The sequence below is a fragment of the Gopherus flavomarginatus genome, chromosome 5, assembly GCF_025201925.1.
Source record: "Gopherus flavomarginatus isolate rGopFla2 chromosome 5, rGopFla2.mat.asm, whole genome shotgun sequence".
NCBI lineage: Eukaryota > Metazoa > Chordata > Testudines > Testudinidae > Gopherus > Gopherus flavomarginatus.
The window spans coordinates 22,194,044-22,255,364 of NC_066621.1; the positions used below are offsets into that span (position 1 = coordinate 22,194,044).

At 50.1% G+C, this 61,321-nt stretch overlaps 2 protein-coding genes across 4 annotated transcripts; one reads left to right on the top strand and one right to left on the bottom strand.

The window, feature by feature from the left end:
• Positions 1-4,386: 4,386 nt before the first annotated feature.
• Positions 4,387-29,727, bottom strand: TMEM9 (transmembrane protein 9). Of its 3 annotated transcripts, none has more exons than XM_050956448.1 (6): positions 29,644-29,699; positions 25,388-25,489; positions 24,756-24,847; positions 15,782-15,890; positions 14,776-14,907; positions 4,387-7,017 (listed from the first exon to the last, which is right to left on the bottom strand). In XM_050956448.1, exons 2-6 carry the CDS (start codon positions 25,478-25,480, stop codon positions 6,868-6,870), a joined length of 576 nt encoding a protein of 191 aa, XP_050812405.1. In that variant the 5' UTR covers positions 25,481-25,489; positions 29,644-29,699; the 3' UTR covers positions 4,387-6,867. The 3 variants fall into 3 exon arrangements, with proteins under 3 accessions (XP_050812405.1, XP_050812406.1, XP_050812407.1); XM_050956449.1 differs by lacking the exon at positions 29,644-29,699 and adding an exon at positions 27,229-27,245; XM_050956450.1 differs by having other exon boundaries at positions 4,388-7,017; positions 29,621-29,727.
• Positions 29,728-32,816: 3,089 nt separating this feature from the next.
• On the top strand, positions 32,817-60,617 carry LOC127052578 (uncharacterized). Its single transcript, XM_050956402.1, has 6 exons — positions 32,817-32,983; positions 51,201-51,318; positions 54,179-54,238; positions 54,767-54,928; positions 55,621-55,705; positions 58,312-60,617. Exons 1-6 carry the CDS (start codon positions 32,823-32,825, stop codon positions 58,566-58,568), a joined length of 843 nt encoding a protein of 280 aa, XP_050812359.1. The 5' UTR covers positions 32,817-32,822; the 3' UTR covers positions 58,569-60,617.
• The last annotated feature ends 704 nt before the right edge of the window (positions 60,618-61,321 follow it).

The window sequence follows — 61,321 nt, forward strand, 5'->3', positions numbered from 1 at the left end:
TGCTGCTCTGAACACTCCCACCTGCGCTGCAGAAACATCAAGAGCTGGCAGGGAGTTTCTATTGCCAGTTCCTAGCATCTGTTTACCCTTGGCCAGGTGCTAAAGTAACTTAATCACAGCCAGCCCTGTGCAGCCGTTTATTTATTTTCAAGCCCAAACATCCCCGTGAAGGACACTGCAGGGGAGGAATAGGGCAAGGGTCTTTTGACTCCCAGCTAGTGCACTTTGGCAGAAACTGGGGTTGCCCAGAAATCCTAGGACCATTTAACACTCAGGTTCACAAGTTCTTATCTTAGGGCTTGTCTACATCACAAAGTTGCAGCGCTGGTGAGGGGGTTACAGCGCTGCAACTTAGGAGGTGTACACATCTGCAGGGCATCACCAGCGCTGCAACTCCCTGTTTGCAGCGCTGGCCGTACTCCCGTTTTGTCTCGGGTGTAGAGGATCCAGCGCTGGTGATCCAGCGCTGGTAATCAAGTGTAGACACTTACCAGCGCTTTTCTTGACCTCCGTGGAATAAGCAGGTATCCCAGCATACCTGAGGAAGCCTCCGGTAATCAAGCTGGTCTCCTTCCCCGGTTTGCTCTCGCGTTCCCCGAACCCCGAGCAAGCAGGTCTCCTTCCCTGCGGTTTGCAGGGTTGTTCGCGGAACGCGAGAGCAAACCGCGGCGAAGCTGGTCTCCTTCCCCGGTTTGCTCTCGCGTTCCCCGAACCCCCGTGGAAGCAGGTCTCCTTCCCTGCGGTTTGCAGGGTGGTTCGGGGAACGCGAGAGGAAACCGCGGCGAAGCTGGTCTCCTTCCCCGGTTTGCTCTCGCGTTCCCCGAACCCCCGAGCAAGCAGGTCTCCTTCCCTGCGGTTTGCAGGGGGGTTCGGGGAACGCGAGAGCAAACCGCGGTGAAGCTGGTCTCCTTCCCCGGTTTGCTCTCGCGTTCCCCAAACCCCCTTGAAGCCGCCCAACAGCGCTGCAGTGTGGCCACATCTAACACCACTTGCAGCGCTGGTTGCTGTAAGTGTGGCCACTCTGCAGCGCTGGCCCTATACAGCTGTACTAATACAGCTGTAACAACCAGCGCTGCAAAATTGTAGATGTAGACATACCCTCAGGAAACACTGTGGATAATCCATGCTTCTGCAAGGGAGCACCACCAGAGTGTAGCAACACAGTCCTTCTGGCTAGATCCTTTAGGCTCGCAGCACAGGGGTGATGAAGAGGAGACTGCAGGTACTAAGTACGAAGAAGAGGTCACCTTGGATTCCCCATTGCTGCTGCAGTCTGGTGGGGAGTTGCATGGCCTGCGAGGCTGCTGTTAGCTTTGGGAGCTGCTCTCTCAGAGGTTCTGCGGAGAAGGTCCTGGTGGTATTTGATGTACCTGATGGCAGCTCATAAGGTTTTGACTTTGCTGAGGTGTTTCTCTGCTACGGGAGGTGGCCTTGGAGCCAGGCATAGCTTTCATTAATGCACTTCTCCCTCTGCCTCTCCCTCTCATTCCTCTTCTGCCTGATGGCCGGTTCAAAGGGGGTAGTTGCAGACCCCAAAATGCCTGTGGAAATGGACCCAAGAGAACCTACCGCCATAAGTGTCATAATAGGCTGGGTCAGTATTGATGGGGTGGAACCAGACAGGATGTTGGCCAAAGTGTCTGCAGGAGGAATGGCCATGAGAAGGGGAAATTGCTAGTTGAAGGCAGCTGTGCTTAGCCATTGTCCTCCTGTTGACTAGTGCTCTGCAGTAGCTACTATTCATGGTTGGCTAAACAAATCTCACTTCTCAACTTGTCTGAGTGATCCTGAGCAGTAACGGTGCTCCAGCAGCAATCCCAGCTCCCTGAGGTGTGGACAGCTAGAGCAGGGGTGGGCAAACTATGGCCCGAGGGCCGCATCTGGCCCTCCAGACTTTTTAATCCGGCCCTCAAGCTCTCACTGGGGAGCAGAGTCCGGGGCTTTCTCCGCTCTGAATGGCTCCCAGAAGCATCGGCATGTCCCTTCTCTGGCTCCTATGCGTAGGGGCAGCCAGGGTGCTCCTTACGCTGCCCCCACAGCTCCCATTGGCCAGGAACCATGGCCAATAGGAGATGCAGGGGCGACGCCTGCAGACAGGGCAGCGCACAGAGCTGCCTGGCTATGCCTCCGCTGCTTGAGGTAAGTGCCACCCAGAGCCTGCACCCCTGACCCCCTTCCCGTGCCCTAACCTACTGCCCCAGCCATGCTCCCCCTCTGAACCATTCGGTCCCAGCCCGGAGCACTTAACTCCTCATTTCTGGCTCCACCCCAGAGCCTGCATCCCCAACGGGAGCCCTCAATCCCTCCCGCACCCCAGCTCCCAATTTTGTGAGCATTCATGGCCCCCCAATAGAATTTCCATACCCAGATGTGGCCCTCGGGCCGAAAAGTTTGCCCACCCCTGAGCTAGATGGAATTCCCGTCGATTGCTTCCAAGCCTCTTGTATTGTCCTGAAGTTAAAGAGGACAAGAAACAGAACCCAGCTTTCCAGCCTCTGCCCTCCCCACTGGCCTGCATGGCCTCTTGTTATCCTGAGCTACTTAGTCATTATAGCCACAGCAAAAGGTGCTGCTGGCTGGCAAGTGTTTGGCAGCCATAAGATGCTGAGCTCAACATTTTCCTTATCATGGGGTCAAGTCCTCACCATCTCTGTCCAGCAACAGCCGCTCCAAGGAACTCTTCCTTGTACCGTTGGCAGAGCCATGTACCAATGTGCAGAGCTTAACCCCCAAGAGGGGGACAGCCTCAGTCATCTGCAGGCATCCCAGCCTTGTGGGAATCTAGTTGGCATCTTATCCCACCCTCATCTTGGCGGTGTCAGAGCACTGTGCAGCCATGTGTTAAGCAACGTGACTCACATGTGTTTTGTTCTCTCAGTGTCTCCCCGGGGAAGGATTGGGTGTGCAGTGTAGTGGTTTGTTTTGGTAGGGTTGATTGGTGGTTGGAGTTCTTGAATAACTACACTGCTCTGTGCTGATGTTTGAGGTGGCCAGTTGGAGATGTGTGCCTGGCACTGGGAGTGGGAGCTGGGGAGGCCTGTGATGGACCTTACTCGTGGACAAGGGGGTTCCACAGTCTCTGAGGAGCCCTAAGGAAGCTCTGTCTCCTCCACAGATGAGTTTGTGGTGGTCCCTTGTGGTGGACGGTTGGAGAAGAGCTGTCAACCTTTGTGCTCATCCTGGAGCTTTAGTCTCTTTTAGGGAGCTTGGACCCAGGCTATTGAGCACCTTGAAGGGAAGAACTGAGCCCTTGACATTGACTTGTTCTATGGGAAGCCAGGGTAGAGTGCGCTGGCCAGGTGAGGGGTGTGATGGTCCAGTGACTAGACCCCTGGAGTGGGAATTGGGAGACCCTGGCTGTGCCACTGACCTAGTGCATGACCTGGGGTTAACTCACCCATTATACCCCTGCGGGACAGTTAACACAGGGTTCTACTTAGCTGGAGCGTATACGGTTACAGTGTTCTCCTGAGTATTTGCTTGCAGAGCATCTCTCCCCTGGTTAAATCAAGTCCTTATCCTCCCTGCTGATCTGCCCTATGTTCCAAGCCCAACCCATCTCCCATGCTGCTTTTTATCCACACAGCTGCTGAGGCTGCCTGAAGCCGGGGGGGGAACCTTCTGAACGTTCAGATTTGCAAGGCCTCCACGAGACTGGGTTCTTCTGGCCAAAAGCAGGTTTTTCCTGAGACTAGAACTGAAGTGTGAGTACAGCTGTGATTACAGGTAAAGCCAAGAAGCACAATTACTACAGGCCAGTTTATTTTCACAGCGGCACCTGCCTCATTGTAACCTTTGGGCTATCCAGCTCCTTGTCTCTAGGCTCTGGATCCTGCTGCACCCCAGGGCTGAGCCAGGACATGCCACTGTTTAAAGCCTTAATTTCAGAGGCACCATTCACCTTGGATTGTCCCCTGCATTGCGGCCATATGTGGTGAGGGCAGGAAGTGTCCAGCTGTTGGGATGCTCCCAAAGCACGTTAGGGGAGTGGGGGTGTTCACTGAAAGCATTGCTCCCCATCCATAAGAGATGCCAGGAGATTTTAGGGCCTCCTGCATGGCTACATGTTTTGCCACCCATCAGTCTGCAGTGAAATAAACACTTAGCCTGGATGGGCAGTGGACTGTGAACCCTGGAGCTTCAGCACTAGAGCACGTTTCTACATGTGAGCCATAGGGGTAACTCCTCTAGCTGAGAGCAGCAGAAGGCTCTAGGCCACTAAGTGGATCCACAACATTAGCTGGAACCATGCCACTAAACCCGGGGGAGTTCTGATCCAGGATATTTGTTCACGACTATCCATACATTTTAAATAGATTTATTTTGCTGCAGCGACAGATTAGCCTCAGGGAGCAGGCACTGGGCATTGGTGGTGAATTTCACGCTGAGGAGGCAGATGCAAATACAGGAAAGAAATTTACCTTGTAAAAGACAGGTGCACCTGAGCCTTAGAGTAGGATGATATGAAAGCCTGTTGAATGTATGGGGCCATATTTATCCCTGGTGTAACCCCAAGCCATGGCTGCCCGTCGCCCCTGGTCCCCAGAAAAGCACTGATGAGACCTTTGCTGTGTTTTTTTTTGGGATATCCAGGAATGCAGGCCCAAAATAAACCAGGAGGGCTCTTTATATTTTGGCTGACAGCGTACATTTCGTTAGCCCTCTGCAGGATCCAGTCCTAAGTACCCCTGTGAAGTATTCTCCCACTCTCTGATACCACTGAAGTCAAAGCAGTTTCTCAGCATCTTTTGGGATTAGGTCCTTAGCCAACAGCCTAAATGCTGAGGTCAGAAGGTGCTATTCTGATTACTGAGTCTGACCTCCTGCATAGCACAGGTCAGAGAATCCCCTTGTCTGAGTGGGTAAGCCCTGCACATCAGCTGAGCCTGGGCAGAGGTTTAACATAAGGCTAGGAGAGCACAGGGAAATTTGGGTTATATTTATATTCTCTTCCCCCAGCCTCCAACAGCACCCATTGCCCCCCTTTCTCCTCTCCCCCGTCCGCAATTAATTTTGCTCTGAAAACCAGGTATCTGCAGCCTAGCATAGAATATTTTAATTCTTACACAGCAAAAGTATCCAGTTAAAAAAGCCACTCAAGTGACACACTCCCTTGTTTCTGTTTAAAGAAGCGATGCTACATGATAACAAAACTCAAGCACTTAGCAAACTTTTTTGATGGGAAAACAAATTGGAGTAACAGATGAATAAATACACCAATTAATTACTCTGCTTTCTCACACACCGCAGGAATACCTACCATAGTCAAAGATCTCAGCCAGTTTCTTCTATGCATTACAGAAACTAAAGTGCATCTTTAGTAACTGTTCAGGGCTCTGTGATCCAGAGAGGCTTAGCTTCCAGACCTGCTAAACATAGTGAAACCTTTGTTCTAAAGTCTCATTGACACTAATGGTCCTGTGCCTCACTCTGCCAGTGTAAACAGGCCTGAAAGTGGAGTGAAGTGTTATCCCACTGTGCAGGGCTAAAGTGGAGTAAAATGGCCTCAGTGTAAATGATAATCAGGCCTTCCCCCCTTCCCCACTCCTTGGGTTGTTAGTACCCAACACTCTTTCACAATGCTCAGTTAGATAGAAGGCTCAGGTGCCAGAATCTGGTTGGTGTAGATCTGGAGAGACCCAACTGACATCAGTGGAGTTACTGTGGATTTACACCAGAGTAAATCAGAGCAGCAGCTGAATGCAAAGGCCTGGATTCTCCTCTCATTCACACCAGTGCAAATCCTGACACTGGTGCCCATGAGACGAGAACCAGGCCTCTTGTGTCCAGAGCGGCGTCCTTACAGAAAAGGCTCTGGGACCAGATCTTCCGCTGCTGTCAGCGAAGGTAGCTGTGCTGACCTTAGTGGAACTATGCCCGTTTACCCCAGGGGAGAGTCTGGCTCCCTGTGGTACTTGGTAGAACGTTTGGTGCCCTGCCATGGAGTAGAACTGTGAGGCAGTGTAAATAATAGCCATGAATAATAATCCCGCCTCCGACTGAACATGAGCTCTACGGGAGGACAAGCTGCAGCCAAGCACCCATATGTACAGAACTGGCTTACTTCATCCAGCACAAACACAAACTTTCCTCCCTTGTTGGTTTCTCTGGGTTCACAGACCCTCAGCTAAGGCCAGTGGGCTCTGTGTCTTGACAGCACAGGGGCCGAACAGGTTTGGCAGAAGCCATGTGCTGAGGTATCTGTCTCCCTGTGTAAGCCAGGAATGGGCTGAAACCAGCTTTGTTTCATTAAATAGCTTTCTCTGAATTCTCCAGGCTGCAGATTGTTACACAACAGCTAAAAGGAAGAGGCGAGGGACAGGGATTCCCCAGTGATTACCATGCCCTCGCTCAAGGCCATTTCATGCCATGTAACATGCTTCCGGGGAGCGACACACACCAAGTGCCAAATGCAGGCACGGGAGTTCTAAAACTGGGTCCCACCTTTGCCACAACTTTTAACATCGAGGTACAGCCGACGGGTCCCAGCATGCAGCACTCTGTGTCATGACCGCTGGGGAATCAAGCTGGAGCAGTACATGCTGGGAGCTGTAGTCTCTGCCAGTCTCCTTATTAAGGATGACAGTGGCTGCACCGGGATTCCTTTAGGGCCATTTGAGGGCAGTTGCCAATGGGGCCCTCAGCTGGGCAAAGCTCAGGGTGCCTCTGGCTTAGGCTGTAATGGGGGCAGAGGGCACAGTCATGGGCAGGCACTTTGGCCTTGTTTGCTCTATCGAACACATGGGAGAATGGGTTGGAGGGCTCAAAACAAACATCGTGGGGGGTCCTATTGAGTGAGATAGACACGGCCTATCTCCACTATGCTGCAGCTGCCTGTCTCCAGCGGGCCGTCATGCCCGGCTTGCTCTAGCTCAGCATCTTGTGTCGGTCAAAAACCGTCTTCCTCTGCTCCTGCACTTGGCGCTTCCATCGCTGCTGGGCTCCTTCCACCCTCTCCAGCACTGTGTTGGCTCTGGCACCAGTGGGAGCGGGAGCTGCTGCCAATGAGCGGGCCTCCTGCAATGCAAAGAGAAGGAACCAGGAGGTCAAAAGGGTGAGTGGAGTGGAGAAGTGATATCTCTAATACAGAAAAAAGCTGCTCAGCATTGGGAGACACTTTTACATGAAGAGCTATTTCGGGACTGAGATTTCCTTGCAGAGAGAGGGCCTGATTTTCAGAGGTGCCCAGCTCCCACTGACTCATACTGGAGGGGTGGGGGTCCTCAGTGTAACTGGGCTTGAAGCTGGGACTATCCGTGCTAAAAGCACAGGCCTCCAGCACTGGAGCTAAAGGAGCAGCTTCCCTAGGAGGTACCGGTAGTAGGCTCTTATCCCCTTCTTTAGGCCAGCAATTAGAAGGCCAGTGCTCCACACTGCTAATGTGGATTGCATCAGCACCGCTGAACATTTGGCCCATGCTTACCACTTGTGCGTGGGGGGACCCACTCATACATCTGCAGGGTGAAATTTCAAACCAAAGGCAATCATTCATTACTGGGTTTGGGTCCCACTCAGAGAGCGTGAATGTCAGGGTTCCCCCCCACCACTCCGAACTCTGGGGTACAGATGTGGGGACCCTCACAAAAGACCCCCTAAGCTCATATTCTACCAACTTCACTTAAAACTTCTCTAAGGCACTAATTCCTTAGACTGATATTGTTGCCACCACCAAGTGATTTACACTAAATATTCAGGGAAGGGTCACTTGGAATCCCTATCCCCTCAAACCCCTTCATCCTCCTTTCCTGGGGAGGCTTGAGAATAAAATACCAACCAGTGGCCTACGCAATGTGAGCACAGACCAGACTTTTTGTCTTCAGGACACTGAAATCAATCGGGTTCTTAAAAAAAGAACTTTATTTATTAAGGAAAAAATAAAATCAGGATGGAAGGTAACTGTTATGGGTAATAAAAAGATTTAAAACACAGAGGATTCCCCTCTGGGCTCAGCTTCACAACTACAAGACAGGAATGAAACTACCTCATAGGGAAATGTAGAAGCCAAAACAAAAGAGAACCTAACACATTTCCTTACCCTACTTACAGTTTCTGTGGTTTTAGTTGGATTATTCCAGGTATGGTTTTTGGGAGATTGTGTACCTGCTGGTTTTTCCCTCCTCCCGGAGAGAAAACAACAACAGACCAACAAAACAAATCCTTCCCCCCGCCCCCATTTGAAAGTATCTTCTTTCCTCATTGGTCCTTCTGGTCAGGTGCCAACTAGGTTATTTGAGCTGCTTAACCCTTTTCAGGTAAAGCAATCCAGTACAGCTGCCAAGCACACAGAAAGGTTGCTACCCTTCCCCCTATTTTCATGACACTGAGAAAGGGCTAGAGCTAGAGCTCCTCATCCCAAAGCACAGGGTTAGATCTTCAGCTGGTGTAAACTGGTGTAGCCCAGAGGTTATGGCTCTCGGTGTTTATCCTGCATTGATACCCAGCTGAGCTATTGGGCCTGTTCTAACCATGCGCTCTTGTCATTTAGTATTTATGCTGCAGCAGTGCCCAAAGGCCCTATTACGCTAGGTGCTGTACGAATGTGGGGGAAGACAAAGAACTTAAATCTAATGGTATTTATATCATGCTCGTCACTGGGTTATCAAAGTGCCTTAAAGAATTATGCAAATCTATATTAGTGGAATAAATGCAGATCCTGATCCTCTCTCATTCACCCTGGTGTAAATCAGGAGTAACTCCTCTAGGCCTGATCCCCCCCCACTCACCCAGGAGTAACTCCAGTATAATCAATGAAGCTCCCTGATGGGGTTTTTCAAACACCAAACCAAACAGCCCCCTCAGCCCGTTTCTGATCCTGAATCTGCCCAGAAACGGACTGGTCGGGAGAGTGAGAGAGCAGTACTGTTACTGAGCTACCTTCCACCTGAGCCCCTCCCGTCTCCCCCAGCAAGGGCTCTGCATGCTGGACATAAGAGGGAGCAGAGTCAGGAAAAACCCCAATAAAAATACTCACGGGGAACAGCTGTCCCTCTAACCAGGCACTAGGAGAAAGAATAGCCTGAGGATTAGCTGGGAGAGCTGTAGAGGGAGATGGAACTGATTTCCTTCCCCTCAGACCCCTTGCTTTCCACTCCCTTGCACCCCTTCTCCTTCTCTTCCCCTCCCCGGAATCTCCCCCTGCCCACTGTGTCTCGGAGCTGCTGCATTTCAGTCCTTCCCAGCCACATGAACTTGCACAAAAACTCTCCACCAAAAGGAAGCGTTACTTCCTGTAACCGCAGCTGGAGATGCTGGGGCTAGCTCTGTGCTGAAGCTCCCCAGTTCCTGGAGGGATTTCCTGAAGGGCTTCTGGCCCCTCTCCTCTGCTGCCACATACCTCATAAGGGATTAACATGCCTTATTCGCTTCACTGAGAGCTGCCTGCTAACTGCACCTTCCTTTGCAGCGGCCTGAGCTGGCACGGCTTCTAAGGCCGCAGAGCTGCCAGGCTCAGCAGGGAGCAGAGCAGCGGTGTGGAAGAAAGGTGTGTGTGTGTGTGGGGGGAATCGGTCAGTGATTAACTCCTTGGCTTCAGACCACTGTGTCAGATCCATCTGATGGTCCACTGCTCTCATGGCAGCGCAGGAACTGCAGGACCAGCACTGAAGGGGTTGAAGTCCGTGGCTGTTCATCCCACCTTTGGTCCCACTGAAGCCAGTGATCCAAATCTCATTTGCTCTAATGGGACCAAAAGTTGATCCATGCTCAGTGCTTTGCTCATGACTCTGAAGGATGTCATGTCAGCAGGAAGGAGGGGTGGACCTCCCAACAAGGGCTATCCCACCAGCAGATCCAGATGCCCTCTGAGAGTGTGTCCGGCACACTTGCTAGCCAGACACCTCATGCTCTCCAGCAGTTGCTCTCCAAGCTGCTCCCTTCCCCGGCCAACAGGAGTTGGGCTAAGCTCTTCCCAGGTGTAAGCAGCTCTGGGCATGCTGGAAATCAGTACAAATGATCATGGGCCTTCTGAGCCACAGCACTGAGTCTGCTGCCACTGTGGGTTCAGTGCAGACACAGCATGTTACAGAGAGGACACACAACACTGCGCTCTCTCTCTCTCAGATCTAGTGTTTGTCATTCCTCTGTTAGAAGGAAGCATGTGTCTGTTTTTTGGGGTGAAATGCAGCATCAGAGTTTAGGTGCAAAAAAATCAGGTGCTGGGAGAACGCAGGGACAAAGCAGAGATGGAACAGGGCTAGGAGTGAGAGTGATGTCCTCTGGGTTGCAAACTCAGGACAGGGGAGTTGTTTCTGGCTATCTGCAGACTCAGGTAGATATCACTCCACTGGTTACACCTGGGGCCCACGTGGAAGGTTCAGCCATGAATCCTAGACACTTACTGGTTTTAAAATGAAGGATTTTGGAGCAGTTGAATAGGTCATGCCAGCCAGGGCTCATCCACCAACTTCTCCTGGTGCCAGTGGGTGCTCAACCTCACTCTCCCCTGACTCCACCCCTGCCCCACCCCTATTTCAACCCCTTCCCCAAAGTCCTCACCCAACTGGACTCCTTCCCCAAATCCCCAGCCCAGCCCCGCCTCCTCCCTTGAGTGCCCTGCATTCCCCCTCCCTCCCACAGCTTGTTACACTGCAAAACAGCCTGCTGGGAGGAGAAGTGGGGACATGGCATGCTCAGGGGAATAGGCAGGGCTGGGGCCAGGATTTGGGGAAGGAGTCCAGTTGGGGTAGGGACTTTGCCCCAAATTGCCCAGTGCCCTACGCAGCTGCATGTTGCTCCAGCGGCCAGCCTGATCCCCTAGCTACCTGAGCTGGCCAGGAAAGCTGCCCCTGCTCTCACCCTGCACCCACTACACCTGTTCCCCAGAGCCTCTGCCCCTGCTCTGCCCCCACCCCCACTCCACCTCTTCCCCAAAGCCCTACCCCTGCTCCACCTCAGCCCTGTAACTCAGCAAAGTATGCAGGGACTTGCCCATGTGACTGCAGACTCCATTTTGCTGTAATTTTTCACAAGAACAAAGAGGTGTTCTTACAGGTGGAAAAGACTGATGCCTCATCTCCATCTGGTCCTACTGGCATCCAGAGGTATGAAGCAGGATCGAAGACGTATCTGCCTTCTCTCAATGGGTCAGTTGTGTAGCTGATGGTCCTTAATGGGCCATCAAGCAGGCTAGGCAGAGCTGACACCAACTTGTCTGGGGTGTCACCCAGAAGCATAGCAGAAGTTTGAAATACAGACAGTACAGAGCCAATACTTATAACTTTAAGTACAAAAATAATCCATGCATACAGATAGCATAATCATAACCAGCAAACCATAATCTAGTCTTAGATGCCTCATTTGACCCCCCTCCAATACAAGATTTGGTGACACTACAGGACCTTGGTTGCAACCATGTTCTATATGGTCCCAGTTCAAGTCAATAATGTGACACATGCCATCTCAGCAAACACACTGGCTTCCTCTCTTGAAAGAGTGTCTGGGCACCCAGCTAATCCCCAGGGAGGTGGTGCGCCCAGCTGCTAGCGAGGGGGCCCTGCCAAGCCTGCCAGGCGGTTGAAAGGAAGGCAAGTGTCTTTCATCTTGCTCCTGAGCGGTGCTCTCCTAGTGCACAGGGCAGGCACAGCGAGGAAGGTCCCATCAACGCGAACAGCTGCAGGGACACGAGGCCGCCCTGGGCAAGCACCCTTGAGCACTTGGGCATATCTCGTACTGCAGAACTGTTGGTGTCACTAAGCATAACCCTAAGTAACTTGGGAGGGTGGAAGGCCACAAGGGTATGGAGCCTTCCTGGTTTTAGGCCTCAGCAGACAAGAGTCCCTCCATGTCTGAACTTTAATCGACCTAAAAGGCCAGGTGTAACAGCTGTTATCAGTTGCAACAGTTCTAACTGGTTTAAAGCAGAAATAATGAGGCCTGTGCACCTTTAGCAGAAGGATAAGATAACTTGCAGAAGGAAAACTTACTAACGAGCTGCCGCAGCCAAGATTACTTAATGCACCTGTGCTTACGTAATTGCTACAGGGGGAGGAAGGAGGAGGAGGAGAGGGGGGAAGAAAGAGAAAAAAAAAACTTATAAAAAGGGAAAAGCCGCTTGTGTAGGTGTGCTGGATCTGAGGCATGTCAAGTCTCCCAGCACCGCTTTGAGATCTCAAATAAACTTTGCTTGCTTCTCCACCCTGGTGTGTTTATTGGCGCTAAGCACTCCAGGCACGAACCACTGTTGCTTGCCTCGGGCACCCTCTGTGCCTGCAACAGAACCGTCCCTTGCCCCTGGCTGGGACAGGGAAGGGGGCTCTCCCCAAAGTTCACCTTGGGTTCCCCTGCCTCACTGAAGAGCAGGCTGTGCTCTAGGGGTACAATGGCCAGCAGGGGGAGTCGAGCTTGTGTCCTGCCTTCAGCTATCAGCGACGTGGCCTGGGGTCGAAACTCTTCCCCTGCCTGACTCCTTAAGTCCCCATATCCTGGTAATCCTCTGCCGAACCTAGGGTGGGCTCCTCCAGGGCCTGTTAACACTGAGATGAGGGGCCCAGACATGCTGCACGCAATCCATCCCTAGGGCCGTCCCCGCTGCAGGGCTGGGATAGTGACTGGTGAATGTCCAGTGCCGCCGGTGACACGCAGCGTTTCACAGCAGAGCTCAGCATGGCTGGGCAGATACAGCATCAGCCAGCCTGGGGGAAGAGACTCACCTCCAGCTGAGGGCAGCTGGGAGCTTTCAGCACCCAGGATACAGCGCGTTCTGCCTCCTCTCAAGGCCTCGCCACCATCCCTTCAATGGCTGTTCTCTCTCGCCTGTCCTTGTCCCCTCCTTATCCTCCTTGTGCCCCTGCTGGTAGTAACCAGGCCATTGACTGAGGAGTGTGGCTGTCTAGGAAACCCAGAAGGGGTTGTCTGGAAGGGTCTGAGATAGCTCACCCCGCCAAGGGGGCTGCCTCTCTCCATTTCTTTGCCTCGTCTCTCTCCTGGGATCCAGGGCCTGACCTTAGAACCTGGGCATTCACCATGGCAGCGAAATGGCAGCCGCTAGCCTCCTGGGCCAGCCCTTGTTTGGGTAGTCTGCTCAGGACTGAGCTGGCCTGGAGACTGCAGCCAGGGTGGCTCCTAGAGGCCATGATAACCTCAGCCCAGAAGCTCCACTGATTGGGAAGGGATCATCTAGTGATCAACACAACCCCAGCTTGTCCAGCACAATGGTCCCAGCTTACGGAGCAGCTCCAAACAACTGACACCTAAAGGAAATGCTGGGTCCCAGAGCCGCTCGTTCCACCTCCCATAGTCCGCCCCCTGCATCTCTGTTATAGCATGAGCCAGGGCTAAAATTAGCTCATTACAGCTAATCACTGTGTGTGCATCAGCTCCACTCCCCCTGCCACCTGGACTACCATTACCACCCACTAGTAACAAGCTTCATCTACGCTTCCTCTGGGGGCTGGGATGTGGTGGCCTCCCTGCTCAAGCAATGGGAGCTGGGGGGAGCGACAGACAAGGCAGGCTATACAGGGCCTAATCCTGGTGCCCTTGCTCTAAAATCCCCACGGAAGTCAATGGAAGCGTTGCCTGAGTCCAGAGCTGGGCTCAGGAGAGGACCAGTGGCTTTTGGACAGAGGTGTGGCAGCAAGACCACGTGTGACATGATAGCAGTTTGCCTACTTCACACGTGCTGATCCTTCTCTAAAATCCACCAGAGCTAAAGGAGATGTCCCTGAGCTACTAGCAGTAGCAGGTCCTTTATCCTCACATCACTCTCTGGCTCATATGCAAAGCCAGGACCTTACCGTGGGAAACATCCCAAGCCGACTGAAAACCAAGCCCGTGCTTACGGTGAGCAAGACAGGGGCAGGGCAGTGGTCAGAGCTGCTCAGGGCTGGGCGTTCCCTGGCTTAGAAAGTCACAATTGTAATAATGGGGCACATGCATTCCCTCACCCAGGGGGCACTGTATGGACGCAGGGATCTAGCAGGGGAAAGATTAAACACTACAGGGCCTGGTTGTGGGGACAGTGTAGAAAACCACCAACCCCCTCCCCGGCATAAGACGGGTTGAGGCGTGAGTGAAAGCAGGCAGGGTGGGACTGGATGTTAAGGGAGAGTCAATGGCCCAATCGAGGCCCATCAGCACAAAGGCCCAATCAACTGCTGATCCCTAAAATGCAACCAAGTGGGATCTGTCAAAGGCGGGTGTGGCCTGAGTGCAGCTCCGGGTCCAGGTGGGGTCCCTGGAGTAGTGGGTCTGGGGTGCAGCCCTTGGCACCCCTGCAGAGTCAAAAGGCACCAACTCTAGCTTTGTCAGCTCCTCTATGCAGCTCTCCTGCCTCCCAGAGCTGTCTGGGCCTTCACAAAAAGACCCTCCTTCTGCACCCCTCTAGAAGGGTATTGCTAGGTGGGGGTCGCCAGGGCTGCACACGGATGGGAGCACTTTGCATTTTGTTTGGATCTGATCCACAATTCAGCAAATGAAAATCAATCCAATTTGCAAATGGGCAGGACCACAAAACTGCCATGCTAACCGCTCTGGGCAGGCCGACTCTGGGCCCTGGGAAACCTGCAGCCACAGGCTTCACATTTCAGAGCGTCACGTGGACCAAGATCCAGGATTTAAAAGATAAAACAGAACAAAAAATTCTACATTTCTAGTTGGCATGTAAAAAGTGCCAGCCCCAGCAAGACCCAGGTGGGATGGGAGATGAGAAACATCAGCTATAACGACCCCTGATGTCTGCCTGCCCTCGTTCCCGGGAGCTAACCCTGCTCTCTCTCCTCCTCTAGGTTCTCCTACCATGCCCACCACCCTCCATATCACCCGCCGCAGCCCCCTGACCTCGTTTTCCTCTTCATTGTGCAGGGGCTGGGTGTAGGCATCTGGCTTCCGGATCAAGGGGTCGACCAGCATGAGGAAGGCCATATACAGCAGCAGCGCCCCCACCACCGAGAGGTAGATGATGATGATGATCTGTGGGCACATCAAAAGGGGCTCTGGGCCGTCGGTGGAGATTGCAGGGCTGGGGGACACCCAGCCTCCTCCCCAAGCCAACCCACTGACTGATAGGATCAAGAGGAAATATTCCCCTCCAGCCATAACTATCCACGGGATGGAGGGCAGGGGCACTGTTGGAGCCAAGGTACCAGGCTAGAGGGGCCCCTGCTGTGCTGCAGTCTGGCAATGCCTCAGTGAGGTGCACTGGGGCTCCCATCCCAGCCTCTCTACTAGTCATAGGTGCTGACTCTGTGGGTGCTTTGGGGCTGAAGCACCCATGGGGCAAAATTAGTGGGTGCTCTGCACCCGCTGGCAGGCTTGAGAGCAGACACCTGGGGGTGGCCGGAACGGGCTGGTGATAAGAGTGGGGGGGAGTGAGGCTGGGCTGATTTCTTCGGGGAGGAAAGAGGAACCAGGAGGGCAGGGGGCTTTGCATGGAGGGCTCGGCAGGGAGGAAGAGAATGATGCAGTGTTTGGGGAAGGGGGCCATGGGAGGAGCCTTGCCAGCCTCCCAAGCTACCTCACACCTACTCACAGCAATAACAGCAGCTGAGCACCTTGCTCCATCTCCCAATATCAACACCCTTCACACAGGGGAGGGGGTCAGTGTTGTCATCCCCAGACCAGAGCCAACAAGAAGAAGGGGTATGGGGAAGGGGTGTGGGAAGTCTTTACTATGCCCCTCCCCAAACTGGCGAACAAGAAAGAATCCAAGCGAGGAATCCCTTCCTCCCCCATTGCATGGAGAACAGGCATCAGGCCCCCAGAGCAATCTCCTTTGTCCCACATCCAGCCCTTGCGGTTCTGCCCGGGGGCGTGTGGTGCAGGGGCACGAGCAGCCCGTCTTTACCTTGATGGTGGTGGTGCTGCGCTCCTCGTACTTGCACTCACATAGCAGGCAGTAGGCTTCCACATCGTTCCCCGGCACGGGCATCGGCTCCACCACGTGCAGGCAGTTGCTGCGTCACAAAGGAGCCGGTGTCAGCAGCAGGGTGGGGCAGGTGGCTGAGCTCCCGGCAGGTGCCTGTATCCTGGGGCCCAGAGAGCGGCCCGCCATCATGGAGAACCCTAGTGGTGATGCTAGGCAGTGCCGATAGCTTGGTGGAGAACCAGAGAGAACCACCGGGCCTGTCTGCGTCCAGCAGCCCCCTTTGTGCTCAGTCCAACTGGGAGAGCTCAGCAGTTGCTCAGATCACTTTACACGGGAGTTGGCCGCGGCTGGCTGAAGCTCTAGGTGCCCCAGATACTCGTCCCCAGAGCTGGGGCTGGAGGAGGATGGCCTCAGCCAGTGCCTTGGAGTCAGGTGGCTGTGCCTCTAAAGCCACTCCATGCTAATTAGCCCTCTGAGCAAAGAGGCTAAGGCCTGAATGGGCCCTGGAGGCTTATTTCCCCCAGAGAGGGGCAGGGCTGAGGCGTAGGGGTGGCTTGGGGGGAATCTTGCCCTGCTGCTGTTCCTGCTCTGGGGTTAAACAGATCCCTCAGGCTCCAATCAGGCCAGCCACTTTCAGCCAAGCGACTGGCTCCACTTGCTCAGAGATCTGAGCCAGCTCCAGCTTCTAGGCACCCCCAGGAGCACTTGGGTGAAAACTCTGGGTTAGGTCACAAGTGCAATGAGTTTTCTGGCCTCAGCCTAGTCAGTGAATGATGTATGGTCACATGACACAGCACCATGACATGACAGTCTTATGGGTGAGAATAAGGCCTGGCACCGTAGCTTATGTGAGGACTGAGGGGCGTGGGCAGAGTCATGTATGTGGGGAGTGGGGTGGAGTCCAGGGCTGGGCTAGCAGGGGGCTTGCAGGTCAGGACTGAAGGACACTAGCAGGGCTGTATGGCACAATGCAGACAGGTGCTCTGTGCCTTGCTCTTGTCAGTAGCTCCCAGACCCCACCCCTTTCAAAAGCATTCAGTTCCCATGCACTGCAGGAAGAGAGAAGCGGCTTTGGTAGCGCGTGCCAGGAACAAGCCCCAGTTCTGCCTGTCCAGGACACATTGCTCCCTGCGCTCCCTCGGAGGCAAATGTTGAAGCCCAGCTATGGCCCCAGGTTATGTTAGCAGCACACAGTGGAGGCTGACAGCCTGGCTCGTCACTGTCGCTGATTTCCACGAACCACTAAACACGCACCCGGAGGAAAACCCTTGACAGTGTAAGTTCACTGCAGCCTGGCATTTGGGGAGAAGCACGTACTTCTTGTACATGGTGGGTTGCAGGGCTGCTCCTAGCAGGTCAGGCTCTGAGTCTGTGCCAGATACGGACTGGCTACAGAGCTTCCGTTCCTTCTCAGGCCTTGGCTACAGGACCGGCGCTAGGGGTTTGAGCACCCTAGGCGGACAGGAATTTCGCCGCCCCGCGCGCTGGTCCCGCGGCTCCAGTGGAGCTGCCGCAGTGGTGCCTGCGGAGGGTCCGGTGCTCCGTGGCTCCGGTGGAGCTGCCGCAGTGGTGCCTGCGGGAGGTCCACTGGAGCCCTGCGAGGAGCCGACCATCCGCAGGCACGACTGCGGCAGCTCCACCGGAGCCGCCTGCCGCCCCCTCCGGCAAAACAGCGCCAACCAATTATTCTGGCGCCCTAGGCGATTGCCTAGGCTGCCTAAATGGTAGCGCCGGCCCTGCTTGGCTACACTTGAGAGTTACAGTGCTGGTGATGGCTTTACAGTGCTGTAACTCACTCCCCGTCCACATTGGCAAGGCACATACAACACTGTATCTCCCTGGCCACACAGCTGCAAGTACTCTACCTCGGCGAGAGGAATAAAGAGAATAGCGCTGCTGCTGCAGCGCTGGGGTGCCAGGGAATAATCTTACTACGCTGTAACTGACCTCTGGAACCTTCCCATAATGCTTTTAAGTGAAGGTCCCACTCTTTGTTTTGTTGTGATGCCTCTGTTTTGTTGTGAACTCTCCCAAAGCTGCTTATCAAAAAAACAAACATAGCCACTGTTTGCTGTGAATGAGCTCCCTTTGGAAGGCCCACAGCTAGTGTTTGCTTGAAGAGAGGGGAAGGGAGGGGGCTTGAGAAGAGAAGCAGTGCAATGGGAGGGAGGGAAGGGGCGGTCTGTTTCGGGGAAGCTGCTTATCTGGTCTGTGAGCAAAAAAACCAAAGAGGTGCTGTTGGGGGAGTGGGGGTCAGAACTTGCAAGCAGGGCCGTCCTTAGGCATAGGCAACATAGGCAGCTGCGTAGGGCACCTGAAAATTTGGGGCACCACTGGGTCTTAGTGTCCACCCTCTTGTTTTCCTATCCCTGTTCTGACCCTTCCTGCAGGCTCCCACAGATGGCTGCTCTAGCCTGGTGAGTCTTCCCTGGGAGGGAATCTAGTAGTTAAAAGTGAAAAAACCTCCAGCCTGCCAGACCTATTAGCACAACATTGAAACTGTTAAAGAGACATTCAAGGGGTAATAAAGCCATTTAACAGGCATTTGCCAACCCCAAGGTATATACTGACAGGTTTCAGAGTGGCAGTCCTGTTAGTCTGTATCAGCAAAAACAAGGACGAGTCCTTGTGTCACCTCAAAGACTAACAAATTATTTGGGCATAAGCTTTTGTGGACTAGAACCCATTTCATCAGATGTCCATGAAAGTTTATGCCCAAATAAATGTTTATACTGTCAGTTTCTGACGTTACTGACAAAAACAGTTGTGCATTAATGTAATATTTACACAGAACATGTCAGTCTACAGGACCTTAGCTTAAAATTTGCTTTAAAAATATTTCATTAGTGAGCTGGTGAAGATTATAAAATCACATTTCTAAAAAATGCTTGCATAGAGTTTTAGATGCACAATCATCTTTAGCCTTAAATGTGTGGATCTTCAGACATACAGTTTTTTAAATAAATCCTTCAAAAGACCTCCCTTATCTAAAATACACATTTTAATTACTATAGTTAAAAAAAAAGTGCTTCCAAGTCTTCCTGTCCTTTCTGTCCATCCCTTCACCACCTCTCCCCCCACTCCCCACTGAAGAGAGCCCTTAAAGGGACAACAGTCCTTCCCTTCCAGATAGCTGGACAAAGAGTTTCCCTTTCTTTACTTCTGACTATCCGATGAACTAGTTTTAAAAGAACCCTCCAGCAAAATCAGTACCTTAGTAAGACAAAATCCTTGTTATACCTAAAATCTTTGGAAACATATTTTTTTAAAGTTGGTGAAATTTCATAACCATGTCTCTTGTTATGGAGATCACACAAAGTAAATTACTGTTCCCTTTTTCTAAAAGCAATGAACATTGTTATGAACACACTAAACCTCTCTGATTAATTTAAAAGAATGTCTTTGTTTCAGTGAGTTAAATATGTAGTAATCTGGAATGCTGGCTTAAGATTTGAGTACGTTTAAAATATAAATTCAACTTAGAAATACTGAATAAGAAAATGTAAAACAGAGAAGAGCTGCATCATGTATTCCATTATATGTAATGTTGTATTCAGCAGGACAGCTGACTCACCCTTACTATGAAGATTTTGCAAATAAATCTCTGACAAACTTCAGGGCATATAAAAAAACCTGTGACTCACATTTTTTATTCCCAAATTTTAGTGCTTTTAATTAGGTACTTTCTTCATGTCCATTCTGCATGAGGGAGAGGGCATGGAAGTCTCTGCGGGGAACTGTGACTCTCCGCCACCATGAGGCAGGCCAGGCATCTCATTATCCTTTGCTGTCAAGTCCCTCCTCCCCCTCCCCCACCAGGCTGTGAGCTTGGGCTGCCATCCAGCATAGGGGCACCAGTTTAATAATACTGCGTAGGGCCCCATAAATCCTAAGGACGGCCCTGCTTGCAAGGCATGCTGACAGAGAGTCAGCTCCAAAAATCCACTCTCTCTCCCCCCCACGCTCCCTGTCACACTCCACCCCACACACCCCCTTTTGAAAAGCACATTGCAGCCACTTGAACGCTGGGATAGCTGCCCATAATGCACCGCTCCCAAAATGCCACTGCAGATGCTGCAAATGTGGCCACGACAGCGCGCTGGCAGCTGTCAGTGTGGCCAGACTGCAGAACTTTCCCTACTCAGCTGTACGAAGACAGGTTTAACTCCCAGCCCTGTACTGCTGCAAGTGTAGCCATACCCTCAGAGAGCCCCACCGGCTGTGCTCAGTGCAAGGGCCTTTGATCCTCTGCCACACCAGCATGGCTGAGGTTAGGTTACATAAGGCATGTTATGCTCCACGCCAACTAGTGGCTGGACAGTATCATACAGATTAGCATCCCATTGCCAGGAGGAGAGTCATGGGGCAGACCCTCAGCAGGTGTAAATCAGTAGATCTCTGGTGATCACCACAGAGCTATGATGATTTACATCAGGTGAGGCTCTGGCCCAGAACCATTTGTTCTGGTCTCTTGTGCTTCTCCCTGTTTCACCCAAGGTGGCTGCAGCCCTCTCAGTATCAAGGTGCTTGTATTGGTATAATTATGTCCCTACAAGAAAAGGAAGAAGCTACCCGCGTAAAAGGCACCTGTACAGCAGTATAGCTGGGTCTATGCTCAGGGCTGCTCCAATTTAACTAGTCCTGGAGAAAAACACCCTCTTCCCCCTTGTGGAAATAGTCAGCTCAGTGAAAAAAAAAAAACTGTAGAAGTGGCCTATGCCAAGAGACAACTAGTGCAGACAGACAGGATCCTGGTGAGAAACTAGCTTCACTGACCGGATGAGTAGAAATTATGAGGCTAAATAGCTCTAACTTACTCAGTTAATGGCCCATCATTGTAATAAAGAATTCTGTGGCACCTTATAGACTAACAGACGTTTTGGAGCATGAGCTTTCGTGGGTGAATACCCACTTCCTCAGATGCATGTAGTGGAAATTTCCAGGGGCAGGTATATATATGCTAGCAAGCAAGCTAGAGATAACGAGGTCAGTTCAATCAGGGAGGATGAGGCCCTGTTCTAGCAGCTGAGGTGTAAAAACCAAGAGAGGAGAAACTGGTTCTGTAGTTGGCAAGCCATTCATAGTCTTTGTTCAATCCTGAGCTGATGGTGTCAAATTTGCAGATGAACTGAAGCTCATCAGTTTCTCTTTGAAGTCTGGTCCTGAAGTTTTTTTGCTGCAGGATGGCCACCCTAAGGTCTGCTATAGTGTGGCCAGGGAGGTTGAAGTGCTCTCCTACATGTTTTTGTATATTGCCATTCCTAATGTCCGATTTGTGTCCATTTATCCTTTTCCGTAGAGACTGTCCAGTTTGGCTGATGTACATAGCAGAGGGGCATTGCTGGCATATGATGGCGTATATTACATTGGTGGACGTGCAGGTGAATAAACCGGTGATGGTGTGGCTGATCTGGTTAGGTCCTGTGATGGTGTCACTGGTGTAGATATGTGGGCAGAGTTGGCATCGAGGTTTGTTGCATGGATTGGTTCCTGAGCTAGAGTTATTATGGTGCGGTGTGCAGTTAATGGTGAGAATATGTTTCAGGTTGGCAGGTTGTCTGTGGGCGAGGACTAGCCTGCCACCCAAGGCCTGTGAAAGTGTGGGATCATTGTCCAGGATGGATTGTAGATCCTTGATGATGCGTTGGAGGGGTTTTAGCTGGGGGCTGTATGTGATGGCCAGTGGAGTCCTGTTGGTTTCTTTCTTGGGTTTGTCTTGCAGTAGGAGGCTTCTGGGTACACGTCTGGCCCTGTTGATCTGTTTCCTTATTTCCTCATGCGGGTATTGTAGTTTTGAGAATGCTTGGTGGAGATTTTGTAGATGTTGGTCTCTGTCTGAGGGGTTAGAGCAGATGCGGTTGTACCTCAGTGCTTGGCTGTAGACAATGGATCGTGTGATGTGTCCGGGATGGAAGCTGGAGGCATGAAGGTAGGCATAGTGGTCGGTAGGTTTTCGATATAGGGTGGTGTTAATGTGACCATCACTTATTTGCACCGTGATGTCTAGAAGGTGGACCTCCCGTGTAGATTGGTCCAGGCTGAGGCTGATGGTGGGGTGGAAGCTGTTGAAATCGTGGTGGAATTTTTCCAGAGTCTCCTTCCCATGGGTCCAGATGATGAAGATGTCATCAATGTAGCGTAGGTAGAGAAGGGGCGTGAGTGGACGAGAGCTGAGGAAGTGTTGTTCCAGGTCAGCCATAAAGATATTGGCATATTGCGGGGCCATGCGGGTGCCCATAGCAGTGCCACTGATCTGGAGATATATATTGTCATCAAATTTGAAATAGTTGTGTGTAAGTTGTGTGTGGTTTTCACACCTCAACTGCTAGAACAGGGCCTCATCCTCCCTGATTGAACTGACCTCGTTATCTCTAGCTTGCTTGCTAGCATATATAAACCTGCCCCTGGAAATTTCCACTACATGCATCTGAGGAAGTGGGTATTCACCCACGAAAGCTCATGCTCCAAAACGTCTGTTAGTCTATAAGGTGCCACAGAATTCTTTGCTGCTTTTACAGATCCAGACTAACACGGCTACCCCTCTGATACTTGACATCATTGTAATGTTCAGCCCCCCAGCCCTGTCGCTCTCCTGACATAAACTAACAGATCTCTGTGCCTAGGCTTGGCACCATTTAATTTTTATAATCTTGACAGATAATAGCGATGTTGGTTCTGAAGCACTTTTTTCAATTTTTAGTGATTTAAATGTTCACAGTTGTGGGAAATCCTAGAGGGGGGCAGACAATAATTATTTAATGACAGTAGATGTTGAGATTCAAAAAGTTAAAGCTACCTAACTGGTACCATGCTCTAACTCCAGCTTGACAACACATTTTAAGGTGGGACTCTAATGAGCTCTCAAGGAGCATTTTTCTTACTTTGCCTGTCTATACATTTTGATTACTATTGATGAAATATTCTGTCCTTGCCTTGTGTGTCTCTTGCGAAACTGATGTTTACTTACATTTACTGATAAGAAACATTTACAGATAAGCAAAGAAAAATAGTCCTTGAGAACAGATTAAAGTCCCACCCTCTGAATGTGTATGAAACATGTTATAAAGCTGGACATCAAAGGAACCGAAAATGATTCAGCAAAACGCCTCCCTGTAAATGATTCAGCAAAATGCCCCATATCTTAACATAATAAAATCTCACCCCACGCCCCCAAGGGTGTGAAGTACACACTGCTATGTAAACCAGCCTGAATACAAGCACAAAGAGGTCATTAGATAAGGAACAGTCTGCTCATTGATGCTCAAGGGCCTTTGTTCAATCCAGGTTGTGGCTTCAAAGTGATCATGGCCCTGTACAGACATCCACAGAGGACACCCCCGCAGTGCGGACACTTTCTTCTTAGCCCTGGGATTTGGCAAATGGCGTTAGTGCTCAGGAACGAGCCAATTCCAGATTTGCTGAGAGTGCAGGTATGGATGGTTAGGTACTGAGCTGGTTTTTCCTCTTCCACCCCCAGCTCTGCCAGTGTCTCAGGCCACGGCCCCTCTGCTTTGCCAATCATAGGCTATTGCGAGATTGCACATCCCACAGATGTGCATAATCCGAACAAATGGAGTGCAGGGAAAATAACTAATTTTGAACATAAGCAACGGAGCAGATCTGATTCTCTGCTCAGGGTAACTGAAGTCTGTATTACAGAGCAGAGAGCCAGGCTTGTGGCAAATGTGAATTGATCCTGAAAGCTGTGAATTTATCTCTCTGTCTACTTATGGGATCCTCACAACTGCACTATCTGTCACGCATGGGTGAATGTAACCCCACTGTCACCTGCAGGTAGTGAAATATTATTCTCATTGTACAGGTGGGAAACCAAGACCCCGAGAGATAAGTGACTTGCTGAAGGTCACCAGGAGAGTCCGTGGCAGAACAGATACTTGAACCCTGGTCTCCTGGGGATCACTAGTGGTTAAAGTGTTTGCAAGGGCCGTGCTTCATTCAGCATCCCATTTCCAGTCCCTCAAGGCACAGCCCCAACCACCACACAGCCTAGTGCCTTAACCACAATGCCATGAAGAAGCTGAAGTTGGTTCTTTGCTTCCCTACTTCACTTCCTGTTTGCAACAGAAAGCTGATGACTTCAAGCAGGAGGTGATTCTGCTCCTGTCCGTAGAGTGCACCCTGTGCACAGGACAATCCGCTGCAGCTGTGCAAGACAGAGATGCTGGGGAAACGGCCAGGCTGTCAACTTCAATAACCAAAGAGCAACCCAGAGAAGGAAAGGCCCTGTGGCCTTAGGGTATGGCACAGATACACTGATTGCAGTGGTGCACTGTGGGTATTTAAATCAATCAGGTGGATGCATCACACATGTTTAGGTTCATTCTCCTCTCATTCTTTATTATGCAAGGTGGTTTAGTGGTCAGTGCAGGGGATTAGGACTCATGACTCCTGGGTTCTGTTCCCAGCTCTGCCACTGACTCGCTATGTAACATTGGCAAGTCACTACCCAGCTTAATGCCTCAGTTTCCCCATCTGCAATATCTGGCTAATGATACTTTATAAAGTGCTTTGAGAACTACACTAACAGCTCAGCTGTTCGGGGGGAGGGGGTGGGTTAAGATGGTCCTAAAGCCTTTCCGCTGTCATCCTCAGAGCACAAGGGCGATAGGATACTAGACTCTCCGGAGGGTCCAGGGCCATGGAATCCTGTCTGCCAGACTCCTGTCTCTCTCTAGATAAGCAGAGTGCCCATCACCATGCTGTGCAGAGACTGGTGGTGTGTAAATAGCTAGCAAGGGCTCAGCTAAGCAGCTCCACCCAGCACGATCTGTTACACATGGTTTCTGACCTATTTCCATTGCAGAAGGATGGAACCCAGTTTCAAGCCCAACACCCTCTTAGGGGTGTCAGATCCAGGTCTGGGCTTTCTGGGTCAAGCCCCTCATTATTTTGACAGGGGAACTCCACAAGCCTCCCATAAGAGGTAACTCACCAGTCTTTCTGTGACACATTCTTGTTGTAAATGTGCCCACTGATGTTCCGGTATGGGGGGCAGATGCACTTGCAGCGGATGTCCTCTGAGCTCTGCACAGGGAGAGGAGTTGGCATTAGTGACTGGCACATGAGCAGCTGTTCGAGTTCCCCCACATAGAGTGAGACAGGCAAGATGTTCCCTAATGGGGGGTAACTTTCCTTCATGTCTCTTCTTCCTGCTCTGCATGTTTCATAGCAATGACATCTTTCAGCCAGATGCCAGGAACTCTCCAAACAGATTGTTATATGGACTGAATCACCCACTACCCTAGCCATTCAGAGCTTCACTGACAGTGGGGCTAGAACTCAAATCCTCCAGCTCCAAAAGCACAGGCTGAAGGAGAATCTTCACTAGCTGTTTGCAGTATAGGGCACATGACACAAAAGGTGAGCAGTTCCAATTCCATGCTGAAGAAGGCAGTGCCATACACCCTCTCCCTCCCCAAACACACAAGCCAATTTGCTACAATACCCATCACCTTTGCAAACTTCCATGAAAAAGCACACTCCCTATCGTCCCTGTCTCAGTTGCATGTGGCACCTTAGGCTGGTGACTGCATCCGTAGCTGTTCCCCACTCTCCGCCCCTCACCTTGCTGGCCTGCGCTGGAGGTGCTAGGACACACCACGCCACCGCTGCCAGCCACAAAATCTTCATATTTTCCCAGCTGTGCTGTATCAACATCCCAGGAGCCTGAAACAAGAAAATAAAAGAGTGTGTCGGGGGAACGATTTCCATCTGAAAGGGGCCAGCCAAGCTGCAGTATTTAACTCCCTCATCTTCCCCAGTCTCTCCACGCTCCTCTCAGACTGCAGGATGTCCCTAGACTCATATTTAAATTACAGTAACACCCAGCTCAGGGCCCTGTTGTGCTAAGGGCTGTACATACACAGAGAGACAGGCACCATCATGAAGAGCTTTTACAATGTCAAATAGACAAGACAGGCTAAGGATGGGAGGGGAAACGGAGGCAAGGCAGTGTGCCCAAGTTTTGTGACTCTGTGCCAAGCCTTGCAATATTTGGAGCTTTTCTTACAGTCCTAGCTCCTGGAGTGATGAGGGGCTCACAGTTTGCCTTTATTATAAAGGGAAGTTCTTAGCCCTTGGGCTCATGCAGAAAAACTCAAAAACGTGACCCCCTAAAGTCTCCAACTCCAGAAACAAAACAAAAAAATCATTTAAAAAACATCATGATTTTAAGCCAACCTCATTTGGGAGAATGGGGGCAGAGGGACCTGACTTGTGATTTCTGAACACTTGTGTCACTGGCTGGCTAGTTCCTTTAAATGAAGCAGGTCCAGCACTCCTGTACCAGGGCAGGTGCTCCCTGTTGGGCCACTTAAGAAGGTGGGGGCAGCATCTGGGCTATAAAGGAGCAGGGAGAGTCAGACAGGGAGAAGATCCCAGGGGTTGAAGACCAATAAGAGGAACTGACTTGATGGCAGACTAGCAGCAGATTTTTTACCCAGTAATGTCTCTGTGCTAGAGGAGACTGAGGGACAGTACCAGGGTCTCCTGTTGGAGGTGAGAGCTTACCAGAACAGGGGGAGTGAGGGATGATCTCCTAGGGAGACTAAACTCCCAGCAGAGAGGCTGGAACAGGTTCCTGCTGGGAATAATAGGGCAAGTTCTAACTGGAAGGAGATGGGAGGACTGAAGATGAGTCCAGGTGTGGTGAAAGATGCTGGAGTGTGGTATGTGCTATGCTGAGGGAAGATGGTGTGGGGTTTCTGAGGGCTCTATACACTGGAGATGATAAATGGAGCATAACTTGCACTGTAGTTCAGTAATAAACTGGTTCCAAAGAGGGATATTAATTGGGGTGAGCAATCCTGTGTTGGAGCCCTCTGGGGCTTGAAGGGGCATGGGATGGTAACCCTGGCGTTAGGGTACCCTGTTGCTAGGTGGTGCTCTGGGATGAGGGGGAATCATTCACCGTGTGACTGGTAGTACTGGAAGTGACAGCACCAGACCAGGTTGCCCTACTGGCTGGGTGAGGAATGGAACTCAGGGTCTCTGGCCTCCCAGTCTAGTGTCCTACCCACTAGACTTCACTACCTCCCCTAAGCCACATATTTGTCGGATATGTTCAGGAACCCAGAACTAGCTCCTCTGAGTCAAAGCCCCGCATCTGAATTGCCACAGACTTGGGAACCATTGGGACCTAGTTGTCAGTAAACTCTAGAAGAGTCCTAGCTCTGCTCTAATTAAGGCTAGGAACTTCTGTCTAAAGACTTGCTCTTCTCAGCACTCTGAGATAATTGTGGAATTGCAAAGTGTCTCCCAACTCCACACGGCAAGGAAGGTTCTTGCTTCTAAAACTCCCACTCCATAGTTTCCTGAAAGGAGTTGTCTGTGGGGTTTGTTTTAGGGCTGCAAAAACAATGCAACCCTGCAGAGTTCACATTATTAACCCAGTGATGACCAGTCACCAGTGGTTTCATGAGTGGAGACTCTTTCCCTGGGAACTGGACTAGGAAGATGAAGAAATCAGAATAAAATAAGCTGGTTCAATGGGGTGCCCTCCAGCTGCTACTGCAATAGAAATGTTAAATATGGCCCCAATCCTTCCACTAGGCTCCTTGACTGCAGATCCAATTGTAGGAGGGAGACCTACTAGCATACCGCATTGATCACATGGCTAATGAGAGCTATAGCTGGATTTATTCTGCTTAAATCAAGGTCCTGTGATGATGATTCATACCCCAGAGCAGACACTTGGATTTGTCGCCATGATTCTGTCTGTGTTTAATTTGCTGCCTTGTTTCTCATGACTCTCTATTCCAGGTGCCCTCTTTGCACTAGTGATGTTTATAGCATAGCTTAGCAGAACAGTTTATAACACACACGCACCCCTATGCTAGCCAAGCAGACAGCGTGAGTGATGTGGGCCTGCTCTAATCCTATTACAGCCATGGGGAGTCTTTCCCTGGGTTGTGTTGGACTTTGGATCAGGGCCTCTGGAAACCCAGAATTGCATTTAACATGGTCTGAAGCGCAGGGGGGAGACAGCACTGTGAATTAGTGCCACAGCCCTGATCCATCACCCACCAACTTCCCTTCCTCCTCCAATAGTCACTGCACAATGCAGCTAGTGTTTGAGTCTTGGCTTAAGTAACACTGAAAGTCTTGTGCCCCTGTGAAAGTTAGTCACCCCACTGTGGCATGAGAGGCAGCAGCTGGGCACCCCCCAGCTCCACGCTGAGATGGGCTTGATGCTAAGTTACTCATGCTGCTTGGTACATGGCTGAGCTTTCCTGGGAGATCTTACATCCAAGTAATGACCAGGCCTGACCTTCCTTAGTCTCTGGTTTCTCCTTTAAGACCCACTTGTGTTTCCTAGAATGTCAAACTCCCTAGCCATTTAGCAGGGGAGATAGATCCCACCAACCAGTGTGGATGGACCACGCAGTGCTTGCTTATTGCTGGGGAGGACTTTTCTAGAAGGGACGATGTGGACCCAAAATGGCCAAGTTAGAAACATTAACACATGCAGGAGGAGGCTGTGAAGCATTGCAGGATGAGTCAATGGCTGTCATCCTGGGGCCCCAGACCAGACATTGGCCAAACTCGTGACTCAGCCTGCCAGATGGGAACCTGGGGGCTATACCCCTGTGTGTGCCAGGCTGTGTGCTGGCTTACAGCAGAATGCGGGGCAGCCGGGAGCAGCCTTTGGCCCTGCCTGTCTGTGCTAGGGATATACAGATGCCAGGGATGGAGGAACCACCCACCTTATGCTAGAGATGCAAAACCCTGCTCCATTAAATGTTTAGTCTTCTGTCCCTTTTGATTAGCAGGTGCACAGCATCCTGATAAAATGCTGAGACCCCCAAAGAAAGGGGTGAGCATCCATGTGGTCACACCTACTCAGACAGGAAACCTGCCCTCCCCCCTCTATAAAGTGAGAAGTTGTCCCAGCCTTACCACACAGCAGAAGCAGGAAAGCCATTGCTTCCAAGGCCAGAAGGGGCCCTTGGGATCATCCAGTCTGACCTCTTGCACAGCATGGGCCGGGCCAGGGAGCCCACAGCTTGCAGTTGAATGGATAGCCCTCCCCAAGCAATGAGGTCTAACACAGACTGATAGAGGAGCACCCCCCTGCAGAGAGGCAAGGGGTGCTGCAGTGCAAGACCAGAGCCTAGAAACTGAGCCCTTTGTTCCTTGTTCAAATGTAGGTCTTGTTGCTGTGGGGCTATTATGCCCCTTCTCCCCCATTTAATATTATCACAAAAGGGGCCTCCCTCACCCTATGGAAATTGCAGCCTTCATCCTAAAAAGCACTAATCAGCTTTGGAAAAAATCTCCAAACAAGGTGATGTTGCATCTCTGAAGACTGTCTAGGCTGCGTGTGCTGTCAGGAAGGCCCTGAGAATCTAGTCCACGTGACAGCTAACAAGAAACTCACCTGAGCAATGACCACGCTGTACATAATGAGCCACAGCTATCCCTTGCAGAACCTGCTCTAGAGCCATTAGATAGGTATGAAACCGCTATCAATCCTTGTGCCTTTGACTCATGGTTCCGCTGCTAAGGAAGGACCTAACCTGCTGTACTTCTGGCTAGGATGTGCAGTGCGTAACAAAGGCAGCAACTCAAGCTAATTAGTTTGCAATTAATGTGCAGATTAAAGTTCTGCTTGAATCCATTATGTCTTTCTGTGGATCCTAACAGACAGTACGCAGCTGGCTCTGCACAGCCCACAGTGCACACACGCAGTTACACTAAACAGTAGTCAGCATTAAGGATTGCAAATCAAAATGCCCACTGCTGCACACACATCTAGTTTGCATTTAAAAAAAAAACAATTAGAATCATAAGACTCACCTTGCAGCCGAATTGATACCCACCCCAGCAGCAGCTCCTAGCAATGATGGAAGCCACGCTCCCTTACCACTGATTGGCTCCCTGCACTGATACTCTCTGGTCTGTATCATAACAGACATCACCTGCTACCAGCCAGAAGTCCCGGCCTAGGGCTGAGCTAAGGGACCATGGATCATTTCTCAACCCTGGTGCGGCAAGAAAAGGAATAGTTGCAAAATGTGAAGCACTAGTGCAAAGCGTGGTGTGAATGTGATGTCAAAATGCCACATGGTGGGGAGGGAGGAACAATCATCAGGGAATCATTGTATGAAGTAAGGGGGAAAGGATGGTCTTGTTAAAGCACCAGCATGGGAGCCAGGATGAGGCTCGCCACCTGCCCAGGTTTCCCCAGCTCATCCTTTTTTTTGAGGTAGCTTGTGTAAGCGGGGGAATGGTCCTGCTATTGTGGGGAACCTTTCTGGCTTCTGCACTACCCCAGTGAAGCGGGCTGGCGAAAGGATCTGAGTCCTTGCTCCCACTTCCTTTACCCAGAGGCCTTCCTGTCCTTGAGGACTCCCCTTCCACTCTCCTGTCTGGCAGAGTCCTCATAACCCCAACAAGGCTAGGCCCAGGATTTCTAGGGGCTCAATCCCCAACCTCGCTGTGGTCACCTAGGACAGGGGCTAGGGTGTCCCCACTCTGGGGTACTCTCTTTGCACTGCACACCTCCCTGACCCACTGATCACATCATACAATTTAAAGCAAATACAAGTTATTTAATTATTAATTTAAAAAAAAAAGAATAAGGAAAAATGGAAAAGGTTAAAGAAAAACACATCACCCTGTTCTGTGGCAGAGAACATTACAAACAGTCTCTCCGGAATGTCAGGGCAGTTCACAGTTTGTTCCTTGTAGGTCCCAGGCCTCCTTCTCAGGCCCTGGCTGTGCTGCAGGGATGCTGCAGGTTGGACACTTGCTCTGGCGGTGGCCACACACTCTCAGGCTCTGGGTGGCAGGACCCTTCTCCCCAGCACCACCCCCACCCTGTCAGGGTTACGATCCCCCTCCAAGTCTGGCCTGCAGGGCCTCTTGGCTGAGGCATCTCCTTGTGCTGGGCCCACTGCCCAGGGTCCCCCTCGCTTTCCCCAGCTGCTCACCATACCTGGCTCCGGACTGCTCCAGCCCCAGCTCCACACTGCCTCAGGATGGCTGCTGCTGCTGCTGCTCTGCCTTCAGCTCCCTGGGCTGCTTCTCTGGCTCCAGTTGTTACAGCTCTTCTCCCAGGGCAGGTCTGCTCTGCAGGCTGCTTCTTAGCTCTCTGCTCTTAGCTCTCACCTGCTTCCTGGGCTGCTTGTCTGGCCCCTCTGGCTCTGGTTGCTACAGCTCTCCTCCCAGGGCAGGTCTGCTCTTTCTGAGCTGTGCTTTGGCTTTGGGGCTGCAGCTCTGCTCCCATCAGCTCAGCTTGGGCCCCTTGCTCTCTCCTTAGCTCGGCCCCACTCCATCTGACTCAGACAATTCCAGCTCACAGGGAGGACAGGACCCCAGTGGCCTCCTGACTCTTTGCTTAGCCTGTCCGCCCTGTCAATCATGCAGACCTGGAGCATTGGCCTCTCCACATTGTTCCTGGAGACTGTCAGTCTCAGGATCCTGATTTCCCATTGACCCCTCCCTTTTTAGTGCTGGGAGCTAGCAACCAACCCCCCCCACTGAATGTTAATAAGGGGGCAACAGTCCCCTTACACTTGTCCTAGGAACTCAGTCAGGATGCTCTACATGGTCAGCTGGCCGGCTCTATGATTCAGGATCCTTCCTGCTGCCCCAGCATTTTGTATCTCAGAGGTGGCAAGTCTAGTCGTGACTCATAGATTCTAAGGCCACAAGGGCCTGTGTGATCATCTTGCATGTAACAGAGGCCAGGGAACTTCCCTGGATTAATTCTTGTTTGAGCTTCTGGCTTCTACTCCCAGCTCTGCTACAGACTCTGCCTGTAACCTTGGGCAAGTCACTGCCCCTCGCTTCCCCCTCCGCACAAGGGGAGACTGATCCTGAGCTACTCCCAGGGGGCAGTGTGTGTGAAGTGATCGGTGCCCTGCTTTAAATGGGTGCAGAATCTGCTTTCACCTGTAGCAATGGAGAGTTTTCAGCCTAGCTCCTCAAAGGTATTTAGGTGCCTGAAATCAGTGGGAGTTAAGTGCCTAAATACCTTTGAGGAGCTGGGCCTTAGTGCTTGAGCAACGGCTGGCTGACAGGTACAGAGACTGACACCTCCCAACCCTCGCACAGAATAGGGACTAGCAGAGCCCCTTCCCCTCCCCAGCAGAGCACCTCAGCCCTGGCCCAGAAGGATGGAGGAGAGATGGCTGGTAGTTTCCAAGGGGCCGAAGGGAGTTAGCCCCCGCCATGCTAGGGAAACTCACAGGGAGCTAGGCTCCCTGTCTTAACTCTTGTGTCTTTGGAAGCCCGACTCTCCATGGTGCTCCCGGCCTCTTCACGGTAGCTAAACCAGGGTACTAAGTGAGGGGGCTGTTTTATGTAGAAACATCCCTCCACACACATCTCCCAGGAATTGGACTGACCCCCACCAAACCCATTGTCACCCTGTGGCCATGGAACAGCAGTGGGGTGGGACCAACTAAGGTCTGTCTGTGTTAGTTGCCTAGAAGGGAATGCCCACAGAGAATGGAGACCCCTAGACGGAGGTGGGGGGGAGACGGGGGGCGCACCCAGCCCCTGACCCAGTGAGGGAGGGAAGATGGGGGGCACACCCAGCCCTTGGCCCGGGGGAGGAGGGAAGCTAGGGGGCGCACCCAGCCTCTGGCTCGGGGGGGACAGGGGGCGGGGGGTTGCTGCAACAGAGCTGACAGGGGTGCGAGCTTGAACTAGAGACGCGCCCCAAGCGTGCCACCCCCAGCAACCTCCAACTCCCCTTCAAACAGTTGGGAGCCGGGGGCGATGGCAAGAGCGGACTCGCAGGTGGAGGCTGCCGCTCTCCAGCTGCTTCCCAGGGCAGCGGGGCCGATCCTGCGAGCTTCCTCAGGGGGACGTGCAAAGGGGTTAATGGTGCAGGGAAATCATGTCACCCAGTGGGGCGGGCCAGGCCGTGGGGAGTGGCTGCGTGTGTGTGTGTGCGGGAGGGGGGGTTGGTTGTATGTGGGGCGGGCCAGGGGGCGTGGCTGTTTGTGGGGGTGGGGGGCAGAGTGGCTGTGTGTTGGGTGGGCGCCCCATGGCTGCTGTGGGCTGCATCGTGAAGCTGGGGGGTAGCGCGCTGACGGAAAAGAACCAGCTGGAGACGCTGCGGGCCGAGTCCCTGCCGCGGGCGGCGGGCATCGTGCGGGGGCTGTGCGGAGCTGGCGCCGGGAGCTGCATTGTGGTGCACGGAGCAGGGTAGGAGGCGGCCCCGCCGGCGTCCGGGGAGCTCTCCTGGCCCGGCTCTGTTCCCACCCACCCCAGCTCTCCCAAGGCACAACCCCGCAGCGGGGATTCGAGCCAGGGAATGAGGCTCGGGCTCAGGCCCCGGGGTGAAGGACACAGGGGGCTCCCTACTGCTGATCCAGGAACAGCCGGGATGAGGAGAAATGAGATCCCCTAGAGGAGGGAAGTGGCTCTGTTCCTTGATCAATCTCACTGCAGGCCCTGGGGAGGCAGGTGTTACACTGCTCTAAACACGTGTATCCATGTAAGTTGTGTATAGAACCCAACAGTCCTGATGCCTTGTCCCATGATCTAGACACTTTGCCTTGTTTTATTGGAACATGTGCTATGACTGGATCTGCTAGAGATTTTTAACTTTCTCTTCGTTTCTATGAGGTGGGGGGGGGTCTTGATTTGCCATTCAGAGCCCTGAAACCTGTCTCCCACTCCCTTCTGATTTACCTTCTTTGCTTTACATTCCTCCCAGAATTTAAAACACCATCTCACCAAAAATCAGGTCCAGAGGACTTTTGGAGTCAGTCTTGCTTCACTGGCAAGAGAGGTTAGTTATGTGGCACCATAGCCCTGCAGTGCTTCCAGTTTTGCTAGACTACAGAATAAGAAGAAATTGAAAATAAACACACGCCTTCCTTATTATAATGCAGATAGCCAATAGAATGAGTACTCTTGTTTCAAAATACTGACCAAGAAAGTCAGCATGTTTACATTCAAAACAAACCAGCCAAACAAAAACTCTAATATAAGCAGACTAGACAATACATTGGATTAATAGAGTGGCCTTCTGTCTTGAGGCCTGGGTTCAAATTTGTCTTGCTTTGGGTCATTAGCGAGAAGACTTTAGTGGTGCAATCTTAGGTTGTTTGTATGCAGTGGCAGGGAAGGTGTCCTTGGCTTCTGTTTGCCAGAAGTTGGGAATGGGTGACGGAGGACGGATCCCTTGATGATTCCCTGTTCTGTTCATTCCCTCTGGGGCACCTGGCATTGTCGACTGTTAGAAGACAGGATACTGGGCTAGATGGGCCTTTGGTCTTACCCAATGTGACCGTTCTTATGTTCTTATCCAAGTGTCCACACTTCATTGTAAACCCAGGGTCTGCAGGACCCAGGCTTGTGGAGTCCGTGTTTCCAAGCATCCATACTGCATTGTAAACCTGGGCTTACAATTGCCGGGCCTGGGTCTCGCAGCTGTGCTAACGCATCCACACTGCACTATGCAGATCTTGTGACTCGGGTCTGCAGTTTGACCGATGTCCACACTGCAAAATGACAGGGCTTGGCATTGAGTCACAGCAGGACTCTCACTCTGACCACTCCCCGCCGCAGGCTCCTAGGACCAGGGTCCTGAGTGCTTACTGACCTGAGTCAGACTAATTTGTGTGTGGACGGAAGGGGAACTGGGACTCCACCCTGAACCAGAGCTGGGGCTTAGTGTGCAGTGTTGACACACCCTGAGTTAGGTCACTGTGGTGTGGTTCTCTCAGGTCTAAGGAGCTTTGGATGGGACCCAAGGATAGGAGCAGACAGTGGAAGGGGAGAGATGGGGCTGAAGTAAAGATGGGCACAAAATTAGGATCTGAGAGTGACTTTTGCACATTAGTGTTGTTTGGATCTGGGGTTTGGGGTTGGGCCCTGTCTGGTTATAAGGAGACGTGGGTACAGAGGAAGGGGATTTTCAGATGAGGATGGCTGTTCGAAGAATAAGGAGCAGTGTGAAAAGAGGCTTGGAGGTAGGAATCTAGAGGTCATGGTCGAGGTTGAGGGGCATCAGCGGAGCAGTGGGATGGTGCAAGCCCAAGCTTGCTATGAAGAATGTTTGTCTAGGCAAGCCTTAAATGCTAGAGAACCGGGTGTGAGACTGGGCAATTTCTCCATAGCCAGCAGCATCTGCAAGCTGTTACCTCTGTGATAGCAGCCTCCAGACAAACCCTGGTGATGCAATCTCAATACGCTGAACGCAACCTCCAGCTCTGCTCAGTGTTTCCGCCAAAGACAGTATGTTCTTGTGACACTAATGCAAACATAGACATTGCAAAGCCTCATACATGGTGTGCTCTCACCCCACCTCCTGTCGTAGTAGATGAGGCCAGGAGTCTAGCCAGCCTAGCTGTGCGTAAGGCACCCAGTAACTGCAATACTTAGCCCTGTATCCTGCCCTGGTCAGCCACCCCCAAGCTCTGGGAAGCTGGCTCCACAAGCTGCCACTCCCTGATGTTCCAGGGGAAGATGGCACCCCTTGCCCAATGCCAGATAGCCAGCAGTGTAGTGCTGCAAGGTGGGCGTGGGGGAGGGGATCCATCTCTGCCCAGAGGCTGTCAGTCACCATGAGATCGGGGCTAGAAGGATGCTTGGAGCCTGGCTTACCCATGCTTGTCAAGGCTGCTTTTTCTGGATCATTGGGAGGAGCATCTACTGCACTGGCATGGGTTGGGAGCTCCCCTGTGCGCTGCTGGCAGAAATGGCTCCGGGCACTTGCGCACCCTCCTGCTCTTGGCCCACATGAGCCATGGTACACCATGTGTGTAGGTGTGGGCATCTTCTCACACTGGGCATGCTGGGTCGAGGAATTAGTGGCACTGAGTGGGATCTTGCCTGCCCTTATCCCCTCACCCTGGGCCTTCTCACTGCTCTGCTTCTTTGACCTCCCTGGACCCGGCATGTTCTTTTCTGACTTGGCACAAGTGGGAGGGAGGTGCCGGAAGTGACTAAATCCTGCAGCTGCTTCTGGGAGGGTGCCAGGCCCAGTCAGTCAGATGTCTGGCAGGCTCATCGCAGGGCATGGGCACTGCGCACTAGGGAACTGGGTTGAAATTAATAAATTGAGCAAATGGACCAGGTGTATCTTGGTCTGAACATTTTAGGGTCACATTTTTAGTGACCTGCTGCCATTTAACCTCAAGCTGCAATCCAGAAACCTTGCAGGCTATGTGGGGATGGGTTGGGTTAGTACTTGGATGGGAGACCACCAAAGAAAACCCAGTCAGCAGGGGCCACCCTTCCTTTTGTTCCAAGACTGGAGCAATGCCCTGGGGGTGCTGCCCTTTGGATGCACTGTAAAACCAAAGCCCCTGTGGTCATTACAGACCCCTTAGCACTTTTGGCAGGAGTAAGGGTGTCAGGCCAGGTGTCCTGGTCAGATTCCACCTTGAACAGTTGCATTCTGCCTCCCTACAATTCCGATGTGTTTCAATTGCATACGGGATTTTTCCTCACTTCTTCCCTGGTCCTGTCCCTATGCATTGCTGTGCTGTACCAAACTGCTGCCTCATTTCAGTGGGGGAGGAAGCAATTCCTGGATAGAGCTCATAAGGCACATGAGACAGCCTGAGCTGCCAGTATTTTAACATAAGGCTTCCACAAAAATATTCCCCGTTTGCCAGTGATAGACCCCAAGGATTGGGAAAGGAGGCGATTGCCAGGGGAATTTATTTATTGCCTCCATCAACAAAAATGAGAAGAAAGGTCACCCCTTGGCTAACAGACTCATAAGTGTCTTTTGGCCATAAATGTTTTGCTCCTGAAAATATTCCAAGTATGGCACAATGTTCCACTCTGGAAAGGAGGCAAGAGGAACAATGAAATTGTAGGGGAGCTGAACAGGACAATCCCCTGGGCAAAGGGTGGTATTACTAGACACGTGCAATCAGTTCCATTCCAAAGGCAGAGTGGGGGAAATGCAGGTAGGAGCCCCAGAGACGAGCCATCCCTACTAGGAATGAATTAGCAGCATCCAGGGGGTGGGGCTCCAGCATTGCTAAAGTGATGGCCCAATCTTCCCTGCAAAAATGTTGGCTGGATTTTAACAAGAGGTCCCTAGACACCTCCCGCCAGTGCACCACTAGGCCCTGAATAGGAATGGCCCCCAGATCACATTAAGATGTTTCAGAACAGGGGTCTGCAACCTTTCAGAAGCGGTGTGCCGAGTCTTCATTTATTCACTCTGATGTAAGTTTTCATGTGCCAGTAATACATTTTAATGTTTTTAGAAGGTCTCTTTCTCTAAGTCTATAATATATAACTAAACTATTGTTGTAAGTAAAGTAAATACAGTTTTTAAAACATTTAGGAAGTTTCATTTAAAATGAAATTAAAATGCAGATCTCCCCGGACCGGTGGCCAGGCCCCAGGCAGTGTGAGTACCACTGAAAATCAGCTCGCATGCCGCCTTCGGCGCACATGCCATAGGTTTCCTACCCCTGGTTTAAAAGCTGGTTGAATCCAGTTTCCAGTTTGGCTTCTTACAGTAGCCTCATGGTGGAGTTCAGGGAAGAGCCAGCAGTGCAGAGAATGACTCATGATGAAAGGTTAAAAGAGCTGACTGTTGCTAAGCAGTGATACAGGGGTTATGGCAGCAGTCTAGGAATTCCTGGCAGGTGTTAACACCAGGGCAGGAGAGGAATGATTTAGGGTGGGTCACGGGGGCATAACTAAGTATAATGAGATAATGTTACGACCGGGAATGTTTAGGCTGACTATCGGGAGATCTAGGCTGACAATGAGATGTATCGGCCTCTCCATGGGAAGTGCTGGAATCCCCAATGCTTGAGACTTTAAAACTATTCCAGACCAAACCCAAGGGACTGTCCTGTAGGGAACAATCCTGTGCTGGGTCCAGGAGGAGGTGGATGGGCCCTTTCCATCTCTGACACCTGTGAATTGCTATGTGTGACATTCCCCTTTGGTGTTGTCTGGACCTGGATCTGCTCGGTCACTCCAATCCTTGACTCTGGGAGCCAGCCTTACCATGCTGTGCTGTGAGAACCCCCACTCCTGGGCTGTTCATGCACAGCCGCTGGCATGTAAGCTGCTCCCAGCTACTTGCAAGTGAATGGCACCAGCCGATATCTCTGGTCCCAGACGCAACCCTAAGAACCCCCGTCTTGTAGTATCCAGTTATCTGGAGGCTGCGAGTTTATATAAGTTTGTCAGTTTAACAAAGAAATTGATATGTACCAGGCTTGTTATCCCAAGGGGGCCCTCCAACACACTGCAAACCAAACTCACTGCTTCAGGTAGAATAAACAAACAGATTTATTAACTATAAAGATAGATTTTAAGTGATTATAAGTCAAAGCACAAGAAGTCAGATTTGATCAAATGAAATAAAAGCAAAATGCATTCTAAGCTGTTCTTAACACTTTCAGTGCCCTTACAAACTTAAATGTTTCTCACCACAAGCTGGCTGGTTACATTTCAGCCAGGCTCTCCCCTTTGACGAGCGCTTCAGTTGAGTGGTGGTGGTGGTGTCTGTAGATGTAGATGGAAGAGAGAGAGAGAGAGCATGGCAAAATGCCTCTCCCTTTTATCATGTTCTTTCTTTCCTCCTGGCTTTGCCCCCCCCATTCCCCTTTCAGAGTCAGGTAAGCATTACCTCATTGCAGTCCCAAACTGACCAAAGGAAGGGGGGTGACTCCCTCGAGGGTCTAACAGATTATTGCTGCCTAAGCCAGTGTCCATTGTTCCTGTGAGGCTGGGCTGGGTTTGTCCCGTCCATGCCCTGACAAAGTGTGAACTGCCCCTCCGTTCTTTGAGTTTTTGCCTGGGCTTGCTTTAAGCCATGAGGACACATTTTCAGCCTCATAACTATACACATGAAATTATAACCTATAACCTCACTGTAACAATTACTATAACACCGTTATAACAATGCTCAGTGCATCATGAGCCTTTTGAAGACACCCAACGTGACAAACTTTGCATTGGATACCACACCATTTTTTTTAAAGATGAACATGTGGGTATAGGGTGTTCCCTCTTAGTACAGAGTGTTGCAATATGTAGTATGGCACTTCCGAGTCCACCTATCCACATGGCTTGTGAAGCAAATCTAGATGTCTTCCAGCATGACAGGCTTTGAACATAGGCGCCAACTTTTCCCAGTGCCAATGAGTGCTCGACCCCCCTACCACCACATACCCCCGGCCCTGCCTCCATTCCAAACCCCTTCCCCAAATCCCTGCCCCGGGCCCGCCTCTTCCCTGAGCGTGCCGTGTTCCCTCTCCCTCCCAGCGCTTGCTGCCGTGAAACAGCTGTTCCGTGGCGGCAAGCGCTGGGAGCTTGGGGGCGAAGCGGGAACGCCGGGCCCTCAGGGGAGGAGGCAGAGGTGATCTGAGGTGGGCGGGGGGGAGCTGCTGCACCCACCAATTTTTCCCCGTGGGTGCTCCAGCCCGGGAGCACCCACAGAATCGGTGCCTATGACTTTGAATATGCTGCAGGCTGTGCCAGTTTATGTCAACCGGCCACTCTGTTTTTTAAGTATGGGAGCCATTGTTTTCAGGGAAGCGCATGATGTCACCTGGGCTAGCCCACACGGAGGATGTTTCTAGCTATGCATGGAAGGAGTTGTGTGCAGACTCCCTGTTATCGTTAATGGTTGTGGTGAGAAGCAGTTCTAACCCAGTGCTCATTGTATTCCATGTCCCCCATGCTGTCACTGACCCGCATCTAACCAGACCCAGTGCAATCTGTGGACCATTGCGCTCAGATGTATGACCAGCACTCAATATGGATGTAGCTGGCAAGGCTGCTGCCATTCCACCGGCTTTTCTTGGCAAAGCTAAATTAAATTCTGAGGCATAAAGGGAAAAACAATTTGTTATCGTGGTGTATCTGAGAATGTGTGTGATGTTCGGAGTTTTCTGTGGCTTTTAAGCTACAAAGACTCAAAAAATGTTAAGATAAGGACAGTGCAAAGGAGTGTCCTGTGCTGTGTCTGTCACTGCTGGGGCTGGGACCCCAGGGGAGGGGGCAGCCTATGAGTAGGGTTGGGGAAACCTCACTCTAGTGACCCTCTGGCTCACGTTTGGGGAGGTGTCACTGGGTTGAATCCAGCAGGAGGAACAGTGGCCGTGGTGCGGCTCCTCGTGAAGACAGGGTTTTGAGCTAGAAGCAGTGGGGTCCTCTGGATTAGATGAAGGCTGAGCAGGATTTCACTTATGTTAGGGGTGTAGGAATTGCGGGGTTGGCTCAGTCCAGTATGGAGAGGGCCCATCTCAGCTGAGTTTGGGGTTGTGATTGTCTCTGGAGGTTGATCTGGGCTTGCCTCTGTCACAGACCGTCTCCCTCAATGGGGAGATCTGATGACAGGAGTCTGCTGCAGACACTGGGTAGCTGAGAATCCTTTGCCAATGGAGCTTCCCAGTGATCACCTTCCCACCACGTGGCACCGCTTCCTTGGACGGGCCAAAAGAGCTGAGGCCTGGAGTTTTGAGGTTCTTCCTGGAGCCTGTGCAACCATAGCAAAGCAAAATGCCTCGGACCAGGCTTGGATTTCCATTGGAATGCGCCTCCTAAAACTCTAAAAATAACAGGAGGACTTGTGGCACCTTAGAGACTAACACATTTATTTGGGCATAACCTTTTGTGGGCTACAGCCCACTTCATCGGATGCATGCAGTGGAAAGTACAGTATGAAGGTGTATATATACACAGAGAACATGAAAATATAGCTGGTATGGCAACTCCCATTTTTTCATGTTCTCCGTGTATATATATATATCTTCATACTGTATTTTTCACTCCATGCATCCGATGAAGTGGGTTTTAGCCCACGAAAGCTTATGCCCAAATAAATTTGTTAGTCTCTAAGGTGCCACAAGTATTCCTCATTCTTTTTGCTGATACAGACTAACACGGCTACCCTCTGAATCCTAAAACTGTGCTGGTTTAATGACCACCCCAGGCAAGTGGGGAAAAGCATGGGTGGCCGGGAGCATGTGCAGGGTCACTCATTGCATTCTCTGCATGTCGCAGCCTTTCTTAAGCATGAGGGACCATTGCAGCTTCCAACACTCCTGTCTCCTGTCGGTTTACATCTCTGGGCTAGTCTACACTGATAACGCTAAAGCGCTGGTGCATTGTCTACACTGGCGCTTTACAGCGCTGAAACTTGCTGCGCTCGGAGGCTGTTTTTTCACACCCCCGAGCGAGAAAGCTGCAGCGCTGCGAAGTGCCAATATAGAGAAGCCCTCTGTTACTGATATCTTTCTGGGCAGCCAAGTGTGCGGAACTGCTAGAAAGCAGACGCCACGGGGGGCTGGGCTTTTGATACATTACTATATAAAGAGGTGTTAAAACTCACTTGGGGTAATTTACGCGCTCCGCCTACTCCACAGCCACTTTAACTCTCCTAACCCTGGCATTCCTCCAAATGCATAGGGAGGGAGGCTGGATCCTCTGCTCCCTGTCAGATCAGATGCGTCTGCAGTGCCGTGAGCCCTAAGGCGAGCATCATAGACACTAGGCCCTATCGCACTCTACAAAATGCTCCCACACACACGTCTCATGGTAAAGGAATCTTCGCTAGGGCTGGCAGAGGGGAAAGGTGATGGATATAGGCACACAAATGGATATAGACTATTGGGGAGGGCAGTCTGTGAGATGTCTAGCTAAAGCAGGGGTGGGCAAACTATGACCCGTGGGCTGCATCCGGCCCTTCAGACACTTTAATGTGGCCCTTGAGCTCTCTCCAGGGAGCAGAGTCCAGGGTTTGCCCTGCTCAGCGCTCCAGCCAGGGAGCGGGGTCAGGGGTTGGCCCCGCTCTGTGCGGTTCCCGGAAGCAGCAGCATGTCCCTCCTCCAGCTCCTACACGTAGGGGCAGCCAGGGGGCTCTGCACGCTGCCCCCACCCCAAGTGCGGCCCCCACAGCTCCCATTGGCCAGGACGGGGCAACGTGCAGAGCCGCCTGGCCATGCCTCTGTGTGGGAGCTGGAGTGGTGACATGCTGCTGCTTCCAGAAGCTGTTTGAGGTAAGCACCGCCCAGAGCCTGCACCCCTTTCTCCCTCCCGGGCCCCAACCCCCTACCCCAGCACTGATCCCTCTGCCACCCTCAAAACCCCTCAGTTCCAGCCCAGAGCACAGTCCTGCACCTCAAACCCCTCATCCCCAGCCCCACCCCAGAGTCCACACCCTCAGCCCTCACCCCTGCATCCCAACCCCCTACCCCAGTCCGGAGCACCCTCCTGCACCCTGAACTCCTCAGCTCCACCCCAGAGCCCGCACCCCCAGCTGGAGCCTTCACCCCCTCCCTCACCCCAACCACCAATTTCATGAGCATTCATGGCCTGCCATACAATTTCCATATCCGGATATGGCCCTCGAGCCAGAAAGTTTGCCCGCTCCTGAGCTAAAGGATATCAGGGCTGATTGGTGGAAGAGAGATGGATTCCCTTGTTCATCAGAGTTGTTTGCAGGCAAGATCATCTCTTGTGTCAGGTTTGGTGCTGTGTTGTCTTACTGAAGCTCTCTGTCTTGTCCTGTTGCTGTGCCATGCTCCGAGTTCTCCCCTCTACTATAGTATGGATAGTGTGGGAGGATACTATTATGGGTACTGCACTGCAGAGATAATTGCACAGCAAGCCATTCCTAGCCCTGGATTGGGTGTACTGCTGCCAAGGGGTCACATATGTGGCATCTCTGAGCTTTTCTTCCCTGTGATCTTGGCTCTCCACCCTTTCTTGTGCTTCCCCCACCCCTGCACCAAGAACTGGATCCTAAAAGTAATAATAGGAGCACTGTCTTTTTAAAGGCAGATCAGCCTGGTGGTCCATGCCCTTTTAAAAGGGATCAGGAGGTGGGGGGAAGGAAATTTGGATTTTTAAACTTTCCTCTTTCTTTATAATTTGTGAAGAAGGCCTGAAAGGGGCTTGTATTTGGGAAAAAAAACCAGATTGTTTCTTACCCTGTGAATATCAGGAGTGTCCATTCTGGTCTTCTCTGTTTTGCTGGAGGTTTCACTGGAGGACCTGGATATGTAGAATACCAGCTCTCTCAGGCCCCAACTGAATGGGGTCAAGGTGTTTGATCTTTAACTCAGATTTTTTCTCCCAGCTGTTTCTCAGGCATTAGAATTAAATAGGTTCTACCGAAAAAGACAAAACACAGTGCTTAAAAATCTGAATAAATCCATTCCCCTCTCAGGTATCAGGGCTTACTTCGTTGCTGTCTGTGAAGTCATAATCCTATTATTTCCTAACTGTCCAGGGAAAAGCAAGGTAAGTGTAGACCTGAATTTCTAATGTAAAAAGCAAGCAAAAAAACTAGAAGAATGTTCAGACCTTCTTTATACATTACAAAGGAGCAAAAATTTTATATATTACAAAGGAGCAAACAGTTTTTCCCTTTTGTCCATCACCCGTAGGAAGTGATAATTATCTTACATTTATATTACAGTCCCCTAGCTTACATTAAAAGAATATTAAGTTTGCAAAGTCAAGTTCTCAGAAGTTAGAAAAAGCCAGAAATTAAGTTGCCTGTTGTTTACTAGTAGTATAGCCAACCGATCGACTTGTGGTTCATTATGAAGAATGTTCAAGAAACAAAATACCCAAACTCAACCACAGTAATTGTCTAAACACAAAATATACAATATGAAAAGGAGACATACAGCTATTTGCCTGCAGCAGAGGAATGGTGAGACCCAAGTCTCCTGAGTTTAATTCCAGATTCTGGGGGTGGGTGTATGTGGTGGTTACAGACCCTTTTACCCCTGTTCCTCCAGCCTGTCCCCCTCTGCTGTCATCTCTGCCTTTGCCTCCATTCGCCTGTCACCTGTCCCACATTGCTCCTGTCTCTCCCTTCCTCCCCCACCTCATCTTCTGTCCTCCTCTTCTCCTATTTCCCACTTCCACGACTCCTATACCTCTTAGTCTAACCTTGTCCTCTGCTCTGCTCCTCACCCCTCTGCATTCCAGTTGTGCTGTTCCTCCTCCACACTGCCTCGGCTCTAGCAGGGCTGGGGAAGTATTCAGGGCATAGGAGAAACTATCTCCTTGGCAAGTGGGACGAGCAATTGCAGGGAAGGTCCTGCTCAGCTCAGGATGGAGCATGCTCAGTGCAGATGGAAACTTCAAAGAATTTAGCTGCCAAACTCTGTCTCTACTGAGCGTGTGCAAACTGAGATTTTCAGAGACTTCTTAGTTGGTCAAATTTGGACAGATTTTCAAGAGGTCAGCAGAAGGCTTGTCACTGATACCAGGGCCAATTGCCTGCAAAATCTCAAGTCCCTGCTCCAAAGCACGGAGGTTTTAGAACAGTTGTGGGCAGTCTGCGGGCCACATGCGGCTCATCGGGGTAATCTGATTGCGGGCCGGGAGGTATTTTGCTGACATTGACTGTCCACAGGCACGGCCCCCCCGCAGCTCCCAGTGGCTGTGGTTCGCTGTTCCCGGCCAGTACAGATTTTATAGCTCTAGATACAGCTATGTATTGCTATATGGATATGGAGAACAGCACCATCATGGTAAATCCCAAAGGAATATAGCCTCCTTGTAGATCGAGCACCACCTAGACTGATCTTTAACTAGGTCTAGTTGGATATTCAGTTTATGACCATCATTGGTGATCTTATCATGCCACCGAAGCTTTTAGGCAACCTCGTGATCGCTGGCCAGGTAACATTTCTTGGAAAACACACTTTGTAATTCATTGGTCTTCCATCTTAATATCATGTCCATACCAAGAAAGCTGCTGGATATAGAGATACCTATATGCAAAATTAGTGACAATACACTACTCAGGTTGCGAACTTATGCAGCTAATATTCAGGAAATATAGAGTTAAGGATGCAATCTCAGCCTTAACTCTGGTCCTTTGTGCTTACACTTTAAAATGCAATTTCTGTTTAGTTCATTATAAATGGCTTGCCAGTTAGCACCATAGGGGATATAATGCAATCTATAATTTCTTATGCAATATAATACGTTTTATAGACACTGGGTCTGATTTCCATTTAAACTACAGCCCCCTCACACCATTCTGGTGGTATAAATGTAACTTACTCACACTTTAAGGCTGCTTTATACTTCCAGAATGGTGCAAAGGGGCCCTAATGTAGTTGCAAATCAGGATCAAGAAGTTATAGAATGATAGTACATGTATTCTTCAGACTTGGCTTGATTTTTCAGACTCACTGAAATCTACAAAATAAGTCCAATTTGAAGGAAATTCTCTTGGTATTTTAAAAACTAGGAATGTGTAGAGTTGGCCTGTTGAAACTTGTATTTGTTTATTTTAGGGTTGGCTCTGTGTTAGAGCAGCTGGGGGACCGTGATGGGCTTTAGATTCAAGTCATTCTCACTTGTAGGTGCTGAATGCTTCAGAGGGTGACCTAAAGGGCAGGAAGCATGTGGTATTGGATAAAGGGCAAGGCTGGGAATCAGAGCTGAGCTTGGTCCTTGACTCAATGCCTGACTTGTCGAGCAATCACAGCTGTGTTTTCCAAAGCAGCCACTGATTTTAAGGGGCTCAATTTGAGATAAGAGGCAGCCACAATCACATGTTGGTCCTGATGCTTAGACCAAATTACCAAAATCGCTGCCTCCCCAAGTTCCTCTTCCACTAAGCCTCCAGCTGCCTACAGCCCAAGTTCTATTGCATGACCCTGCAGTCAGCTCTGCTCTTCTGACTCCTTGCTTCAGCCTCTGACTTTACTAGTCTGCTCTTCTGGATGTGAGGCCCTGCATTCCAGATTCCCTTCTGACCTTTGGTAGCTTGTGCAACCACCTGCCTGCCCCTTTCCATTCCCTAGCTTGGACTCTCTGGCTCTCTGCTCCACTTAGGCCTAGTGAGCTGCCTCTCTGAGTTCCTCTTGTGCCTACTCCTGGCTTTCACATCACCTGCAATGCTGAGTTGCTATTTCCTATCCCAACTTCTTCTCAGTAACACCGCCTGCTCCTCCATCTTCATGGCTGAGAACCCTTCCCTGCATGAACTGCTGCCTGGAGTCCCAGCCTTGTCAGACACGTGAAAGTGAAGACAGAGGGGATTGCTCATGTGTCCGGTGGGATGTCCTTACACAGGTGGGGCTGGACCACAGGGCTGAACCTATGTAGGATCCAGGAAGCATCTGCCCAGGTGGCTTCCCATTGGCCAGTTGACTGACGTGGTTTGGTACTCTGACCGAGTCCTGGCCCCAACCCACCGGGATCATTTTGGCAGGGGATGTTAGAGCGATGATTCCATAGAGTCACTACATTTTATTTCATTGCTTATGTGATGGGATCTCTGAGGTGCAGCCTGAGACTGTGGGACCTCTGTGCCCCCGAACTCTCTCCTGCCTGGGCTGTCTCTCACAATGCCTTGCTAGTGACCAGCGGCGAACCCTTCCAGGTGCTGTTATCACTCAGCACAACCACATATGGAGACCCAACACCCAGCTAGATTGCATAAATGTTCCCAGAGCCACTCATGAATCACACAGAAAAAGGCACCAGAGCCAAATCCCACTGGTTCCCAGCACTTTACCTCAGGAATAAACTGTCTTGCACTGCTCAAGACAAGCAGTGCAGATTTATTAATTGGTTCACCACTTCATCAATGGAAAGTGGACATACACCAGCCTTTGCAAACCTGAGCATGTTCGTCACACGCTTCAGGCAAACTCGCTGGTAAAGAGAAACAGTAAAAGAAGTTTATTGACTACAAAAGATAGATTTTAAGTGATATTAAGTGATAGGCAAAAGGTCAGAGTTAGTTACCAAAAGAAAAGAAAATATAACCACGCGGTCTAAACTCTCAATCCTGTTAGACTGGGCAACATCTAAATTAAGCCATTTTTCTCACCCCACTGGATATTTCACCATTGAAATCTGGGCCAGTCCCAGTTGGAGTCTTCAGAGTGTTCTTGTTGCTTGCAACGTAGGTGGGTGAAGAAGAAAGGCCAAGCATGTGGCCACTGTGTCTGTTTTATACGCCCCATGTGCTTGTAGAACACAAGTCCAGGCATGTCTGGTGGGCATTGCTGAGTCTTCAGGCAAGGTTGAGCAATTCCCCTGCTGTGGCCTCATGCAGGTGAGTCACTGAATTGTAGCTCCCTGGCTGGACAATGGCTGTTGATGGGTTGTTTGACACCCCACGTGGGCATTGGTTACTTTCCTTGCTGTTGCCTCTAGAGAGCTAATATCTGGCTGAATCTCCCAACTTACAGCATGTTTTAGTGACAACCATACAACACAATTATCATAACTTCATATGCATTAATGATACACATCTATGGATAGAGAAGTGACTTTCAGCAAATCATAACCTTTCCCCTGATACCTTACAAGGCATGTTTTATATGCAAGGTCACAATCCTATATAAATGAGGAATATGGGGGTTATAGGGTGCTCCCCCAAGGTACAGAATGTCACCGCTTATTTCATCACAGTGAAGGCAGTGGACCCTGGCAGAGGTAAATGGAGTTGCACTGCCTCTGACCTCTCCTCTCCAAGCAATCCCAGGGAGTGGGGTTGGGCAATTGCTCTTCTGTTTGCTTGCGTAGGGTACTACAGTGTTCTACTCTTACCACACCTGCCCAGTGCGTATGTGAAGGGAGAGTGTGGAATGGTCTGGGATGAACTTCCATCACCATGTGGAAGACACTCAGCCCTACAGCTCTGTTCCATCTGCCTCAGACAGTGTGGCAGGCTTTCCTGCTGTCCAGACATGATAGAGTCGTGGATCAGAGCTGTGGCCTTGTGCAGGTTGTTGGAGACAGGTGATGGGGCAGACAATACCAGCGTCTCTGACTCAGGGGTCTGCCAATCTCTTGTTGATAAGGTTAATACTCAAAGGGTCCTTTGGGATCCTTAGCTGCTCCTGGGTCCCCAGGTCACAGCAGTAGTTAATATTTTGATTTGCACTTACAGACTCCACCTCAGGAATCCTGGTCTCTTTTACCTCCAGACTGGATTAATCTGATGGGCTTTCCTTGGGGCTATCCCGGAACGGCGCTTGGGAGCTTTGTCTGGTGCAGAATGCAGCTGATTGTTTCATGAGCAAGTGCTTCTTATGGGGAACATATTATCCCAGTGCCCTCTGGTCTACTTTGGCTTCCAGTTTGTTGCTAGGACACTTAGATCCATGGAGCCCTGTATCGATAGGGTCCTGGCTTCCTCAGACACACCTTCTCTCTTCAGGCTCCAGCCCAGCATTTGAGATCAGCTGAGATAGCTAGGTTGACAGCCCCTGGATCTGTATGACTGAATGCTGGGGACAGAGCAATGTTAGCGGAGGGCCCTTGACCCTGGCATTCACTTCCCCCCATTCAGTTTGTTGACCTTCATGTCATGTGGGAGGCTGATGAACTGTGGCCTGATACAGGGAGGTTTCTTTGTAAGTGATGTTGTCTCGTGTTAGCGATGGTTGAGTTGTTCTGTTTTTGTACGTGCACCTCGAGAGATAGGAAAGAGGCCAAAGGTCACCTGCAAAGAGGGACTGTGGATGTAGGTCTTTTTGTTAAATGGCATGACGTGCTTTGAATTGTAGAGGAGCACTCCCATTATTATACCAAGATAAGCACAGGGAGAGCGGAGGAAAGAAGGAAGATGCATAGACAGTGAGAAAGAGAGAGAGAAAATGGCCAAGTTGGGTCGATATGTTAGAAAGGAAAAGAAAGAAGATGCTGTATCTAGGGAAATCCCAGTGGGGGGTTTAGGGACGTGGAATTGAAATACTTCTGTTGGAAGCTGGGTAGGACCCTGGGACACAGAGCACCCCTGCTCTTGCTGGAACTGTCACAATGGAATCTTTAATAACCATGAGGGGCTGGAACATTAACGACAGCAAGGGACATGACGACATTTATTTACATGACCCAGGCTCTTCAGAGTTCTTTATTTTAGCTCTTTGGGCTCCTGGCATTTTGGGGAGGCACCCTCACTTCCCCCCTCCCCCCAGTACCAGTCTTTCTCAGTGGTTAGGGCACTAGCCTGGGACTTGGCGGGGTTCGGTTCCCTGCCCCATCACAGACTCTCTGTGTGACCCTGGGCAAATCACTTAACTTCTCTTTGCCTCAGCTCTCCACCTGCACAATGAGGATCAACACATTAAAGACCTGAAGTGCTTGGAGATCTACTGATAAAAAGCGCTATATAAGCAATAGATATTATTAATATTCCCTAAATGATCCCGCTTTGCTGCTGCCACCAGTTTGAGCCTAGATTGAAATTCCTTGCCAGCCCGCTGCTAGTGAGAACATCCAGGAGTGGTCTCTCTTTAATGATGCAAAGATCTTCCTCCCAATGACAGTGCTCAAAGCTGTTTCCATGATCCTACAGGCCCTGTGGGAGCAAAGGTCAGTGCCCAAGCTCCTGGGGGAGTTACTGGATTCAGGACAGGCCCGCAGCTGATAAACATGACTGGCTGTCCCCACTGTGACACTGCCTGATTTGCTCCACAGAGCAGGTATCTCCAGGAGAAGGACCCCTTTGGAACACAAGTTGGTTAAGTTCCTTTCAAAACAGAAACAGCTGTTGGGGGTGAAGGGAGAGAAGCGAAAGGATATGGAGCACAAAACATGACATGCCTGAAAATGACACATGACTGGCCAACGGGGAAGGGGGATTCGCCATTCTCTGTCATGAATGTCAACGAGTTACAGATGGCCCCAGACCCATCTGGGGACACGTGATGTGCCAGTAAAAGAGATTGACAGGAGACTGCTAGGCTTCATTAATGCCCCAGATGGAAAACAATTTGCTGGCCATCATCTTTGCCTCAAAGTTACAGAATTGAAAAACAGGCTAGTCTCACCCTGCTCTGCTTCAATCACTGCTGGATTTATACTGCAAGTTCTATTCATCAGCCTGTCCCCTTATATATACCTCCTCGGCCCCACCACAGCAGTCACCTGTGGCCTCCATCCCTGCCAGAACAAGCCCCATCCAGGACCCCTGTTCCCCTGTAGATCACAGCATAGTTTCTACCCACAGTATTTATCTCATCTTCCCATCCATCCATCTATCCATCCCATCTCGCTTGCTCATCCTTCCATGGATCCATCCAATCATGCATCCACCCTTCTATTCCTCTACTGCATCCACCTGCAGCATCTATCAGTTGGCCCATTGTGTTCCCTCCAGCCCTTTGTCCTGCAACAGCCTATCTGTCTGTATGACTGTAACCAAAGGGAGCATGTGTCTGATGCCTGTGACATCTACAGGTTTGGTCCAGGTGGAAATGTGTCATGTGGTAATAAGGTCTGTCCATGGAGATGGTCAGAGACAGTCACGTGGAGGTCTGTCAGTCAAGGGGCTCCACCTTATCAGCGACCTTTTCCAGCTCTTTGTTACCTGTGCTGGGTAAAGGTCTGTGAGAGGCAATAGGTCCAATTCATTTTAAACCCCTGGGAACCTGGTGTGTGGGGGATACTGGATTTTCAAGTGCAAGCTACACTATAATATTTAGGCAGATTTGTAACCCGTCGTTGGCCTGGTTTGTATCCCCACAAATGTGGTTAGTATTTAGTTAATAATCGTGGCAGCTGTCCAGGTGTTTCCCTGGCTAACAGGTTAGGTGGAGCCATGGTTGTCATCCTGTTGTGAGTGTGTAGCACAGTGCTTTACTGACCCTATAAGTGTGTCTTTGTAACAGACTTGGCCAGTCTTTCTGCCTCCCGGCTGTCTGTGACAGGACATCCCAGACTGCTTTGCCTCACATGCTGCCCTCTGTGTCTGTCCTCTGGGTACACTAGCATCATCGGAGGCACTGCAACACCCAGAGAACACCCAAACTCAGATAGTCAGTGGTTTTATATTAACAACCCTGTGGGATTTTTGCTGTAGGCTTTGTCACAATGGCATGGTAGGAACTGAAATCTTGAGGCTTAAGGGGGTAAAGGATGGGAAATCAAACATCTGGGCCCTGAAATTCTTCATGAGGAGACACCAATTCCACCTCTTGCATTAATCTCCACTCTGAGGCCTGAGACATTGACTCCGAAATCATGTGGTCTATCTTCCTGCTTCCCCATTGCCTCCTGCCCTTGCTGTGTCCTATCCACTCTCTCAAGCCAGCAACCAGCAGGGGGCAGGAGGCATGTATGGGGAAGGCAGGGACGGATTGGCGTGACAAGGAAGGGCAGAGACCATGGCCAACTGGACTAGGGAGGAGACCAGACCTAGGGATGTGGGCAAGGGGAAGGCCTCCTTTGGTGCTCGTTAAGGGGGACAGAGGAATGTGGGGAAGTGGGCAGGGCTCTGGGAAGAGAGCAGGAGCAGGGAGTGAGGCAGGTTTCCTGCTGAGGCAATAGGGGAGCCTGTGATTGAATTCACTTGGCATCTTCCCCTCAGCTTAACACCTCTCCGAGGAGGGCATGGGACTAAAAGTCTATGACCCCCTGAAGCCACAGGGAACGGCGAGCCCAGGTTGAATTGGCTTCACTTTAATAACCAATTTCTTCCCGATTCCAGCTCCTTTGGGCATTTCCAAGCGAAGGCAAATGGCGTGGCCTCAGGATCCCCAGCGGGCTTGGCCGGGAGCGAGGCCTTGCGACGAGGTCTGTGTCTGACCAGGCTCTCCGTTACGAAGGTACGCAGCACCCCATGCCTCCCTTAATAGCGGGTAACCAGCATCCCTTACCCCGGGGGTGGGGCATCATGAGTAGAGCTGGACAGGAAAGGTGTTGCCCATGCACAAGTGTTTTCAAGAGTTCCGAAATTTTTTCCAGTCCTGAACTGGAACAAAAAGTCGAAATCTCAAAGCTTTTCACCAAGCAGTGATTTGGATTGGGTCAGGCCAAACGTTTTGTGTCCCATTTGACATTTAAAAAAAAAAAAATCAGTGTCTTTGTTTACTGTCAGTTAATTAAAACTTTGAAACAAAAAGTTGTTTTGACCCAGAAAAAGAAACTTTTCACTTTGCAAATGTCAAACAGGAGCATTATATATATATTTAAAAATATATATGTTGACAATTTGGAAACTTTTTTTTTCGATTAGGAGATTTGTTGTCACAAGCTCTTTCTATGAACCGTTTCTGTTTTGTCAGAGGGCCGGATCCTGGGCTTGCACTTTCCACAGCTCGAGAAAGGGGGACACAACAGTTGTTTTAAACAGCCTGTTCATTCCCCCAGTCCTGGACCATCCTAGTGTCAGACTGGTATCTCAGTATAAAGTAGAGAAGCCTTAGGTCTGCTCTAAGTTACACTTAGCTGCTCACATCTATGAGGGGCTCTTGCAGCAGTCAGGGACTGCCAAGGTGCAGGGGTGCGCTGGTCACACACCCTTAGTCCCAGTCCTATGGATCAGAAGGGGAGCAGAGGGTGAGAATAACCCAGGAATCTCTCTCTCACATGGGATCCCGAGGGACCTGGGGAAGCCAATTTTCCAGCTTCCTAGATCATCATGGGACTTGTGTAAGGTTTGTATCCGCTCTGTTCAACTGAATCTTTTCTGTCTGCACTGAAGTTCCCTGTGAATATATGATACAGTCTCAAGGGCAACAAAATAAACAAATGCTTGAGATTGTAAGACAAGAAAATGCATATGTACCTGCTAAGGCCTTTCCCTTGACCCTTGCAGCTGGGCCACCTGGAAGAACTATAGCCTTCCACTGTTTTAGGTGTGAATGATCTCAGAGAAATGCAGAACTGTCAGGTCTTGGCAGCTAAATAGAGGAGGGACTGGTTTGCAGCTATTTGCAATTCTTAAACTTGCATATATATTATGTAAATAATATAATTTAATAATAATACCTTTATATAGCTGTTTTTTCCTGAAGTATCCCAAAGCATTTGCTGAACTTAATGAACTGAACACAGGGAATGAGTTCATATCCCAGTGAAATACAGTCACCTCTAGGGTGAAATACAGCTGTTCCCCATCTTCCTACCCTACACCAAAATCTAGGATAGGAAAAGTTAATATTGGAAATTGCAAGTGGATATTCAAGAAGGTCAGACGTAATACAAGCCCTGCAGATGGTTAGCACCCCTATCTATGTAAAGAGTACCATGGTTGGGACCTCTGGCTACAAATGGTCAGGACCTCTCAGATTTATGCCTTGTGTGAAGGAGGCACCCCTAGCAGCTTACAGCTCCAGTATAAGGATTCTGGTTCAGTCCTGACTCAGCATGAAGGGAGCCACCTACTGGGTCTGCTTCTCCATGGATTTGCACCTTGTGCAGTGATTTGCTCCTGTGCAAAGGAGCTGTAAAATGTTTCCACTGGAGTGAGTGAAGAATTCGGATTTGCTAGCATTTTATACCCACTTTGCACAGCCGCATATGACTCGCAAGGTGCAAAATGGGTGAGTCCACTGTGCAGCATTTCCAGGCAAAGAAAGTAAAGATTAAACCATAGTAAATCACACAGTGTCACTTCTGTAATAACACACACGGAGAAAAGCCACATTTACCAGTGGAATATCAGAAGAAAGGGAAAATGAAGGAAAAAGGGAAGGTAGAGGAGGAAATGCAAGAAAAGAGAGGGAGGTGGCATGGTCTAATGGACTGGGGACTGAACTGCCATTCTTGTTGCCCCCTCCCTCCTGGGATTCATTGCATCACTTGGGACAGCAGTGAAACCTCCTTGTCCCTCCAGTGCATAGCCAGGAGCAGGACCTGCCTCTATTTCAGTAGCGATAATCGGGCCTGAGCCAAAATTCCAAGATCCAAGCATACCTGAACTTTTCAGAACTTTAGATCATGGTCCAGTTTCTAGTAAGGACCTAAAAGCACTTTACAAACATTCACTAATTCAGCCTTCCAGCCACTCTCCTGCATTGTGAAGTAGCTCAGTATTATCATCCCTATTTTATATATGGGGAAACCAAGGCACTGAAGATCTCACAGCAAGAGCGCGGCAGAATTGGGAACAGAACGCAGGAGTCCTGGCTCCCAATTCCCTTCTCTACCCATTGTACAGTGCCTATGATAAACACAAGATCGGGGTCTGTATAGGCCCGTTTGCCCAAAGAGCCCAGAGCCTTGGGTGCTGACCAGTTTTGAAAATCTGGCTCTGTGTAAAATTTAACCCGGAAAGTCTCCCTAGAAACCAGTGCAAAACTAATCAAGGCACCACAACCATTTTACAGACTAGTCCATTTGTGCTTCAAACCACAAATCCTCCATGGAACAACTAATGGAAAGGGAGCCAATGCACTCAACCAGCAGCCCGGTCATCTGGGTGCATAACAATAGGAGCAGCTTAGAACCAGAAGCGTATGTCACATACCTCTGGTAAGTAAGGTGAGGTGGCCGGAGATATGGTGACTCCAGATGTTGCCGTTTGGACTCTTACCGCCCTGGTGAGACAGCTCTAAGAAACGCAGGGAGCTGCTTTGGCTCACGTCCCTCCCTGGGTTATTGAACCGATGCTGCAGGTGGTGTGGGATGGCACATAGACAGAAAAGCTGTTCTGATGGGAATGATGCTTGTTTGGTCCCACAGCTGAACCACCTGGTGACGGAGCAGCTGGTGAAGTGCGGCGTCCCAGCGGTGGGCATTTCGGTAAGGGGCATCCTGTATTTGCCTTCTCTGCTCTCTTAAGGGCTCACCCTCTCTGCGGAAAGGGATTAGTGCAATACCTGGTGCAGTGGGAGCAGGAGATATGAGAGAGGGAAAGAACAACTTCCAGCTTTTTATACATCCTATTGGCTCAGCTAGTGGAAGGGGTCCTTTTGGCTCAGCAGGTAGAGCTGCTGGCTGTGAACTGTAAGGATCCTGATTTGAATCCCAGGAAGGGCAGCATGAAGGACATACTTAGACTGTGAGTCTGGCCACCGGATAGAAGACTCTGAGAACTGGTTAATTCTTCTGTGGTGTCTGGCCACCTGGCTGTCAGACACAACACAGAGAATCCAGAGGTTAACAGGTGTAACGTGGCCTTAGAATGAAGCTGTGGATTCTGCATGTTGAATGCCTGCAAGGTTTCTGACTGGGGTGAGGAGGAGGGGAGAAGCTCACAGCTGGGGGATGCTGTTAGATCATGACAGGGATCAACATAAGACATTGGCCAACATGGTGTCTGTCTTGCAGCCCTTTGGAGCATGGAAGACAGCAGGCAAGAAAGTCAGCCAGGCTGGCATTTCTGCCATAAGGGACGCCTTGGATGCTGGCTACATCCCGGTCGTGCATGGAGACTGTGCTCTGGACTCTGAACAGCACTGCTGTATCTTGTCTGGGGATGCTATCATCGAGGTAAGATGTCCAGCCTTCCCCAGGTGTGGGAGTGGAAGTGGTGGAATCTCTCACTGTCATTCACGGATCGTTACTGTTGGGCTTTGTCTTTGGAAGGTGACCTCTCTACCAGTAGGGCTGAATGCTGGTGATACCATCCCTTCCTCCTCTGCTCTCAGCTCAGAATGATCATAGACAGACCTCTGACAGGTGCAGAGAATCTCTAAAAGAGCCGATCTCCTGAGAGTCCATATGGGAATCTCCTGGGAGTGTCTTCTTATTCATGCACTCTGACTGTGGGTTGTGTACAGGGGACTGTAGCCCCAACCTGACCTTTCATGGCTTCCCCGCTTGTGTATTGGGAACAGGCCCAACCAGCACAAAAGCTCCAATATGGGCTTATTCTGAAATTTACAGTTGGGACTAGGACTGAAGGCACTTGTGATCTAACCCAGTTGTGACCACAGTTGGGTCCATTCTGTCCACCCACATGTTCAGGGGCAGGATTCAGCCTTGATCCCTTACTGTGCAATAGGGACATAGGAAGGAGGCCAGAAGCTGAGGAGAGGATTCTGAGTTATGTAACTGTATATATTCATGGAAGAGGAAGCAATGGGAGGAACACCCACAAGAAACTGGCCTTGGAACTGTTACTGAGATTCTAGGGAACCTGTTGCTTTAGATTCTCTGTTGCACAGTTTTTCATTTTGCAGGTTCTGTCCAGGGAATTCTCCCCGCAGCGAGTGGTTTTCTTGACCAATGTCAGTGGAATCTATGACCGTCCACCTGATACCCCAGGTATGGTGTAAGGCCCAAGAAGAAAAAATGGAGTCTATTCCTGTCCTTCCCCCAATATCTGTTCATGTTCTATGCTTTTTTGTTGGGTTCAGTAGGTTAACATGCTAGCTATTCACATCTGTATTTTGTCCTGGTGTGACTCACAAATCACATGAGTTTTGTATTCGCAGCGCAAGCTCTACAGGATAATTTAGAGCTTATCACATGAATATGGCAGGGTTGCTAGCGTCTACCCAAATGAATGCAAGGACTGGGATGGTGCGGGGACCTGCAGATCGGATTTGAGGGATATCAGGAGAGCTGTTTAGGGGCCCAGGACTGGAATGTCGGAGCGCTGCAGGTCTAGATTGAGGGGCAGCAGCAAAGTGGCGTGAGAGTCAAGGACAGAAGTAGCAGCAGAACTGAAGCACATGGATTAATGTGCATTGTGCAGTCTCACAAAAACAGCCTCAACTGAAACTGCCTCTAAACGGTATTGTTTGCAGTGCGATTGCAGCCCTGTTGGTCCCAGGATATTAAAGAGACAAGGAGCTTGAGGTGAGCTCTTTTATTGAACCAACTTCCGGTCCAATGTGTAGCCATTTGCACCTGTGCAAAGAGGATGTGAAATGCTACCACTTATGTTGCATAAATGTAAATGACACACAAGTGCAAAGCAAAAAAGAATTAGGCCTGAGGTATATTATTTATTTATTTATTTATTTATTTGTATTACCATAGCACCTAGGAGCCCCAGCCATGGACCACGCTGGTCATAGCCAGATGACACCTGATAAAAATGATGTGCAAACCGTGGTTCCTTATGGAGGGAGGGATAGCTCAGTGGTTTGAGCGTTGGCCTGCTAAACCAAGGGTTTTGAGATGAGTCCTTGAGGGGGCCATTTAGGGATCTGGGGCAACAACAACAACAAACAGTCAGGGACAGTACTTGGTCCTGTTAGTGAAGGCAGGGAACTGGACTCGATGACCTTTCAAGGTCCCTTTCAGTTCTCTGAGATAGGTATATCTCCATATACGCCTCTACCTTGATATAACACTGTCCCCAGGAGCCAAAAAATCTTACTGCGTTATAGGTGAAACCGTGTTATATGGAATTTGCTTTGATCCACTGGAGTGCACAGCCCCCCTCTCCCCCGAGCATGGCTTTACCGCATTGTATTCAAATTTGTGTTATATCGGGTCGCGTTATATCGAGGTAGAGGTGTATTTATATTTATCTATTAATAACTATCATACATAATTCAGTGTGTGGTGCATGAATTGATATTTTAGATAGAGATGAGGTCAAGTTGCAAAATTGCAGTTGCTTTTGTGGACACCTAGAGGATGGGGGATTTGAGAATCTGAGCATTTAGTTTGGCCCATTGCAAAACTTGGATGCTGAACCAGGATCACACTCCACAGTGGTGTTTTGGATCCAGAGTTTCAAATGGCCCATCTTTAATGTGTGTGTACATGTGAGTGGTATGAGCTTTGAAGTCTCTAGTGCTAGGCCCATCCGTAGCATCTGGTAGGTTCCCCATATTCTTGCATGTGCGTCTGATAGAAAAATAATCTTGACTGGGGCTTACAGAAAAGAAAGGGATACCTGGGTGTGCACACACTGCAGTTGTTTATAAGAAAGAGAGGTGTCGGAAGGATTGCCAAGTAAAGGGAGTTGTATAACCTTGCCCTTTGGGCTTTCGGGGTTAAGTAGCTGGGATGTTCCTTCAAAACTATTCCTCTAACTTACAACCTTGGATTGCCAATGCTTCTATTTTCTAAGACAGTTTTAGTGTTTTGCTGAGACCCCTCTGTATAGTCTCCTTACTGGCTATCTATCACTATATTCTATGGTAAATGTGTCTACTGTATCCCTTTGTGATCTGTCGCCTTTGATGGTTTAAATCAACATAATCTCAGTGATTTCAATGGAGCTGCTCCAGTTAACGGCAAGGGAAGATCTGGCCTTGTCTGCAGTTCATATCCAAGACTCTTGGAGAAGTGTCAAATGGAAAATTTTGTTTTCCTCTATAAAATTTAGCCTTATGAGATGGTGAGGCAGTCCCAACCTTCTTTCATATTGTGGAGATTCTCATATACTATAGGCAGGGTATAAACCCACAGATAGACTTCAGTTGACCAGTGCAGTGTTGAAGATCTAGAAGCCTAGTCTTACATATCTGGTGAATTTGAATTGAGATGGATTGGATTGACTGGATCTTGGTGAAGGGCAGAACTCCCCAGGGGGGTTAGGTCAGTTCTGCACAGGGCACAAGTCAAACCATAACCCTGCCGGCAATCTATTGATTTGTCTGTATATGCTCCAACTGTACCTATTCTGTAACCAGTCGTGTGGTCAGAGCACAGTGCAGGCTGTCGTTTGTAGTGCTGTTGGGCACCAAGCCCAGGTCCTTTTGCTAATGGGCCCAGGTGATAAGGTTCAGAAACAAACTGTTGTTGAAGTGTATCTTGCTCCTGTTTTCCCCTTCTTGATCAGTAGAACTGGAATGTGCCATGTGCTATCTGGGATGGACTTCCACAATGCTGGTGCTAAAGAATTGTCTCATCTTTCAGCATTTTTATGTCAGTTTTGACCTACGTGCCCTACCTCTTTTCCCAAACAGGTGCCAGGCTGGTGGATTCCATTTCCGTCAGCCCTGATGGAAGCATGGACCCCTCTGTGCTCACATCTGCCCTGCCGCATGATACCACCGGGGGAATCTCCCTGAAGTTACGGGCTGCGGTCAACATAGTCATCCAGAGTCACGGAGCCATTCCAGTGCTGATCTGCAAACTGGACAGCAAAGCTGCCGAAAGAGCATGCTTAACTGGGGAGCTGGGAGTGGGCGAGGGCACGAGACTCTCCCTTGCAACAGCCTGAAGAAGCTGTCTCTGTAGTAGCCTGTCGGACAGGGGGATTTGCCATCAACTTATTCCAGTTGGGCCCCAGTATCCACTCTGTGATTTATCCATGTCACCGGTGACTCCAGATAAACCATCCGGTGGCAGAGGACTTCTTCATCATTCACTGGCAATAGACAGTTCCTAGTCTGCATTTTAATGCATCTCTTCTCCAGCCCAGCTCTGACCTGAATGGTGGATAATCCTCTGCTAATGTTTCTTACATATGTCTTCACTTAAAGAGGCACGTAAAGGCATGTAGCAAACAGCCAGGCAGCTAGCTGGGAAATGGGCTCAGGCTTTTCAGCTGAGGATTAATAAATTAATATTAGCGCAGCAATTTGGGGCTGTGAAATGCTATGCAAGTGCTAAGTAGTTTTAGTATGATATAGAGGGGACTTTGATGTGAATTCTCAGGTTATCTGATTCATTCTAGACCATGGTGTCCGAAATTCCATTCTGCTGCTGAAAGCTGCCCTAGAAACACTTGTATATGAAGCGTCAATGCCAAAATTTCAGACTTGGGGCTGCTTAAAATTAAGCACCTGTGTTCATATTTGGGCACGTAATTAAGTAGTCTAGCTCTTCACAGTTCTCTTTGTCTGTCTAGATGCTTGTATGGCCCCCAATACGCAAGTGTGTGAGTGCTGCACAGATATTAACGTAACCCTTGAAATTTCCATGTGAAGCAGTTCAGTATTAACCCAGCTTTACAGATGGGGATCTGAGATGCAGAGAGATTAAGGTCAGACTTTTCAAAACAACTCAGCGCCCAATATTGGGGCCGGTTTTTCAAAAGAGCCGAACGTGTTGGGTGCTGACTGCTTTTGAAAACCTGGCCCTTACTAAAGAGAAGAAGTATCATCCTTAAGTTATTTTCCAATTGTGCAACTTTTAAGATCATGTTCACTGGTGCGCACTGACTGCTTTATGCCACCATGGAGCAGCACAGAGCAGCCAGAATTTACTGGCTCGCTAAATAGGTGCTTTGCATTACCACAGCAGAACAAAGAAGGTGGAGTGTATACCTCAGATTGCCTCTGCCTCCTGCCCTCCAAATTCCCCCAGCCTCTTGTGCCCCATATTTCTCTGCACACACACATATATACTTTCCCTCTTCCTCCTACCCCTCCTGTTGAATAGATCTTTGGAAAGACTGACTTTTGAGGAGAAATATTTAGGATTAATGGTCATTTTTGGCCACACTTTTCCATAACAAAATTTTCGGTCAACAGAGGCTGGTGCATAAAAATCAGAAACTCACAAAGAACTGCCCTCTTTCAAAATATGACTGCCATCTTCCACTTTTCACTGTATTGTTCACATGTAACAGTGATCAAATCCATGCTTTGCATGCCAAACTCAGCTCACCGCAGCTATAGAACTGTGAGTGTCATTTCCATAATAACTAGAGCTGAGATTAATTTTAGATAACGAATTCAGACTCCGATTAAATTTGGCAGTTAAATATTCTCCAAAAAGTTAGGTCGTCTTCTTACATGGGTAATGGAGGTTTGCAACCATTCTTTCAGTCCTCTGCTAATTTCTATTCAGTTCTATTCAGCCCTCTGCTAATTTCTTTGTGGGTAAATAGTCCTTTTGACCCACCCATAGTACTACCTTGTCCATCCAAGATCACCTTTTTCTGTAAACATACATCACCCTCTAAACACCTTAAAATGTGCCCTGCAAATTGAATCTTTCTTTTTATGAGATCTCTGATTAGCATTTGCTGAGTTCAGTCATCTCCAATACTTTTTGTTGGTTACGCGGTCTGTCCATGATGTTTTCAGAATTCTTCCATAACAACATAATTCAAAGGATTGTAGTTTCTTTATTATTGATTGTTTGAATGTCTGTGAGAGTATAATCTGGCCTGTACCAATAGGATATATTTGAAATTAGGATGAGTCAAAAATTTGGACAGGTAAGATTTTGCGAGGGCGAAATACAGGCAGAATTAAAATATGTCAAATGTCTCAAAATATTGTTACAAATAAAATTCCATGCCAGTGATCACCTGGAGGAATAATAATACATGTGGCTGGTTCTTGCATCGAGTAAGTGTAATGTTTATAAAGTGCATTCTTCATTGGCGACCTTTCTACAAGAGACACTAGGGTACAGGAGGGGATTGCTGTTACGAGAACTGCTGCGGCCCTGGGTCTGGTGCAGCAAGAACTGTAATTATAGTATGCAATAGCTGAAGACACAAGGGGATGGGGAGAGCTGCAGTAATGGATGTAATTTTGTGGAGGCATGGGGCAGGAATACGGTTATTCCCCAGCTTTCAACCCAGGATGGACAACAACGTATTTCCCTCCAAATTACCGCTCCCCCTTGGAGGGAAGGATGGCAGCGGAGGGGAATCTGGGGCTGCTGCTTTATTGCAGAAACACTTAGCGATTTCTCCCAGCCTCCTCCAGCTCCTCAGTTCAGCAGGCAGGTGGCTGCCATCTAGAACCTGGAGGTGGCTCCATTCCAATGTGCCTGCTTCCCTCTGTGATAAGGCATTCACCCCACACTTGCCCTGAGAGGGTTGAGGCAGACTGAGAAGGGGACTAATTAACCCAACAAGCCCCAGTGGAGAGGAATCAGGTGGCTACGCAATCCTGGTTGAATGAAGAGGCCCAGCTGAGGACTATAAAGGCAGGAAATTGGCAGCAGAAAGGAGCTGCTGAGGAAGTCTGCAGTCCCTCCCTGGCAGAAGGGAGGAGTGTTTGGAGGCTACAG

Bases quoted from the DNA above. Each gene is read 5' to 3' on its own strand.
- TMEM9 (XM_050956449.1), bottom strand. The intron at 24,848-25,387 runs GTGAGGGGCGGA...CTCCCTGTGCAG, and splicing joins CTCCAGCGCAGGCCAGCAAG to AGCTCAGAGGACATCCGCTG. The intron at 7,018-14,775 runs GTCAGGGGGCTG...TTTGCATTGCAG, and splicing joins ACAATGAAGAGGAAAACGAG to GAGGCCCGCTCATTGGCAGC.
- LOC127052578 (XM_050956402.1), top strand. From the start codon at position 32,823: ATGGCTGCTGTGGGCTGCATCGTGAAGCTGGGGGGTAGCGCGCTGACG. The intron at 32,984-51,200 runs GTAGGAGGCGGC...TCCCGATTCCAG, and splicing joins ATTGTGGTGCACGGAGCAGG to CTCCTTTGGGCATTTCCAAG. The intron at 55,706-58,311 runs GTATGGTGTAAG...TTTCCCAAACAG, and splicing joins CCGTCCACCTGATACCCCAG to GTGCCAGGCTGGTGGATTCC.